The following is a 72,089-nucleotide window of genomic DNA, read 5'->3' on the forward strand; positions in this document are numbered from 1 at the left end:
TGTCCAAAAATGATTAAAAACACATCAATGAGCCACACCATTGCTCTAGTCGACATGTTCCTTCATCACCATGAATACACACACTGTAGTTTCCCACACACACCATCCTGCTGCCAGAAACACTCACTAGAGCACCAAATGTGGATTCATCCGCTGCTGAAAATAGTCCCCAACAAATGCACTATTTCCTCCTGTTTGTTTGTTAAAAACTACAATGTCCAGCTGTTTGAGGAAATTACTGGTTGCCATCTTCAGTAGGAACTAATGAGCTTTGACCTGAGAGCCACAGACAGGGTGGAGAAGTCAGACAGTGTTGAGAAAGTAGAGAAATAGACTAAGACATTGTTGGTTTTGTGTCTGTTGATGGGATTTGTTGATGATAAAAACATAAAATATCACCAAACTAACCTTTTTATGTCACAAATGATGACCATAAACAATGCATTTTGCGGCGATTGGATGGCGAGCACCTCTGTTCCGGTAATTTCTCAGAGACCCCTTTATTGACAATATAACCTAGGAAAGCTATACATCCTCTGAACACCTGAGGTCTCTAGTTTGTGGTTGTAAAGTTTCATGAGGCTGTGATTATCCTAGAGGTAACAATAGGTCATTTTATACAGTGAGGTCAAGTTTCAAAAAAATGGTCTCACTACAAAGAAATGGCTACTGTGGGGACTGACATCATCACACAAGAATACAATTGGGCTCATTGAATCAACAAGAGTCTCAGCTTTTCAGTCATATCCCATTTTTGCAATTCCAAGACTGTTTAGGGACCCCAGTATGCAGAAATATTCAAATACACAATTCTTAGAAAAGGTGAAAATAACACATTTATACTGCATGCAAAGAACTGCATGTTTTTCATCTAAAATTGCATGGGATTAGCATCAAGTGGGCATGTCTGTAAAGGGGACTTGTGGGTACCTATAGAACCCATTTTCATTCAGATATCTTGAGGTGAGAGGTCAAGAGACCCCTTTGAAAATGGCCAGGCCAGGTTTTCCCTCACCAAAATTTAGCCTAACTTTGGAGCGTTTCTTAGCCCCCTTCCCGACAAGCTAGCATGACACGGTTGATATCAATGGATGTCTTAGGTCAGCTAGTTTTATAGTATCATACCAGAATCTTCACTGTAGCTTTAAAACTGAGACCGCCACAGCTCCTGAAACACAGTAACGTCAGCCGAGGAAGCCGGCATCCTTGTGGAGTTAAGAGGTTGAAACATGGATGAAAGGCAAAACCATTTCTTGTATGTGTGGTGCATTTTAACAATGGATAAGATTGACTCCCACTATATTAAAACAAAATAGGAAAATTACTGGAACCAGTTCCCACAGAGACCTGGAATGAGATATGCTCTGGAGAACACACCAGATCAAATACATGGAGAGAGTTTGGATGGAAACTTATTGTACGCTTCTTCAGAAAACCTTATATAACATGTAAATTTAATGAATCCACGTCTGGTGTTTGCTGGAGGACATGTGAGGAGGTGTCAGCTAACTATGTGCATACACTCTGGGCATGTCCAAAGCTTAAGACCTACTGGGACGACATATCTATAACACTCAGGGATGTTTTAACATCCTGTAGTAGCACTACGTGGAGTGATACCAGATGGTATTGAAATATGAGAACATACTTATCTTCTTCAGATTCTATTTGCTGCAGTTATCAAATGTATCACTATTCGTTGGCTAGATCCAGATCCTCCTACTCATACAACCTGGTTACAAAAACTATGGGAACTACACTGTATAGAACTGATCACTCATTACTCAAACACACAGAAACTCACATTTGATAAACTATGGAGACCTGTTAAAAGTATAATTATGCCTGATCATAGATAATTATTGAACTGTTGTCTTTTTGTATACTACCATTGTCTAATCCTGCTTTATTTATAACATTTTTTTCTTTCCCTCATATTTTTCTGTTATTTCCTATTTTTTTGCCACGATTATTGAACTTACTTTTACTTGCAGCAACCATGCAAGAATGTAGAATGCAAGTAGGTTATGTAAGCTGTATGTGGTGGTGGGTAGAGGGAAGATGTGGGAGGGTTGGGGAGGATGTGTGTGTGTGTGTGGTGGTTTCTATGCTTTAAGTTTTGATCCTGCATTTGAAAATAAAAAATGAGTTCAACACCAAAAATGTTCACTCACCTTATGGTTGAATTAAGCAGGATGGAGCCTTTAGAGGTGTGAATGCTTTTCTCATTTACAGATATTTTCTCTCCGGTTTGTAACAGTTCTTTTTTTGCTCAGTTAAACCAGACTGCAGTACGGAAAAGAGTCTTAACTGCCTCTAAAGAGACCGAAGGAGGTCCGGGTAGCTGGTGTTTGGTCGGGGACTGTAGCTTTAAAGTTAAAGATCCCCTTTCAGACTTGTTTTAAGATCTATGTAAAATACTCAACTTTCAATAAGAATTTGTGTCTGATACAGATTTTCCACACAAAAAAAGTTAAATATCTTGTTAAAATCCTTAAAATGACATCTAGTTCTTCTCCCTCATTAAAAATTCCAGAATCTATGAATATGTAAATATTTTTCATTTCAAAGTTTTAACTGCTGGACACAAGATGTCTCCTACTTCACTGTAAAGTCCATCCTCAGTGTTTGTGCACCGGAGGCGTCAAGTTTCCACATCACACTTGTGTAAGTTGCATACTGGACTGTGATTGGCTCCAAACTATTTGTGATGTCACACATCATGCTTGCAGGCCCGCCCCTTAAAAATCAGATTTTCAGCGAGCTCAGAGAAACTTTCCACTTTCAGCAGATGGATGTGAAAATAAACTCTGCACATATTTTATCATTCTGCACAGTGAAGCTCAAACATCCAACTGAAGGAACAAGAAGAAAAACACTTTTTTCAGTATTAAGGGTGAAACTCGGCATCGAAGAGTTCAGTGAGGAGTTTAAATGCAACATACAGACTCCAAACCACCAGGAACAAAATTCTGGTGGAAAAAATACAGAAATGTCGACTCCTTTATTCACTTTTTATTTTATTGAGTCTAAAACTACTTCAGCGAGCTTGTAAAACTTACCATTGTGTGTACATTTTTAATTATAAATACAACATAAAACCCCTAAATGTAATTTAAAAAGTAACAATGCAGTACATGATCACATCGTCCTCTATAGCTGCAGCTCTGAGGATGAACGAGTCAGAAATATTAAAATAATAAAACGACAGCTGACATTCTCCTGCATACTTTTAATTCTGATGCTTAAAGTGCATCTTTCTGATAACACTTCTTATTTTTAATGCATTTACTTGAAATTGAGCATTTTTACAAGGTGATACTGCTACTTTTACTTAAGTAAAGTTTGTTTTTGTAATATTATCGTAAAATAATATTAGAAAGCCAACAAATGGAGGCAACATGTAGTCCCACTTTTAAGTAAGATGGTAAACACACAATAAGATACAATAAACTCAATTTAGACTAATTATTAGTTTTTATAGAAATATTATTATACAATAACTAAAAAACATCCTTTAGTGTGTTGTAAGCTGTTAGAGGAGAGCTAAAAGTCATTTGTGCAACAAAATCACCATAAACTCATTATAGGAAAATTATGAAAACAACATAATAGAAATAACACTTGAACAAGTTCCAAAGACACATTATAAGTCTCTACAGGAGATAAATAAACACCATTAAGATCTACAAGTTCAATAACTTCCTAAAGAATACAGCAGCTATCAATAAAACTGATATGAATGCATTTGTGGAAGCACCATCAAGTGTTAAATATTCAATAATTTACTGTAGAATAACTGAAGTCTTTATTCTTTATTTTCCCAATCAGCTTCAAAAAAGTAGTCTTTCATCCTCCCGGAGTCCAGACAACAGCAACAAACCGCAATTTAAAACAATATTGATCAATAAAACAAGAAAGAGCCAAACAAGACAAATATATAAATCAGAAAATAAGAAAATTAGAATAAAAACAAAGATAAGATATTTATATTGTGGCTGATTACAGTGTTATGAAGCATTTCTGCAGAGTTAAACAGTTTATAGGCATGTTTAAAACTCCTGATTACCAATATGTTACATCGTTATCGATCATTTATTAACTGTTTATGCACCAGTCATCAACAGTGGAGTTATAGTTAACAAAGACATTAATAAACACTTAAATATATATTTATATCTGTTTCCAACTACACTATAGTGTGTTATAATCCATTTACGAATTGTTTATATTAGTTCTTAAAAATGCTAAATAAGGAAGATTATTCAAAATTGTCAAGATAGAAACAAAGGTAAAAATCATCAAAAACGTTCCAAAACCACAAAAACAAAAGTAACATCTGTGGTTTGTGACTTTTTGAAAGGCAGAAGAAGCTCAGAAGACAGAAAACAGTAGATAGTCTTTGTTTTCTTTGTGTGTGTAAATGACTAGATTTTAATTTCACCTCCACAGTTTAAACATTTTCACAGTACAGTGAAGAACGAACCTGCTGCTCTGTTCTGTGCAGACTGAAGTTTTTTTTTCTCAGCAGCAACACTGTGCAGGAACAGTTAATATCAGAGGAGGTAAAACAGCAGCTTGATGAGACAATACACACAGCAGACAGCTACAGAAATATAATAAATAGATGTTTAAACACATTTTTATGTACTGATGTCACCATAAACTCACTAAAAACATTAATAAGGATAAAAAAAAGTGCAGCCATGCAGGTTAACTTACTATAAACTACTGTATCATCAATAAACTATTACATTTAAAGGCTAAGGCTGCTGATTTACTTTATTTTTCTTACTGTCAACAATGAATTGATCCACTAACAAGTATTGTATGCGTGTATAAAGTTTGATATATCTTATTCCTCTGTACTGTAGACCTCTGCTGTTGTCCAAAAACTATTAAAACCACATCAGTGAGCCTCATCGCTGCACTGGGTGACATGTTCCTTCATTATAAAGAGTTTGGTCATGTTAGTTCTTTTAGAAGCAGCTCGACTTTGTGCTGTATTGTAAATTTCTCCAAGAACTTCAGTACAAAGTCAAGAGGTTGTGATATGTAGCATAACAAGCTAGCTGAGTTGTAAACAGAACCACATTCCCGCCCATGCTCGGTGGTGTCTTACACAGAACTACTCTCTGGAGACTGAAAACATGATCTCTGTTATTAGTATTTGGAGCCGTTTCTAAACAAACCAAACTCTTCATAATGAAGGAACATGTCACCAAGTGCAGCGATGAGACTCAATGACATGTTTTTAATAGTTTTTGGACAACAGTGGAGGTCTACGGCACAGAGGAATAAGATATATCAGGCTTTATACTCCCACTAAGGGCTGCAACTAACTAACTAATTTTATCGATTAATCAATTAGTTTTTTGGTCCATAAAATGTCAGAAAATGTTGAAATGTATCCAAAAGCCCAACCAATAGTTCATAACCCAAAAATATTCATATTTACGAAGGTGAAACAAGAGAATTTTGGTATTTTTTCTTTTTTTTAAAGAAAAAGACAAACCAATAAATCAATTATCAAAATAATATAAATAAACTACTTGACTCATCACTGCAGCTCTGCACACAATACTTATAAAATCAGTTCAACGTTGGTTTGGCTCGTCACTTGAGATTGAACAATAAGAAAAATATAAATCACCAGACTTTTACTTTATATTTACGCTTTTCAAGGTACTGACACTTTACACAGAAGAAAATAAAATCTATAGATAAAACACACTAAATGTATACAGTGGGGGGACATTAAAGCAAATATTAAAGCAGCTTATTCAGCTTAATATCATAGAGACATTATAAGTGATAACAGTAGAAATAAAAGGTAACTTTAGAGTACCAGAAGCACCAAGAAGTCCCCATAAAATTATAGTGATATACTGTAAAAGTTAAAAACACTGTATAGTAAGATGTTAAACATTCATTAAGACACCATAGACTCTGCAGGAATATTCTAATAAGAACTAAAAAAAAAAACATAATTCAGTCAGTGGTATAAAGACATAATAATTAATAACAGTAAAAAGGAGATTAAACTTTAGAGTACCAGAGGCACAAAGAATCCTCTGTAACATTATAGTGATAAAGAATATATTATAAAAGTTCAAAACACTTTGAGGTTAAACACTCATTAACATGACAAACTCATTGTGGACTAATTATTAGTCTCTATATGGATATTATAAGAATTAAAGAACATTATTTAGTAGCTTATAGTTAAGTCAGTATCAGAGACACTGTAAGTGAAACCATCAGAAACAAGAGTTATCTTTAGAGTACCAGAGGCGCCAAATAGAGATATGAAAGAATATAAGAGTTAAAAACGCTCCTCAGTTTAATTAATTCACATTAAACATCAGCTCCACATGAGTCCTTACAGTAAACCTGGAGGACTTCTCCCTGGTGTTTCCGTCCACGGTGAGTCCTCCTGCTCCCCGGTGAGTCCGCGTGCTCTCCGGTCCCGGTCGGTCCCGCAGCTGATCCGCTCACCGGAGAGCAGCAGCGGCTCGTTTTTAATCCGCCGCCGGAAAACTACAAAGCGCAGTGACGTGACGGTGATGCAGCAGGTCAGCAGGTGATTGGCTGCTCGGACTGAGAGCAGTCAGTGCGAGGACTGAACTCAACCTGCACGTGAGCGTAGAAGGTGGATTGTTGTCCACGAGGAACCTGAAACACGGAGCGAGGTGAAAAAGTTTAAACATAAAGTTTCTTCTCAATAAAAAACCATTAAAGTACAATTTAATTTCAGAACTGTGAACCAAAATTCATAATTAGGGAAAAAAAGCAGTTTATCAATTAATAATTAATAGTTTTAAGTCAATAGTTGTACGAAAATGAGTTATTTTTATATAATTATAATTATATTTTTTCTTGGAGTTATGTGTAATGTTCCTTTAAACTCTCGTTAGAATAACAGTCGTATATTGATAATAAATACAATAATTATAAATAAGTATAACTAGTAAAATGTAGCTGTAATCAGTGAAAAGAGAAAACAAATGAATGTTAGTGAGATGTTAAAGGAATATTATACAATTCAGAAACTATAATAAACATTTTACAAACATGCACTGGGCCTTAGATTAAATTAAATAAATAATAATACATAAATCATATTTAGGAGGTCATTAGGCTATAGAGCATAAACAGGCCTTCTAAATGAAATACTAATTTGCGTAGAAATAAAAACAGAAATTCACTCTGATAACTCAACGTAGAAGAAGAAAATATGTGTTTAAAGGCAAATAAATGAAAACTGTTCAATATCTTCATACATGAAACGTCACAAGTAAAACATTTGATATTTTTCATGAGCTTTTCTGTTTTAAAGCGGAAACTTTTTATTGTGTGAACTTTGCTTGTTGCAGATTGTGAAGAGTTGCTGTTTGTCAGTCAGGTTCTGAGTTAATATCGAGTTAAACAATTAAAATATCACAGAAAAACGTAAACAAAGCGCTTTTTAGCGCCATGTTTGTTGACAAGAGAGTTTAAATCAAACATTAGAATTAATTAACTCCACATAACAAACATTTAAATTTTTCTCAGTTTGCTCTGCAGGAAGAAACTCGAATAAGCTTTATAAAGAGTGAAGTTAGTATCCGGTGACTCCTGCAGAATAGAAACCTGTAACTGAAGCTTCCGGTCAAGCAGCCGTTCAGATCCATTAGAGCATAATTGGAAATGAAACTGAGACAACAGACAAGTTAGAGGGAAAAAACTTCTGAATGTATCTGACAAAGAAAACAAGGTGTCAGACTGAAGTTGAGACAGGAAAACATCTTTTATACCTGCAAATATTCTTCTAATATCGATAATAATATAACAGTTGGTGGCCTGACAGCTGATTTCAGCTCATTAAGACCGGATTGCAGTAATGTTTAATACACTTAGATGATGTATGTGAGGTTGTTTCAAAAAGAAAATGCACGTTAATAATAATTCTCCATCAGACAGATCTGTGAGTTTGAAGGAATTTGAGGTTTCTGTCTGCACGCGCGCCTTGCTTTGGTCAAACCTTGCCAACCAAACAGCAGCAGGAGCAGCAGAAGAAGAAGAAAGTAGGTCCAAACCATTTTCTCCACTTACCTCTGTCATGTCACTTGTCATTGTTGGCTGCTGAGCTGGCGTCGCTCCGCCCCTCCATGTGTTGGTGTCTGAGTCCAGCGGGATAAGGGCAACTCGTCTCCTCCTGCAGCCGATCAGCTGGACTTCTTCCCAGGGAGACAGAGGCAGCAAGAAGCCCGGAGGGAGGGAGGGGGACGCCGGACAGACCCGACCGCATCCAGCCAGAGGCAGCAGCGCACCGGAGGGCACGGGGGGTGGCCGCACCATGTCCTTGAGCCCAAAGCACTCCACTCCCTTCTCAGTGACAGACATTTTGAGCCCGATGGAGGACAGCTACCGGAGGTTTGGAGGTATGGATCCCGCTGCGGGGAGCCTCGGGACCCCGCTGGGCGCCTACCGGCAGCAGCAAGTCTCCCAGCCGGGTATGCAGCATCAACAGCAGCCGCAACAACATCAGCCACCTCATCTCCACCATCATCACCACCACCATCACCATCACCACCTGTCCTCCTCCTCTTCATCCTCATCCTCCTCCTCTTCCTCAGCCTCGGCCACCGCAGCGGCCGCCGCTCTGGGCCCCGGAGGGCCCTATCATGTGTCCCACGGGGTGCCACAGTTCTCCGGGGCCGTCGGAGGGTTCTGCAACGGCGGCATCGGGAACGTCGGAGACCTGCCGTCGTACCAGGAGACGGTGAGGAGCGGAGGAGCGGCGGCGGCGGCGGCGTGGTACAGCAACCCGGAGCCCAGATACCCGACAAGTAAGAAGAGTCTGAATTAAAAGTTTGTTTTTAAATTCTGTAAAAAAAAAAAAGAAAATGTGGCCTGATAGTTCGGCCTCTCACTTTTATGAACGATAGATTTTAATTTTTTTAATGTTTCTAAAGTGTGTTTGAACAATCACATCCGGCCTTTTCAGAATTAAGCTTTTAAAGCAATTTAATTTTCAAAGTTTATCGTTATTTAAAGTGCGTAATTACAGTAATTAATGCCATTTATATCACAATATACTGACTATAAAGTGTCTATATTGTAAAGTCTTAATATCAACATTCATTTTAAGCCGTTAATAATTAATAGCTCATAATTTTACTGATAGGCCTGATTGGATATAACCCGGAAACTTTTATAGTAAAAAGCAAGAGGTGAACTTGTTTTCCGTTAATTTTTACTTATTTCTAAATGTACTTTAATCAAAAATTTAAATGTATTATTTTTTTCAAAGAGGCTCTAAATTCATCAGCATTTTACTGGAAGAACCGGATGTTTGCTGATAAATGATGTTTAATGTTTTCTTGACTTTAAATTCTTCACTGAGTTCGTCTTGATTATTGCTCCTCTAAGTTTCCAGATTCATGGGCCCCTCCGCCGGGATGAACATGTCCGGGATGGTGGGCAGCCTGGCCGGGATGGACTCCACCGCCAAGTCCATGGTGACGCTTCACGCCGCGCCGCGCCGGAAGCGGAGGGTTCTCTTCTCTCAGGCGCAGGTGTACGAGCTGGAGCGGCGCTTCAAGCAGCAGAAGTACCTGTCAGCCCCGGAGAGGGAGCATCTGGCCGGGCTGATCCACCTCACCCCGAACCAGGTCAAGATTTGGTTCCAGAACCACCGCTACAAGCTGAAGCGGCAGGTTAAAGACAAAGCTACCCAGCAGCTGCAGCAGGACGGAAGCGGCGGAGGCGGAGGCGGCGGCGGCGGCGGAGGCCTGTGCGCCACAAGCCGCCGCTCCTCCTCCGCTTCCCCGGTCCTCTCCAAGAACGGTAAGGCCTGCAGGGCCGACTCCAGCGGCTCCAACCAGACCGAGAACCGACAGAGCAGCTCGGGTGAGGTCTTGACCGCGACCCCGCAGCAGCAGCAGCAGCAGCAGCAGCAACAGGTGAACCAGCTGTCGTCCACGGAGGAGCTGGAGGATTTGTCCCCCAGTCCGCCGATGGGACTGCACGGTCAGATCAACATGACCCAGACGGACGCGGCGCTCATTGAGTACACCAACAGCATGATCGGCTCCAATTTACTATACGGGAGAACTTGGTAGGGATACCGGCATGTTGACAGGCGGGATCGGGCCTGTGGGATGTCATTCCCGGGTTGGATTTTTTGGGAGAACCGGCTGGAGGACTGTTTTTTTTTATATATATATATGTTTCCGTGCGTAAAGCTCTGGTTCCTTTACGCACACCGGGACTGAAAAAAACACTTGGCTCAGTGGTTTTTGGGCATTAAAGTGCAAAAATAAATTGTATATTAAAAGGCTTGAACCTGGGCTGAATGTTGCTGATAATGTTATTACTTTCTCCCTCTTCAAGGCGAAATATTTGTTGTTGATAGATGTGATCGCTGCTGCGTTAAAGGTCAGGAAACAAAAACACAAAATCTGAACCGTGAGAGTGGAGACTGAGGAAGCTCACTGTGCTTCCCGCTAACTTCTACCACTAATTAAATTATTGCAGGTTTCTATGTGATACAAGGTGAAGCAATAGAGACCGGTGTGGAAAAAAAAAGACATTTACAGCCGTTTAAAATTTCACAAATCGAGAAATAATTAGAAGGAAGTCAAACAATTTTTCTTTGTTAAAGTTGATTTTAATTTGTTTCCACGACTGAATAAATGATATTTTCATTTTGGACATTTTACCGTTTTTTTTTCTTTTTTCTGTGGAGCCTGAAGCAAACATTTTCTATTTTTCTGTGTTTTCAAAAAAATAATTGACAGCAGGTGTGAATCTCCGGTATAAAGACGGGATGTGTGACGCTTAATGTTCCCAAATATTCACCAAAAAACAAAACAAAAAAAAGCTCCATATATCAGATATTCTGCAGTAAAACCTGCTGCAGTTCAATCTAAAAACAACTCAAGATGTTCACTTTTCTTTTTGTGAAGAAATCTTGATTTTTTTTATTTTTTTTTTGCAAATTTATTAAAACATAATTTTAAAATGTTTTTTTGCTTCTGAATTTAGAGTCGAATTTATTTTAAAAATAATTTCCTTTTACCTGAAGATAAAAGACATATTTCTGTAAAACAAATATAATCTCAACATCAGTGTTTGGTTTTGTTTTTTTCTTTCATTTCACATTTTCTTTAAAACACATGAATCATTTCTCTCAGAAGTAAACAAACTGGGACATTAGAGCTCAACACTCACTTGTATTTTACAAGTTTTACAGGCGATCATCTTAAAAATCACAGGTTACCTAATAAGCCTTTTTTTTTTAAAGTAGAATAAAAAGAAAAAAAATTGTTTTCATTGTACAAGACGACAATAAAATGAAAAAAAGATGACGTTTCCTCTAGAAATAGTAAAGTCCAACAGACAGTGAGTTTTAGTTCCAGTTATATCTTCTGGAGGGAGGAGGAGGAGGGTAACCTCTGCCCGAGTTGTAGCCCTGAAAACACACAAAAATAACACGTTTGAAATAATATTACAGCTTTATAATCATTACAGACATGAACAGAAACATTTAAATAAAACAAATCAATTACATACGTTTTGCCAAAATGATTGAAATATAATTTTATCATCACATTATTTAAATATACAGTATAAACAGAGGTGGTTTTTGATGTTTTTTACTCTAAATTTTGGACATTTCGTTGCTTGTGGAGGATTTAAAAATAAACACACAGGAACTGAAACCTTTATCAAACTCGTAAACATATTTTGAAAATGTGTTTTTTTTGTCCACCGAGCAGCCTCGTTAAAGGTTCAGTTCACCCAAAGTACAAGATTTTAAAAATGATGAAAACTACTTTCTATGGAAGAAAAAGTCCTGATGAATTATCAGAGGAGTATTCACAGTAACACTTCTAGAAAGTCAGATTTAATGTCATCTTTCAAGGCTGTGAACTGCGATTGCAACTAACAATTATGTTTTATTATTTATTAATCTGACTTTTATGGTAAATTGATTCATTATTTGGGCGATTAAACATCAGAAAACTGTGATAAAACAAACATAAAATCCTGAGTCAACAGAAACGTCATCAAATGTCTTAATTTGTCCAAAAACTCCAAAATATTACATTTACAGTCATTAATTTTTGAATCAGTGATTGTTTTGCATTTTGCTTGAAAAATGATGATTATTCAATTATCAATATTTCTGTTAAGCGACTAATCAATTAATCGTTGCAGCATCAAACTACATTTCTTTCATCTTTGTTGTATTTGGCTGAAATCAAAACCTGGACAAATAAAACCAAAACCATCAGCAGACTCTTCACTGGTTTAACTGGTCAATATCAGACTGTTCAGTTTAAACTAAATAAAACAAACAAAACTCAACAGGAGCAGCTGAACTTTTTATCAGCTGCTGGAGTTTGAAATCAAAGTTTTCAGTCTCTTCATTTCATTTCAGAATAAAATCCTGCTGATGCATCAGTTTCCTGACACTGACTTTTGTAAGTCAGATTCCACTTAAAAACTTTTTAAAACCGCAAGTTAAATTATGAAATAATCTGAATCTCTTTATTCAAAATGTGAAAGCAGCTGACGACCAATCAGAAGACGTCTACATGAACACAGTTGGATGAGTTTTAATGAAGAGTTTTAACGTCTGATTTAATAACTGAATAAAACTGTGACATCAGTTCAAAATGATCAAAGCAGTGAAAAGTGTTTGACTGTCAAAACAGTTTAAAACCTTTTTTACATCAGTTTTTAATGAGTTTATGATCTTTGACATTGACTTTTGTCTTTTATTGCAGTAAATGTTTGGGTTTTTTACTGTTGTTTAGATATTTGAAGATGTTTATTTGGGGCTTTGAAATTGTGATGAGCATTTTTTTTTTACCATACCATTAATTACTGAAGAAAATCATATCAGCAGATTAATGGATAATGAGAAACATCGTTAACTTCAGTCCTGAATGAAAACAAATCCTGATGTTCAACAGGAAACATTTACAGATTGTTTACAATAAAGTAATAAAGTTAATTTATAATGTTTTCACACTACAAATGAAACGATCTTAAAAGGATTTTCCCACAAAGTTGAGTGAACTTTTCAGCATCAGATTCTTTTTTTTTTTGTGGTTTTTGATTAAGAAGAAAGAAGAAGAAATCTCTGTGTACCCTCTCAGGAACTGTAGACGGATATGAGCTAATAGCTAAATCTGACATAAATCATCTCTTGTTCATGGTCTTTGTTTAATAAAGACTAAAGGCAGAAAAATCCAAACTGCACGAGACGTTTAAGCTACAAGAAGCTTCAAACTTTTGTCAGACAAAGTGATTCAAAGTGTAAAAATGATTCAACCTGCTAGAGGACAAGACTAGTTGATCAACTTTAGCTCCGCCCACAGCTCGTCAGAACAAAGCCCTGTTTGTTTTTTTGTTTGTTTTTTACAGTGAGATCTCGGAGTAACCGTCAGGGTTTGTTTGTTTACGTGTTTACCTGGTGTTGTTGTCCCCGGTCGTCCCTGCGCTCGTGCCAGTCGTCTCTACGCTGGTCGTAGCGCTGCTGGTAGCTGCCTGGCCCCGCCCCTCCCCGTCCGCGGCTCATGTTGTGCTGATACGACGACTGCTGCGACTGCATGGCCCGATCCCAGCCGTGACCCCCGCCTCTGCTGTACTGTTGCTGCCTGGAGACACCAACACATCCACAATCTGTTAACTCCTGAGTCCAAAAATCAATACAGATATTTTATATGTTGAGCTTTTTTTATCTGAACTGAAACATCTGTTGCTGAACTTATCAACCGATAATAAAATAAGAATTTATTATCTAGTTAGAAATACTTTTCCACAGGTTAAAACTGCTTAATTCATGAGAGTGAGGTCGTTATAAAGTGTTACAGTGAGTTGAAACCTTTTAATTAATTTCTGATGAATATGAGATTTTACACTAAAGTTAACACGTGCTGACTGTCCAAACTGACTTAATGGACCAAGAGTGCACGGATCAAACACAGGTTTTAGTTTAATGGTCACCCAGAACGTTTTTTACTCTTTAAATGTAGAAATAAAACTATACTTCAAATTTTTTGATACGAGTGCCAATAAAATAGCAGAGTTTTCTCTGTTTTACATCATTATAAACTGAATATCTTTGTGTTTTGGACTGTTTGTCAGACAAAGTCATACATCTGAAGACGCTTTTCTTCATTTTCTGATGTTTCATAAATTAAAGGATTAATCAAAAATCAAAAGATGAGTCAGTAGAAGCCTCTTAAAAGATCTTTGTGTAAATAAAATACACTTTAAATTGGACAAAGTTACATTTTGGATCAGAAAAAGTTTAATCAAATAATTAAAGATTAAAAATCTGACCAACTTTTAATCCTTGTTAAGAGTTTTTCTGCATTTATTCCTCAAATAAAACATAAAAAACAAATGCAGGTTTGATTTTTCCGCCTCAGAAGTTCAGATTTATTGTTCTTTTCTCTCTTTTTTTTTTTGGAGGAACTCCCTGCCAACGGTCACTTCAATTCTGGACTTCCTGATCCAAAAAAAAAAAAAAAAAAAGAGAGAGAGAGAGAGAGAGAGAGAGACGGCCTTTGATTCTGCTTTGAAGTGACCTCAACTAAAACCCCCCATCAACTGGCGTTTACGGAGGGGATGGAGCTCTCAAAGGGATGAAACGGCCTCTCCTCACAGATGACTTAGCGTTGATGCGCGCGAGTATGAAATGAAGCATATTCACATACGGCTCGGATCGACACTCGTCCCTGAAACGAGGCGGCCGCGGTGCGACGAGCCGGCGGACAATGTGTCGGTCCAGCGGTGATATTAAAAAGTCTCTGCTTAGCAACAATAAAGAGAAGAAGAAGAAGAAGAAGAAGCCCCATCCCTCATTACTGAACCATGTCACACTCTGACCAACGCCTGGACTTAACCGAGCGCTGGAATCCATAATCCCCCCCCCCCTCTCTCTCTCTCTCTCTCTCTCCAAGTTCCTCCTGCATTTTCATTCGGTCCGGTCCTGAGTAGTTAAAGAAACTGTTTTCAGTCGCCGCTAATAACTACTGACCCGACGTGACACCGAGCCACAATGGGCCTGAAAAGTTGAACCATAGAAGTTGATTAGGACTTTGGAGAGGTCTGGAGCCAGAATCAATAGCCGGTCTGTGTGGACTCGGCTGGCCGCGGCGCGGGGAACGACGCAGCCTCCTGCAGCATTAGTGATGCCTCATTAAGTTGCACAAACCTCCTCGAGAGAAATTTGTTTTAGAGCGACGGGGAAAAAATCTTAATTCAGAAACGGACCCCCCCCCCCCCCCCCCACCCCGACAGAGGAACGAGGAGCTCTCGAGGTTTAGATTCAGATGGAGTCGAGCTACAATAACCGCGGAGCAGGGCCTTGACATGTTTAATTCACACACAGTTCTGTCATTGTTGGAAGGTAAAGAGGAAGCTTTGTTGGGAGAAAAAAAAATAATTTTCTAACATTAAAAAAGGTACAGAATGAAATCAACTGTGTGCTTTCTATAGAGTGCTGGATCAAGTCCTTGGCTGACATATTTAACAAAACACTATTTTGGAGTTAAACCATGAAAAGTAATGATCCTTTCCATATAGGCGCTGACGCAGCTGAACCGAAGGGGTTAAACGGCGACACGTTAACTGAACTTTACTTGCCGTGACGACCGGTAAACCGGCCTGACTCACCTTGGATATTGGGGCTGGTGGAAGGAAGGAGGCGCTCCCAGCAAACTGTTCTGCCTGGAATCTGCGGAGAACAAAAGACCAACATGTTCAGAAGAGGTTTGAAGTTTTACAGAAGCAGAGAGCTCTCAGCAAACACAACACTTTGTTTTAAAACGATGTAACTACGAAATATGAAACCTGCAGAAAGAAGCAGGTTGTTGTTTTTGATGTTTTACTTCAACACGTGCTTCAAGTTTAAATACTCATCAGGATCATAAAAACCTGAGGAAGTAACTCACATCAACAGAGTCGACTTTCTCCTGAGTTAAACTGTGATGAAACCTGAGAAAATCCTTCATGTTGATTGTTTGGAAGCCAAAACTAGAAGGATCTGACATTAAACATGTACACTAATTAACCCAATTCATGTCGGCTTTAACCTGGGAGATAAAAAAAAAAAAAAAAAGCGGTGGGGGGGGGGGAGAAGTAGAATAACACCAACTATTTAATTTCTGTCATGGATACAGAACGAATCAGTTGTCATGATAAAATTAAGCTCTTTCAAAATGTGGAATCATGGCCGGGCTGTGGAGGGGGAACATAGACGAGGGGGGAGAGCAGGAGCGCTGCATTTGCATTTTTTTGTTCAGAAAATGAAATAAGCATTCAGCCGGCAGCATTGTGGACGCCTCAAGTACCCCGGTTCCATCGCTGCAAGCCCTTCACAAAGACACACTTAAAAAAAAAAAAAAAAAAAAAAAAGAGGAGTGAACGGCTTCTTCCAGATTCACTGTTGCCAAGGCGATGACCAGCTGCGAGCCGCGGACTTGTTTGTTTATAGGGGCAGGCCTGCTGAGTGGCTCGGCTCAGGGTGGGTGAAGGGTGCCGGGAAAAGGACCAGAGGCTCACATTTACAAACCTGGGAAGGAGTCGCTGGAAGAAATTTTTTAGATTTGACTGATAAGCAGCGTTAGCTTCTGTAAACTGGTATTTGTGTTTTTAAGCTGCTGGTAGACAACACTGTGTGGATATCAGGGCTGCTTAATGTATTGGTAGTTTGTTTATCGTCGGTAGAGCTGAAACTGATCGATTAATCAGTCGTCAGAAAATTTATCATCGACTATTTTGATAATTGATTGATCCTTTCAGTCATTTTTTCAGCCAAACTTTGTTACATGTGACTATTTGATGCTTTTGTCTGTCATATATGTGAATAAACTGAATATTTTTGGATTTTGGTCGAAGAAAACAACATTTTTGAATATGTTGAAGTAGGTTTGGAGAAATTGTGATGGAATTTTTCACTTTTTTCTGACAGACTAAAAAGATTTATTGAGAAAATAATCAGCAGATTAATCGATGATGAAAACAATCATTAGTTACAGCGCTACTCATCAGATGTGCCAACACATAGTAAACATGATACCTGCTAAACATCTGCATATTAGCATTGTCACTGTGAGCATATTAGCATGCCGACGTTACCATTTAGCTCACAGAGCTGCTAGCATGGCTGCTGAATCTTAAAGCTTTTCTCAATACAAAGTAAAGCAAGTTCAACTCAACTCCAGAGGACGAGAGGACGCAGTACGATCATTTTCAACTAGAACAGCAGCGTTTTTACCGACAACATCAGCTCAACTCTGGTGATCACACTTCAACACAACAACCTGACTGTACTGTGACAAAATAATGTCCACTGAAAGCTCCACTAACAGAGTTTTTCCTCAAAAAACAAACAAACAAAACAAAATAGACAGTGAGATGCAGTGAATTGAGATTTTCAGTCTGTAATGTAGCTATAATAAAAAACAAATCTGTATCCTAATAAAATAAAACAATTTAATATATTTACATTCAGACAAACTTAATGTGGTAGTTACAAATATCATATTTCATCTTTAAGATCAAAATTTATCTTCCAAAAAGTCATTATATCATATATCAAAATGCTACGGAGACATCAGAGCTAGCGGTAAATTACCAAAGGGACTGCAGAGATCAGACTGTTCTACCCGGTATGACGACACGTTGACCGGCCAATCATCTCAGGAGTCGGGCTGCTAGCAGCCAGCGGCTCCTCACGTCTCCGAAAACGTTGGAATACATTTCGAAATGGACTGTACTTGGCTAAATGTGGACTTTGAATTGGAACAGTATTTTTGGGCTGCGACTGATGACGTTTCACAAGAACGCAGATTGAGAAGCACCTTTGGTCTTGTTTTTCTCTTATTGTCCAGCTCCGGGTGACATTCAGTGTTTGAATTTGAACTTTTAAGTCCCCAAAAGCTAACACAATGGATACATTTGTACTGATATTCTGTAAATTTGTATTTAAATTTATAAACTCTCAAAACACCCAGTTTCTACAATTTGCTTCCTCGGACATAAAAGCCTTTACACTGAGACCATCATTGGACACAAAGAGAAAAACCTGTAAATTTACATTAAATGTTATTATTGAGCAATTAAATGGGAAAAAACCCAATAAGGAAATAAGATCTTTGGCCTGAAAGGAGCCTTGATCATGTTGGACCAGCCGATAACTGATATTCATCAAATATCCAAGTCCGAGTCCAAGAAACTATAATGGGACTCGGACTTAACATCTTGGAACTCATCATTAAAACAGAAGTAAAAACTAAAATAATCAGTTTAAGAAACAGAAAAGTCAAGTAGGAAATATTCCACCAGTTCTCTGCTGACGGCTGCAGAAAGTAGTAAAGCTCACAATTACCAGCCAGCAGGCGGACTGCTGTCGGCGCATTATCATTTTGTTTTTGTCATTCAGTTTTCATGTTTGATTATCTCCTCCACCAACAAACTTTAAGTGGACCACCCAGTTGGGCTCCAATTATAAACTCCACAACACTGGTCTTCTTTTCCTCATCGCCAGCGATGACTCAAAGGAGAGAATTACAAGTGGACACCTGTCAATCTCCTTAATTAACAATGATCTGAAAGTGTATAGACCTCCAGTCTGCAGCAGACAAAAGCCAACAAAGGATTACGCTTTAAATCCTTAAAACACGCTGCGTCCACTGTATTAATGCAGGGATTACAACCACGCTAAACAACTAAACGTCTCTCTCCACCTCTTTTCAATTAGTTCAGCGACTATTTGACTCAGCTCCCAGTCCAGCCGGCTCAGGTCTGATAACAGAAGCAGGACTGTAACTTTTCTCTCTGCTGGACAAAGCAGACCAACAGACTCCCAAAGACTTCACCAGCTTCTTCTTCTCCACTGGTTTACAGGCCAAGAAACAACTTTATAAAAGATTAAAACCTTTGGATGAATGGTGGCTGAGGGAGATATAGTTAAAAATCAGTGTCAATACTAATGTGTTTCAGTCCAAAACCCAGATATTCAGTTTACCATGATGTTTGACAAAGAAAATCATTAAATCGTTACATTTGAGAAGCTGAAACCAGCAAAGTTTGGACATTTTTGCTTAAAAAAATGACCAACAATTAATCAATTATCAAAATAGTTGCTGATTCTCTTCATTCTGCAGATCGACTTATTGATAGCTCTACTTTTTTCCGACACATTGAGGAATCTTTTTCTACCAAACCCTTTTTAAAAATTAACAAAATAAGCAAAACATCTCAAATGTATCAGTGTGTATAAATTAATCTACTCTGATGAGAAACTCCAACAAGACGCAGAGTTCAGAACAAAACTTAAGTCTTCAGAAGCATCAAATCATAGTAAAGATAATGTTTCAAAGGACTTTCAAAGGCCACATGTATTTGGTGACTCCTTGTTATTGAAGTTGGTCCACCAGCCAGTGTGAGCAGCTATTGTGTGCATTTGTTATTCTGAAGTGGCTGGGGAGTTTTGGAGGCTTATCAGCCACTGTGGCCGCTGGATGAAACCGTTACTTTGCTGCCCTGGTTAAAATTTGGTGTCAGTGTGTGTCAAGACAATAATGGCCACCAGCAGAGACTCCCCCGGCTGGTTATTAAACACCAGCTGGTCCGGCTGCAGTGCACAAAGCCCCGCAGTATGTTTCAGAGGCAGCGTGTTGACACATCACTGCAGGAGGTAGCGGCGCTGTTAAAAGGGGGAAGTTAACTTTGGTTTCAACCCTCTTCAGAGCGCATCATACACCCAATCAAACGGGATCCTCCCGGATGCTTTTATCACAGGGGGCCACTGTGTCCAGCGGAGCCACTCGACAGTCTCATTACCGGCCCTGGTCTCCCACAACGCTAATCAGCAACCCCCCCCCAACCTCACCCCCCTCCCAAAAAACCCCCCACAAAAGCCTAGTGGAGCAAAGCCTGTGGTGATTACTGGCCAAGCAGAGGATTGTCCCTGAGAAAGTGTTATCTGGACAAAAGCAAGCTTCTGGCCTCCTGCTGCAGAATAAGGCCTACTTGTCTGGATAATCACATTCCTAGGGACGCCAATATTATGGTTCGTCCATGTTTCCAACATCAATGTTAAACGGACTCCTGCTGGAATCAGAGAATCTCCTGAGTCATTTATTGTATTAAAACAGCTGAATCATTTCGTCAGTTCATAGATAAATCTTATTTTAGATCAAATTTTAGCATCCAACTGTCATCACGCGATGAAAAAGTCAAAGGTTCACAACTTTAAAAAGAGAAAAATCAGCAAAAATCAAATTGAATATAAACGCTACCTTCAATAATGACACATTTCTGTTCCAGGTACTTCAGTTGATCCTCCGTCACCAGAAACAAGCTCAACATTTACAATAATTCCCATTTATTAAAATAACTATTTCCCCCACAAATGATGGAAAAAATACAGAGAGAGAGATAAAAAGGCTGTCCTGGACCACTAATTGGAAAGTTTAACATTAAGAAGGAGCAGCAGAGGCCAGGGGAGGTGCTACCGCAATCCGGAGGAGCCAAAAACCCCTATTTGCATCAAGTGCCACCGGAATAGCCGCGACTCCCCCGCACGCTATCAGTGGGCAGATGAGATTATTCATCTACTTGCAAATTGGCACATCAAAGTCAAACTGGAGAAGAGCTGGCAGAGGACCGCGGGGCCGAGGCCGGGGCCGAGCACAGACCGTGATTAGGAGCTGGGAAAGAGATTCTGCCTCCATATGTGACCATTTGTGCCGCTCAACCATCCCTCGTGTGACGAACAAAAGGAGCTTTTTAATCATATAACACAATTATTTGTGTCTTAAAAAGGGGACGGTTTGGCAGCTGGTTATAAAAAGTGTCCAATTTCCTCTGAGTGAATTAATAACAACACATATCCATTTGTCTTTTTTTCATCATCTTTTGTCTTCACGTTTCTGCTGTTTATAAGGAAAAAGATCGTCTAAACCAGCTGCTGATGAAGCTGTGATGGTCATAAACTAGTAGAGTAGTTTATGGGTTCATTCATTTATTTTACAGCTATTATAGGTTATAAAACTAGTTCAGAGGAAGGTTCAGAGCTGCACTTAAACTGCAAATGATCTTTGTTTCAGACAAGAGAAATGAACATGAAGATGTCCCAAAACAATACACTTCATGGATCGTCAAGAGATGATGGTGAGAAGTAGCACTCTATATGTATATATATATTACTTAAATTATACTACCTCAGGGCTGCAACTGATTATTTTAATTATCAATAAATCTGTAGAGTTAATAGGACTGGATTGATGAGCAGCACAGATCATCATCTTGCCTTGGTCAATACCAAACTATAGTTGTGAATCCAACAGTTCATCCAATGAGTCTGAAAGTTTATTCTTCCCCTTTGTAACTCAAAGGTTGCTTTTTCGGAAGCTTTCACCTGAAACTAACATTTTTTTAGCCAAAATCATCCAATTTCACCTTCAAAGTCTGTCGAGCTGAGATGATGTTTTTTGTTTTGCTGCTATACACAGTACCAGTCAAAAGTTTGGACACAACTTCCCATTCACTTCAATGTGTGAAGTGTGTCCAAATTGTTTTACTGGTACTGTACATACACACAAAACCCAACAAGATGTGCATCATCATCATCTCTACATAATATATATATATATATAAAAGAAAAAAAAATCACTGAAATGTTTATGTCTAATAAAATGAGTCCCATGTTAATCTGCGGTACTATCTACTGTAGTTCACTGGACACCTGTCCAGATGTGTGTGTATATATGTGTGTGTTTCTTACGTTGGAAGGGCTGGTGGCCGCCGCTGTGTGAAGGACGGTAGTTTCCTTGGCTGTAGTTGCCTGGCGGCGGGGTGTTGCTGTACTGACCTCCACCACGTTGGTTCCTGTTCAGATTGTGACTGAAGAAAGACAAAAAAAAAGCTGTGCTGTAAAATCTAACACACAACAACACATCCTTTCAACAAGCTTCCCACATTTTGAGAAGATGTTCATCATCTTTATACACAAACATGTTTATCTCCACAGAAATTCCAGGTGGTCTGTTTTTGCCCTCAAATCCTCTTCTTGTCATAGTAGAAAGGCCTTGAAGGGTCAATTCAAACAGCAGGTGTTCAGAGCGAATCGCAAGAGGCTGCGTTCATGGTTGTGTTGCTTCAGGTACCGACCATGAAACACCACCCAAGAAGTCCAGTTTGAGTAACAGATCAGTGAATTTAAAGACTTATCAGAAGCCAAACCACAGCGCAGAAGTTAATAATGTTACGAGACAAGACTGTAACTCCGGAAAGTTACCGCAGCAGTAATCTTTTTATCTTTTGTCTCAACTATGACGAGGTAAACAGTCGAAATATGGCGCTCACGTTACAATGAAGTCTACCAATAATGTGTGCATGTTTGCTTGACGTTACAAATGTCTGGTTGGGTTAACAGAAGAAGATACAGTCAAGATACAGAAGATAAAGCTTATAGTTAGGGCTGGCCAGGCTTGCCTTGGATCAGCCCGTAGTTATGCTGCTATAGGCCTAGACTTGCTTCCCATAATGCAACCATTAATGCATGTTACTAACTTGACTACTTCCCCGGAGTTTTTGTGAACCTGAGTGATGACAGCGTGGTCCAGCCTTGCACCTTCTCTATTATTACTAGTCATCTCTATTATTATTTTTATTGTTATTGTTAGTATTGTTGTTATTATGCTTCCCTGTCCCACCCTCCCCCTTTTCTGTCTCAACCCAACCGGTCAAGGCAGATGTCCGCCCACCTAGAGCCCAGTTCTGCTTGAGGTTTCTTCCCATTAAAGGGGAGTTTGTCCTTGCCGCTGTCGCCAAGTGCTGCTCATGGGAGAATTGTTGGGTCCCTGTAAATTAAATAGTACAGTCTAGACCTGCTCTATATGAAAAGTGCCCTGAGAGAACTTTTGTTATGATTTGGTGCTATATGAATAAAATTGAATTGAATTGAAATACAGAGAGGAACTGCAGGGAGAGAGAGGTGGATGACGTGCAACAAAGGTCCCTGGCTGGCATCAAACCAAGGATGTGTCTGTTGTATTATGCGTCTTGACCTGGTTCAACTTTTTTGTTGGACAACTCTGCACTTTATTTGTCAGGGTCCTTTTCAATGGACTGCATAACCTGACTTGTACATGTAAATATGTTCAGTCTTCTGGTACCAGATACACTTATGAACTACCTGATGTTCTAACATTTATGTGTAATACGTCCCCATGTAACAAAACACCACTCAAGATAAGATCAGGCAGGACGTTCCTGCTGATCACCCCACTCCAGCTTTCCTCCAGACCCCTCCTTAGGACCCTTCCCAGAGACTCAGAGAAGGCCTCAACTTTTGTTCTGCACACAGGCAAAAACAATAGTCAGGAAACTCAGACACAGCAGCACTCAGGCATTTGGCTCCAGAGATGTTGCTGTGTGTGGAGCTGCTACCGTTCCACCTCCTGCACCAACTCCAGCTCCTTCCCAAGAGATAGCTTTTTATAGACAAGGGTCAGTAAGCCAAGACCCTTACCTGTGCACTGGACCCCTATAATTAAACCTGTCTGTGGTGAGCTCATATGACGAGAAATATTTTTATTTCTTTATCAGGTCAGTTTATTATAGAAACTAAACTCAGTTATGGTTTATTGACCTTCAAGGATCGATTTAAGTAAAATAGTGCTGAGTGTAGGTCACCCGTATTCTCAAGACAACTACTGTAGTTACACATGTAAAAAATACACTTTGGGTCATTGTTACATGCTGATAGTGCAAGCCACATATCCACATCTCTCTCTTCCTGTTTCCTGTCAGCCTCTTCGCCAATAACTGTCCAATAAAACGCAAAAAGTACCCAAAAAATTCATCTTAAAAAAAAACCCCAAAAACAAATCTGTTCAGTCAGATGTTTGTGAGACGGACGACTGAAGAAAACAGCTTAAACGCTTCTGTTGTTTTTGTACCCTTCTTGTTGTTTATACTCTCATTACTATTGTTTTTATCATTTACTTTAATGTAGTTTTTTTCTCATTACTGCATTGTCGGGAAGCTGAAACCTAAGATTTTTACTCTCTTATACTTACTTGTCTAATGAGATGTAAAGAATAAAGAAACTTGAACTTCTGTGTAGACAAACTAAGTGTCCAAGTAAACAATGACAATGAGCTGGCATAATCAATACCAGAACCCTGAAACTAACGCAGCTAAATGGAATTCAGCCATTATTACATTAATCAGTTACACCTGTACTTTTATTACTGTGACTTATCAAAAAGGTCTTGACATTAAAGACATTAAAGACTTCTTTAGGACCTGGAGACACCCTGGATTGATCAGTTCTTACAAGTAATGTAAACTAATGCTGTTTGGTGATTAAACTACACAAAAATGTCTCAAAATCTAAAGTTATTGATGTTTGCATGAATTATATACATAAGAGGGTTAGATGATAAAATATGAACCAGTTAGGTTTTTTTTTGTTTCTGTAGCTGTGATCACATAGAAGTCTCCATAGGTGGTGGATATCATCGGGTATTAAGTTCATTATTGCTTCGTCCCCAAACTACACTTAATACAGAGCAGTCATTTGGTTAAAAATGAAAAGCAACAACAAAGAAAAAAAGATCCTTTTTCTTCTCCAGGTTTTCCTGCTCACCATCCTCTGAGCACCTGCCTGTTTGGCCCCATCAAGGCACATAACTGCCTGAATTACTGAATTAACGACTTAGTTTAGCTGGAAAAGAAGAAAAAAAAAAAAGGAATACATTGTGTTTCTTCAAATCCGTGCATAATTAATTCCCAAACACGCTACGGACCGAGCCAGATGTTCAATTATTCACATTTCCTTAATGATAATATCAATGTGTGGAGGAGAGCGCTTAGATCATAATCAAGGACGGCTGGTTAATGGGGACCGTTAGCGGGGGGGGACACACAAACATTTAAACACATTTTCCATTTTAAAATACTGTACTCCTCTACGAAATCTGAACACTGAGTCACTGCAGAATCAACGGCCATTGTTTCACACGGCTCACCATAAAATTATATCATCACACCCCGCGAGATGCGTCAGAGGCAGGTGTGTGTTTGTAGAGTTTTATATGTTTATGGCTGTTTATTAAGCTGTGAAAAATGGATAAATACAAACATTTATTGATCTGTTTTTTCAGAGTGCGACATAATTTCATAAGGGTGACATTTATATTGCGAATGACAAATAAAAGTCTTAAAATTTTGCTTTTTGTGGATATTTTTTCGTTGTTCAAAACACTTTTTCCAGAAATATAATTATAGTCATGACAGACTTGCATGAAAATTTAAAAATTTGAGCCAATACGGTAAATTCTTTGCCTTCTGTCCAAACAGGAATAACAGGAATAATACCAGAGCCTGTGGTTGGACAGATACATAGATATGTTTTTACAGTCAACAGTATTACATAGAGAAACTTACCCCAGAGCCCTGAAGCCGGACTGGTCCAGGTGAGCCTGCTGTCTGTTTGGGTTGAAGCCTAGCTGAGGTCTCCATGGTTCCCTGTTCCCCCTCTCCCAGTCCCCAGGTTTCAGGACTTTATTGGGCATCCTGGAAGAAGAAACAGACGGACAAAAGTTGAAACATTTAACATTTGCTGCTTCACCCATGCAAAGAGCTGACGTGTCTTTCTGTTTTATATCATTAAAAATATTGAATAAAAAAAGTAATCTGAAGTCATTAGCCTGATCCTATTCACTTAATAATTCCTTTCTAAATGATTAAAACATAAAGTGACAGTGTCGGGTACAAAAACTGGTGAGAAATCTGTCCAAAGGAAGCAGTGAAGGAAAACTTTAATATGTGTAAAACAGAATCAAGTGAGCATTTTAAAGAGAATTTTTTTCTTTTGTGTAAAACGTTAAAAAAAATGTTAGCAGTAATATCGTACTGCAAGAAGTTTTAAAATCTACAAATGTCAATTTGAAGTTATCTCTCCTGAACATTGGGAGCTGCCACTGTGTTTTATCTTATTTTAAAAGATCCATGAAAGTTGTGAAAAGTTAACAAATGAATATCAAAATGTGAAAAAATACCCAAATGAAAGGTATGGTATGGTATGGTATGGTATGGTATGGTATGGTATGGTATGGTATGGTATGGTATGGTATGGTGTGGTATGGTATGGTATGGTATGGTATGGTATGGTGTGGTGTGGTGTGGTATGGTATGGTATGGTATGGTGTGGTATGGTATGGTATGGTATGGTGTGGTATGGTGGTTGATGTGACTGTATAAAAAAACATTTCTGATGATATTCTTGTCAGCAAATCCTATGAAAACACAACAATGAATTGATCTACTAACAAGTATTGTGTGTGTATAAAGTCTGATATATCTTATTCCTCTGTGCCGTAGACCTCCATTGTTCTCCAAAAACTATTAAAAAAAACACCTAAACAAGTCACACCGACGCACTGGGTGACATGTTCCTTCATCGCCACACACACAGTAGTTTATTTTGACTCAGTCCCTCACACATCGTCCTGCTGCTGGAACACCAAATGTGGATTCATTCACCACTGAAAATAGTTCCAGACAAACGCACTATTTCTCTATTTTCTATTCTCTTGTTTGCGTAACATTTGCTAAAAGCGTCCAGCTGTTTTAGGAAGTTACTGTGACTTGTTTTTAAAAACTTGTATCTTCAGTAGGGATCAATGACCTTGGGGCTGAGAGCCACCGACAGAGTAGCAAAAATCGGTTTTGGTCTGGTTTTGGTCTTTTCATGGGATTAACTGACAATGAGAACATTGTGAAAAGCACCAGCTTTGTCCCGTAATAATAAGGAGCGAAAAAATGAAAAGCTTCCCACACCTGAAAAGAAAATGTCTTAAATGTTTAGCAAAGAATTTTTGTGATAAATAAAGCTTAGAAAAGAAAAAAAAAAATCCTCACTTGGCTCCAGCGAGGAGGACCGCCTTGAACACAAAATCTTGTGCATACTGAGGATCCTTGAACTGCACTCTGAAAAGTACAAGAAAATCATTTTCAATTGGGGACAAAGAGAAATCCATTAGCTCACATTTTTAAAATAGTAAAATCTCCCCTTCAACACTCCGCCACTGTGTGAGAGTTTGCGACGGTTGATACGAGGATTATTCTGTGATCAAGCATTATCATTTTCTTCTCAGACTGCTTCGTCTATGTCACTTTCATTTTCTAAAAAGGTTCACCCTCAAAGAAAGGTTGATAACTGATGACGGGTGGGTTTACAGATACACACAGTGAACACCGGGACCAGTCTAAAAATAACCTACTATCAAACCGCTTATTTGTGCATGGAATATTTTGTTGTTTACCATCGTTTTTAAGTCCTGCACTCTTATTTTGAGCTGCATGTGGAGGCAGCTGAGATTTACTGGGATTCCAATTAGCAACTTTCCTTATGCAGAGGGAAGTAATTAAACTATGAACACCTGTCTCTACAATGAACCAGCACATTACAGTAGAAATTTATCGACAACAGTTTAGATTTTTCAAGCAAAACTACTAGATATTCTCTGGTTTCAGCATCTTAAATGTAAGAATTTGTGTCTATATTGTTGCAAATCTTTGGATTTTGGACTGTTGGCCAATAAAACAAGACATTTGAAGGTGTACTTTGGTCTCTGGGAACTTGTGATGAGCATTTCTATAGATTAAACAATCAAAACTTATGAACAGATATATTGGTATTTGGTTATCCTAAGTTGCAGCATTAAGTAAAAGTTTGAAATAAAAAGGGATTTGTTGCCTGGGTTTCCAACCTCTTCTATCTAACATCAATTATGTCTTGTTTTATGTTGATCATCTGAACATTTCACTCTAGTCATCCTTTATTCCAGTCAGAGGAAGTTTATGCAATCAAATCAAAGCTCAAGAACAAACCACTTTCAATTTTATGTCTAACTAAAGAGGATTCAGCCTGTTCAGCTGCTACAGCATGACCTATCTGTTGTGATTTTGTTAATGGTGTTTACGAGATAAGATCTCAAAATGTTCAACTCTCATGCTTTTCCTTCTGGTTTTTTGACAGTTACGATGATAGATGGTCCTTACCCGATCGCACTGTTCTGTGAAATGTCACGCAGCATCGGAATAGGCGACTTCACCGCCCTGAAGGATAAACATCAAAAACAAAAAGAATGAATAAATGAGCCGGTCGGAGTCGTCACACCGGACCAGCTCGCATTCAGGGGGTTAGTGTTAAAAAACATGGGACAAAATATACAAAAGTGAGAATAAAGCAGGCGTTCCTTACTTATCTGGTAGAATAGGGTCGTCATCAAGATTTAATGTACCTTGGATTCCGTGGCAGAGCTCTGCAGGGATCTCAGTGCCCTGAAGGAGACAAAGGGGCAGTTTATATCAAGAAATAAATCATGAATTGATTCAAACGTGTCAATTCAGCAGCAAAGGTGTCATTTAAGGGAACCTATTATGCTTTTCCTATTTGCTTTGATATAATTAATGTTACAATGTCGGATGTTCATATTAAACGTGGCCCAAGTGTCAAATAATGAGGTCAACGTATGTAGAAGTAATCCCTGTGACCAAAAAGCACCGGCTTCAGACTGCTCTGCAGGTTTCCAATGATTTTTTCTACTTTCAGCCCGAGCCGATGTCAGTTTGTGACAGATTTATTGATCTGCCCCACGTACAACGCAAGTTCACTACTCTGCTCCGCTAGCATTACGGCGTTTTCCATTGATTGGACATAGTCACGCCAAGTCATGACTCGAGTCGAGCTGGAACGCTGTGAGTGTTTTTCCATTACACAGCACGGCAAAGTAAAACCAGTAGTTTACCTGTTGAGTGTACTGGTCGTCTGCAGCTCTTCATCAAACATCATCATCACTGTGGCCGTTGCTGCTTGTACTATTCCTTCCTGCATCGTTCTAACCGATCCGCTGAACAAAGAGCTCCGAATAGCTCCATATGTTGTTGTGTCGACAGTTTTTAGCGCCGCTAACAAAGCTCTGCTAATTCCATGAGGAACACCTTTTGTTCCCTGTAAATTCTTCATAATAAAAGTCTCCCATTATTTAGTCATTTAAAGCTTTTAATATGAAGCAGTGAAGCAGGAAAAGTTGGGTTTGCATCAGCGGTAGCTTAACACAACTCTGATGCAGCTGCCCCTCGGCAGGCTTCCTGAAGCTGGCCAATCAGCACAGAGTGAGCTCATTCGGAGAGTGGCCTTGAAGAGACAGGAGCTAAGACTGAGGGGCTGCATAAAGGGCCAGTAGTCAACATCACTGTGTATAACAGAGTTTAAATGGAAAGTGGCAGAGAACTTTGCAGCAAAAAGGTGGTTCAGGAATGCGAGAGCTAATGACACAGCGGCAAGGTAAGGAGTCTAGATTAAACAACAAATCAAATAAAATACAGTTGTGATCAGTTATAAAAAGATCTTTGGAAAATAAAGAATTAATATTCAAACCAAGAGTAAAAACAAGGTCAAGAAGTATGCCCTCTGTTGTGTGTAGGGCCTGATACATGTTGAATGAGATTAAAAGACACTGTGATATTAATAAAACTAGAGGCAAAACTGTCAGAAACATCATCAGCATGAATGTTAAAAATGATAAAACTGGATAGCTTAAGGACAGAGGACAAAAAGTCAGCGAATTCAATTAAAAATGATGAGTTCGGGCCAGGCGGAGGGTAGATTAAAATACAGTAAAAAGGATTAGAACATCCGACTTTAATCATTTGAAGTTCGAAAGAAGAGAATGACCCAATGCTCACAAAATGACATACAAAGCAGCTCATGGACACCGCAGTAAGTCCTCTACCGCGGCCAGAAATCCTGGGCGAGCTGATAAAAGTGTAATACTTCGGGCAGAGCTCGATGAGAGGGCCAAGTTTCATATCCCTCTGTCAGGTTTCAGTCAGGAACAGAAAGTCTAATTTCTTAGACAAGACAAGATCATTTAGCATTTGTTTGCTATGGAGCGAACATTCAGTAGCGCCATTCTCAGAGATATAGAGACCCGGCTGTCAACAGAAGAATCCCGGGGTGCACCCTGAGGCGAGGTGTGCAGATGACGGGGACTCTCTCCACCGTGTAGGTAGATTCCACTAACCGGGGGTGGGAGAGGGCAATCAAGTCCCCGGGAGGGTTGGGGAAGACAGGTCAGAAAAAGGGGAGTCTGACATTCCCAACCGCGGATAAAGGGAAGTCATTCCACAGAGTAACAGGATACACCGAGCCGAAGCTCAGCAGAGGTGATCAGAGCTGTTTTCCAACAACACCTCGCCTCCAGAGCTGTCTTCGCTTCATCTGGACTCCGGCCCTTCTTCTTCTCCTCTTCCTGTATTTGTGAGTACTAAAGTGCTGCGAACCACTACGCGAATCGCCGGCCATTGACACAAAGGCGGGGCGACAAGGATTGGGGGAAACTAATCCATGGGAGTGGAAGCACCACGATCCACCATAGATGCTCTGATAAATAAGAAAGTCTGGCAATCACAAACCCGAGCAGCAAGTCCATCAAACAAGCAGGAGAACAAACAGAGCAACACACAGGACAGGTGGGATACAACGGGATCGTTGGGCAACGCCATCATACCCCGGATGCAGAAGGTCTCCAAGACCATGTGATAGATAGCCCCAAAACAGCTGATAGACCTTGAGGTGAGATTATTTTGCCAACAATAATGTGTTTGTTCTGTCCATCACTTTGGTATATAATGAACAATTCTGACCTTTAATCTTGTTACCAGTAGTACGAATATTTTTGAGAGTAATGAACACTGAGTGATATTAATGCTTAAATTAATTAAATGAATAATCCAAGTGATCCAAGTCTGTATGAAGACGACACAAGAGGTGCAACTAATGATGATTTTTAATGATTGATCTTTCAATTATTATTTTTAAGTAATCTATTAATTGTTTTGGTCTATGAAAGATCAAGAAACTGAAAAATGCCCATCACAACTTCCTACAGCTCAAAGCTTACTTACTTAGTCTGACCAACAATCCAAAACTCAACGATATTCAATAATACTATACTGTAATATGAGGAAAAGCAGCAAATTCTCAAATTTGAGAACCTGAAACCATCAAATGTTTGGCATTTTTTAGAATTATGTAAAGCGATGAATCGATTACCAAAATAGCAGATTAATTTTCTGTCAATAGACTAATAGTTGCAGCTCTAAATTATACAGTTTCATCACTCTGTGGCATCTAGTTTGAGCTGATCCTGATCAGACCTTATTCAGGCTCACAGTTGCTGCTCTATTTCTGAGACATGTCCATGACGAAGTACAGCCTAAACAACATGAGACAAAACTACTTTTGCTCTGGTTTACAAAAGCTTAAATCAACAGGACTGAATTCAACTCAGGCAACACCTGCACAGCTGCACAAACACATCTGCAGCAGAATGACGCAGCAAAGAAAGAGAGATCTTTACTGGATATTAAAAGTTTTATCAGCAGAAGCACAGAAGAAGACTATCATTACAGACACGTGTTAAGTTGACAAAGCAGCTGACTGCGTGTGTGTGTGTGTCAGTTACATTAAACCACAGTAAAAGATATTTAAAAAAAATATAACTAATAACTAACTGCTATATCATAATACCTTTAAGTTATGCATTATATCCCATTATGGCTTTTGATTTAAGTTAAACAGACATATCTGTGTAATTTATCAGCTTATTGGGAATTTGGACTTCAGTTAATGTAAAGTTTGGGTTTTTTTTTTTACCTCGCGAGATTCTGCACGGTATAGTTCATGGATGAAGTCGGACAGCGGGTGAGACTTCCCGAGAAACATGACGTCACTTCCAAGGCTGTTTCTTTTCACTGCAATAGAGAACAGAGAGTAGCTGTGGTCAGAGAGGAAACCAGTGGTTACTGGGAGAAACTGGTGCACTCCTTTTACTGGACTGTATGGTAGAGGAGAATAAAGAAGGAAAGATGATGATGATGATGAATGAGAGGAAGAAGGGAAAGAAGAGTCATAAGAAAGAAGGGAAGAAAGAAGAGGGGAAGATGAGGAGCCTACAGTAAAGTATGTTATTAAGATGATGATTATACTGAATGATTAAAAACAGTTTGAGGCAGTTTTCAGTGAATTGAATTGTTTTCTGAACTGTGGTCACAGCAGCTGGTACAATCAAAGTATATCTGAAGGTTGCGTCTTAAATTTGTATCAAACTTTTGTTAATCTAAAGCGCGTCACCACACAGAAACTAATAGAAGTTGTGGCTCAAAATTACAAATAAAACAAAAGAAAAGATTTGCTATTATTATACTGAGAATGGGCTGCACCTAATGATTATTTTCATTATTGATTAATCTGATTATTTCCTCCATTAGTCTATAAAATGTCAGAAGATGGTGAAAAATGTGACTATTTCCCAAAGACCAAAGCGACGTCCCCGGATGTTTTCTTTTGTCTTATAAGATATTCAGTTCACTATCATAGAAGAATAATGAAAACCACCAGAAAATCTACACATTTGAGAAGCTGGAACCAGAATGATACCAAAACTATTTAACATTTCCTGTCTGGCCAGTTTGCCATCTAATGTCTTCCACTACAGTCTGTGTTTTATATCAAACCTCACAGACTTAAGCTGATGAATAAATTCAAGTGTCAGTCAGAAATATAAAAGCTATGTCACACGCTAACCACTTTTTATTACAAGAGGTACGTTTCATTATAAAAGAAATCTGGAGTTTCACACAGCAACAGTCAGTGTTGGAAAGCTGCTCACCTTCCTCAGGTGTGAGGTCCGCATAAACGTCAGCCAGAGCCGCCCTCAGCCGACGTTCGTCCACAAACGGCAACAAGGCCACACCTTCAGATAGCAGCACACATACAGAACATCATCAACAAACCACACGTTGACATTCACATACGAATTACAAAACTGTTGATTGAGTTTGGTTGGGAATTGGACTTCTAACCCTTGTAGTATTTTTGCAACCAACCAACACCCACTGAGTGATAAGGATGTACCTACAAATTGATATTTTCTTGCCATACTGACTTAAATTTGGCACGATCAAACATTACAGCTATAAGTAAAGTATTTCACTTTGAGGAATGTGCTCAGTTGATAAAAAATCCTGATACACACATATAATATTATAATTTATTTAACTGTTACACTGAATTTAAGAGCTCCACAACCTGCACTGAGCACTTTGGGAATTTGTTGCCCTGGGTTTTACCTCTCAGGCAACATGTCCATGAAGAACTCTAATAAACAATATAACCCCAACCATGATCTATCATCTAAAGCATATTTTGTGTTGGAGGTTGTTATGATACTGTTGATGTGATTGTGTTAAGTCAAGGCAATGACATGAACTAGCTGGAACAAATCTCACCTTTACATTCTGTGTTATTTAACGGGACAGTGACTCACCTTGCCAGGCGTATTTCTTGCCGTTCAGATCAATGGCAAAGTCGTCCGGGTAGAAGTCAATGATGGAAGAATCCTGTGTCAAAGGAAGACTTTAATATTACAACTTGTAAAAAAGACGAGGCAGCAGCTAATTGTAGGCCTTTAGAAACTGATCTTAGAAGGTTTTATGCGTTTCTATTCCACTGAAATACTTCACAGCCAATCACAGCCACCTTAACTTGAGTTCAGAGACTTCTGAATTGTTCTCCTGAATCTCATTTTGGATTCAAAACTTACCGGACTGCTCATGAGGTTCCGCCACGTCTGGGGCAGGAAGTTGCCGCTAGCAGCAGGAAACACTCCCATCAGCTGTTCCAGGGGCTTGAACTGCATGAAACAACCACACAAGTCATTTACATACTTGATACACATCACACAAGAAATACATTGGTAAGTACATTGTTATAAATTCTAAAAGTGTTGTGATTGTTGTGGTGGATTTTGACAACGTTTCGATAAGAAGATGGTAAAAACACAAAAGACATCGAGGTCAAATGGAAGGAAACTAGAGGAGACAGAAGATCAGAGAAGAGAAAGTGGAGAGAAGAGGCAGAGGAAGACGAGAGAAGGAAGTTTCGGTCCGTTCTTACCGGTTGGGTTCCCTTCTCAAACTCTGTGAACATGCCTTTGATGTCTTTGAAGTCAGAGGCGAACGGGGCGTAGTGAAACGGGAAGTACCACTTCCAGGAGGCACAGCCCTGAAAAATCAATCAGGAAATATTCTGACTTTAATATGACTTTACAGAACACCAACATACAGTAAAGGCTTATTATTAACACACATTCATACTAGACAGACTGACGGCAGCTGCAGATTATTTGAATCCTTTATTAATCTGTCAGTGGATTCCTTTCCCTTTTTTGCACACTTTGTTATGGATTTAATTTTAAATTGATAAAATTGCCATTTTTGCTCATCAATCTGCACTCAATAACCCATAAAAGATATATATACTATGTCCAGTCCATTCAATTTTCCCGCAGGTGGACTCCAAAAATGTTCTAGACACATCTCAAGGATAATTGAAGCTAATAGATGCGTCTGACAACAATCTCGAGTGCCATCGCGAAGGCTCTGAATACTTCTGTAAATGAAAGATTTTAGCTTTTGATTTTCAATAACTAAAAATTTCAAAAAACATGTTTTCACTTTCATTATGGGTTATTGAGTGCAGATTGATGGGCAAAAATGTCAGTTTTATTAAATCCACAACACAATAAAGTAAGTAAAAAGTGAAGGGACTCAAGTACTTTCTGAATCCACTTTATGGTTACTGTTAATATCAAATCAAGTCAAAAAATATATATACAAATGCAACAAAGGGTTGAGTTTGCATCTTAACCACCAGCAATAACCATACAAAACAGCAAATCATCACATTTGAAATCTACTACTATTGGTTGAATTAAAGGGGACATAAGCTTTTTGTCATTTATATACTACAATATAATTTTGGATATTAAACATGGTCAAAGTTCAGAATCTTCAGGTGAACGTTCAGTCTGCTCTGAGCACTCTGTAGTTGTTTTAAACGTCACGTTTTTTATATTTCTGGTGTTTCTCAGGTTTTGTTTGGTTGTGTTAGATGTGATTGTTGTATATGAATGATTTGTGTGTTGGCGATACATCTTCTGTCAATCAAACTACCGCCACCTGATCGTTTCACTTCAAATGTATATTCCTGCTGAGATTGTGTCATCGCTGGTTCAACTATGTGGTCATTTTTGCAGCTATAGCATGAATGGAGATGTTGCATTGAATTGTATTATATGATCAGAAGTTCATGTTATTTTCTTCTCCCCTTCTACGTGAGTAAAACCTGCAATTTGAACAACAGCCGCAACCCAACGAGATTTGATTTACAACGATATGAAACAGCAACAACATTTTAGAAGCTACAAACAGAATATTTGGCGCTTTTTTTTTGTTTAGGTTTATATTTCTTCCCACTTTCATGACAGCAAGATAAGTGAAAACATCTAGTGAACAAATGTATTTTAATTCTGATCAGGTCTAAATTTAACATTTTGTTGCTAGTGTTTTGAGTTTGAAATGTGACTAACAAGCCAACATGAGGACAAAAGGGGGGAGAGAAAAAAAAAAAATTACTAGAGCCGGCTGGGAAACGGAAAGAAAAAAGCTTTCCTTTGCCCTTTTTCTACAAAACTTCCACCGCAGCACAAAGCTTAAAATCCAATCTGATCAGACTAACGTGGCTGCACTGACATTTAAAAACCTTCACGAGCCCGGCTGAATCCTGATCAGACAGAGCCTGTTTTAAAACTCCCCAGTCTACTATATATATGTGTGAAACGCTCCGCACCGCCGGCTCTCCACTCCACAATCAAATTTCTATCTGTCGTCGCTTTCAAGCTACGACGAAGCAAAAACCAATCCGGTCCTTGGAAAGATAAACCGTGCTGTGAACTAAACACCTGCTGAGAGTCTCTTACACCTCAACATCAATTCCTTTCCTTCTCTGTGTTCTTCAAAATGTTTATGTAGGAGCCATGAAGAAGAAGAAGAGGAGGAGGAGGAATAGAAGAAAAAAAAAACATGTAACCCTGCAGATCAAGCATTTGGACCACTTATCCTTCCTGAGTAAACACGTCTCACACCAAAGAACGACCTTCACTTCCCACAATCCACCTCTGAGAAAACAAGGTCCTCCGATAAATCCACCAGTCCTCACATCTTAGCCAATCTCGTTTTAAAGCCCACCACTCTATTATTAAAGATGTTCATTTAAATGATAATATGGGACTTTACCATAATAAAAGGTAGAGGAGGCCCCGATCTCCACATTCACATAATTGTACAGATCATTTATGGTAATATGCTGAAATGTTTTGTCTGATGGAGAAATTTATTTGTGACTGTAGTCCGGCGGGGTCAAAGACCACAAACCACGACAACAAAAAAATACATTTAGTGTTGTTTTACACAACAACGCAAAGAAAAAAAGGCTTGTTACCTCAATGTATTATTACAGTAAATAAACGCATATAACGTAAGGAAATTTAATGTTATCATTTGTCTTTCAGTTTAAGAATATTTGTCAAAATTAGGGCAGCAACTAAGAAATATTTCTAATTCATCTCTCAATTATATTGTTTTTGGCAAATTTTTTTAAAAATGCACCATTTTCTACAGCACAAGGTGACGTCCAAGAAAGAGTCTTAAAGAAACTCAGTTTGTGTATGTGTATGTCATTAATGGGCAATGAAATCAGATCAAACAACTGATTGATGTTTTTTTTGATAAACAACTTCAGCAATCAATTATTAAATTGATGTTATTTTTCTATTCATTAACTGTTCAGCAAAATTCCAAAGTAATGATTCAAATCAAACTGTAGTTAGACACCAACTACGAGATGCTTGGAAACATTATTTTATTATTAAAAATTAACAAAATGAAAAGTTTGTGATGTAATCTAGAACAGTGGAACACAGTTCATTACACTGAGTATGACTATTTTATCTGTGATTTGTTGATATTTGCCAAACTGTAAAAAAAATATTCTTATTGGCTTCAATCATTTGATCCTCCATTAATAAAGAAAAATTGGTCAAACTTTCCAGTGTTTCCCACAGATGGAGAATTAAAAAAATGTGAAGTTCTGCCAAAAAAAAACCAAAAAAAAAACTTTTAAGACATGTCTGCTCTGTTTAAAATGAACTCTAGTGGCCTTCAAAAACCAAATATCTCAAAATAAATTGAACAAAACGCATTAATGAATTACTAATTATCATACAACATCTAGATTGTAGACTGAAGACAATTTGAATTTGGTTTCTGCACTGATGCCCTTACTAGTTTAGATTCAGAAAGGCCTGATTTGATTTGTGTACATTAAATTAGTTTCAATTCTTTAATCTTTAATTCTTTAAAGATTCTTTAAAGATAAATACCAATATTCCATAAATATGAGCACTTCTCTGTGCTGCTAACTTTTTATTCAACAAGCAACACTGCTGTTCTCTTCTGAATATCAAATAGCTTAAAGGTGTAAATTATACTCAACTGCCAGTTTATTAGATACACCCAGCTGGAACTAATGCAGTCTGACAAAAGTCTGAATATTTTGTCCACATCATTGGCATGAATGAAGGTAGACTAAATATTAGAAACACATCTCAGTATAAGTAACAGCACCACAAACATCAGCCAGTTAAATGAACACTTCTCTAAAACGGTTTCATTATAACCTTTATGACGGCAGGATTTATTACAGTGCTGTTGTATTAGACTGCATTAGTTTTAGCCTGTTGTACCTAATAAACTGACCACAGGGACACAAGCAAACAAGGAAAATAAGAGCCGTATCCTTCACATACTCAGGGAAAAGGCTGGATCTGGGTGAAACTGATGGGAGATATTTTGTCATTACATTTCTGGTCCAAATTCATGACAAAGTGGGTCTGTCTACCTGCTGCACGCCTGTTTGATTTTTGAAAGAGAGAAAAATAAACACAAAAAAGCCCCAAATACACTGTCGGCACAGTGAATGCTGCCTTCATCGAGGTTACACGCCTAAAAAACACCAGGGATCTGCAAAACTGAGACACAGGACAAAGTGTGAATCTGGTCTTTTGTGTTCTGGATAAAGCCAGCTCTCCCTTCTCCTGATCATTTGGCGAGGTGTGCGTGATCATAACTCTGTGGCGGCGGCGGCGGCGGCGGTGGCGGAACCGTGAATGTGTGGCAGCGGAGAGCAGACACGTCCCACCGTCCGCCGAGGGCCTGTTAATGAATTCATCCAGAACGGCCCCCCCGAGACGGGCTTTGGATTGGCGAGCGGCGTGTGGAGTCAACGTAGAGCGTGCATACACGGAGCGCACAATCAGCCCGGACAAATCCCCCCGGGCTCTTCTGGAGAGGGCCCCCGCAGCTGATCATTTTATTTCAAGATAAAAGATCAATATTTTACAACAAGGAAATGATTTAGTGTATAATCACACCGCAAACAATAACTGGAGATATTAAAGACAGCTGTATGGAGATGGTTTAAGAGTACTTGACTTTTAATATAAAAGACAAAAAAAAACCTGTCGCTCTGATAAGAAAACTGTTTATTCTCTCCAGGTCTTGTGTTTGGCAGAATGAATGGCTGTGATCTGACGTGATAAATTGTGAAAAAGTGAATTTTCTGGAAAATATAAATGAGACTAAAACCTTTCCAACAAACTTGCTCCTTAAATTAAACTGAGCATCCAAACAATTATTCATTTCCATTACAGGAAGTGTGAGTGTAGAAACCGTTGCCTCAGCTGGATTAATTCAATTTGTTTTACATTATCAACTGGTGTACTGCCGTAATGATGGCTTTAAGTTGTTTATTTCTTATTATGACTTGTTTGTACTGTGGTGATTTAAGGATTGAAGATTATTCTGCTGTTAGAAAACTATTGTTTGATTTAGAGGACAAATCCATTTTGCTCATCTTCTCTTTTCTATCATTCCATTAATTTTATGTTATGTTTTAAAATCTCAATGCTTTTCCTCTCAGATTCATTTACTCTTAATCCAAACAGCACTGAAAATGAATACAAACCTTTTTTTTATTTAGTGGGTAACAGGGCAGGAACAGAGCTTTACCAGCTTGTTGTGTTACATCTCACAACCTCTTGACTTTGTACTACAAAGACAAAAAATTCTGTGCAAAGTCAAGAGCTGTGTAACCATGGCATGTTCCCACACATGCCGCACTAGGAAGCCCTCTCCTGAGAGTTACCATCTTATCGCTGTTATTACTCTTTAGAGCTGTTAGTGTGTGGCTCACTGATGTGTTTTAATAGTTTTTGGACACAATACTTGTTAGCGGATCAGTTCATTGTTGGTTTTGGTCCATGGGGTTTGTTGACATCAGAATATCACCAGACGTATCCATTAAAAATGTATTAATTGAATTCTAAAGCATTTATCAGTAAGAGTTGATTATTTAATAAAAAAAAGAATGTATTAATTAAAACAAGATTAAGCTCTGCTGTTTAACCAGCAGCTCAAATATTCATTATATCCCAGTTTTGAACAGAGATGATTATTTAGCTTATTCTCAGAGCCTAATCAGTCGTAGAGTTTGTGAAGTTTATTCTAAGCTAATGTCCAAAATGGAAAGAGTTCATCCTCTGAGGAGCATGAATCTGATTGGTAGATCTGACCTGCTCATAGTGGGAACTTCATGAAAGTCTGTAATACTGGTTTTTGTCAACATTTCTCCACTGTCACAAGTCAAACCTTCATCTTTTCTTTCAGGCCGTATTTGGTAGAACATTCCAGATGAAGGGCGATCACACCATGAGTTGTTGTCATTGAAGGTAAAGTGGTGAAATGCAGCTCAGGGTAGGACAGCGTTGTATGTGTGTTTTTTTGTGTGAAGTGAAGCCAGACAGAGTGTGTGATTGAGGCGTTACCTGGTAATAGTAGCGCAGCACCCAGCAGAGACCCTCCACGTACGACTGAACCACCTTCCGCCTGAAATCCTCATCTGTCACGTCCACGTCAAACTTGGTCTTGTAGTATCTCTGCTTCCAGCCGTCCTCCCACAACCTGCAGCACACATGGACCTGGTTTTAATTTACTGATCGAAGCGATTTAGACGATGGAACTAGTTTTCCTCATAAAACCAACTGTAACAAGTAGTGGTAAACAGTCTACTATGATAAAGAAAGACCGTCAGTTGCAGATATTAATGACCACAGTATGAGTCTCGTTGATCCAGAGGTGATTTTCTCACTTTGGATAGAACAAAGAAAACCCAAAAATTCACCAATGAGAGGATTATGGCCTAAGGCAGTGGTTCCCAACTACTCTTTCCTCAGGCTCTCACAGATTGACCAACTTAACACACATTTAACACACATCCTTCCATCCATTTCACTCGTCAGTGGATTCAAACTCACAACCTTGCTGTAAGGAGACATTGCTAACCACTACTTTAATGAAAACTGAAATAATACTCAACAAAATAAGTATTGCAGCAAGAGAGAGCAATGAAGTCTCAAGACACATTAAAGCACTGCAACAGCAGTCTCTAACGCTCACTGATTTAGTCTTATTTAAAATTAAAAATTTTCCAACTACAACTATTTTTACAGTATACTTCAACATGTCAACAGGCCTGATACAAAGAACAGGGAAATACAACAGCTGCAGAGCTGAAAATGATAAAAAAGAAAAGTTGTTTTCAACAGGTCAAGCCAGGTCAGTACTTCTCTTCATAAAATGATTTATATTCTTTTGTGTTTGTGTTCAGTGTCAGTAAAACCAAGCTGAATATATTCTGTAACAGTTTTGTTCAGCCTGTTGTGGAGGAGCTTCAGCGTCCCTGGAAAGACCTCTACAGTCAAGGGAAGTGCAAGGCTAGGGTCACATGATCCACAAAGCTGGCATCAATAACTGTAACCGGCTCTGAAAAGTTGTATGTTGTAGCACTTCGACTAACTAGGAGGCGAGAAATGGTATTTTAGAATAAAAGTGGTGTTCCAAGAGTAATTTCATTTTTCTGATGAAGAACACCCAAATGCTCACAACCCATTCAGAATGAGACCCACCAGTTGGGAACCACTGGTTTGAAGCTTTGGCTCCATTTCGGTTGTAATTTCCATCTAGAAAATGACATTTTCATTGAGCGCCGACTTCATAAGGTGTTGGACCACAACCGGGGTCATGTGATACCTACCACGGGGTTGAGCTCATCACCATCATCACCACATTTAAAAAAAAATATGTCAACCACAACTCTCATGTACGGTAGTCTAAGGTGCTTGCGCATACACTGCGAGTACTGAGAATCTGCATTGCCTTGGGATGACAACAGGTACATAAACAGAAATATTCAAATATAGTCAAATATTCAGTGGAACATTACAGCATGTAAAGTGATTAGAATAATAAGTAAATAAAAAGGTAAGTCCCACTTTAATAGCACTCCAGATATATTCAAGTGTTCTAGTAGCCCTGAAGTGCAAAGAGCAGAGTGTTAAAGATAAAATAATAAAGGCAAGTTTAGTCCACAAGCAGTTCAATGTCAGCAGGCCTGGCAAAGACAGAATTGTAGATTCTGATAGCAACCGGCAGGAATGACTTCCTGTATCGCTGCTTTACACACCAGGGTAGAATGAGTCTGTTGCTAAAGGTACTCTTTAGCTTGGCTGTGTAGGGGATTCTCCAGGATCGCCAGCAGTTTTGCCAACGTTCTGTCTTCTGCCACCTCCTCCAGTGTGACCTGCTGGGATCCAATGACGGACCCAGCCTTCTTTATGAGTGTATTCAGTCTGTTGGCGTCCTCTGCTTTGATGCCTTCGCCCCAGCACACCACAGCATAGGAGATGGTGCTCGCAACTAGAGGCATTCTTGTAGATGGCCTCAGTGTTGGTGGACCATTCCAGTTTGTCGTCCAGATGGACGCCCAGTTCCTTGTAGGACTTGACGATCTCCACGTCGCTTCCACTGATGCGGACCGGAGGGAGCGGGGCTTATAATGTATCATAATATTGATCTACTCTCTCTTGAGGATTTACTGTCTGGATGCTGTGGCTTTGACATTACAACTGTTGGTTGCTTACATTGTCGGTGACCTTGAATTTAAATCTAGTCTACAGCTGAACATGAGTGTAAGAGTCGATCAAATGTTGGTAGTGTAAATGTACCTCAACAACGCGTTTACTCATTAAAAATCGCTCGTGTTCAGGATGCTGCTCTGTTCATCTATAGGCTGAAAAAAAAAAAAAAAAACACTGCACTCACTTGCTCACTGCTGCTGGAATAGTTTAATGGCTTTGACTTCTTGGTAGATTTGGGGCAGCGATGCTGTTCTGCACACATAATCAAGGCCGTCCAGCATCTGTGTCGTCGATCCTCGGAGCGGCCCGCAGGGAGCGTCGACTCCTGAGAGGAAAGCCTCCATGAATACCAATTTAGTCCAATGGATTTAGCAGCTTTGGTGAGTGCGTCACAGAGGAATTTACTCGAATATTCCTGCTTTCCATATTAATCACGTGCAGAGGGAGGCGGGAGCTGCTCGGCAGAGGGGTGAGTGTGTGCTGGGGAGGTGGCGGAGAGTTAAACAGCTTGTAACGCAGCTCTGTGGCATTAATGAGCAGCTCTCTGACTGAAGCTGGTTTGTTAGGACTCATTTTTTAAAAAAGGTATTTTGAGTAGTGAGTTGGTATATTTAAAAATAAAGTACATACAGAATAAGTTTCACCAGCCCCAAAAAAGTTGCACAGAATTATAAGAAATCTCTTCTATCATTGTGTAGATTTCCAATATTAATTCCTCAGTAGATTAATGTACTGAGTGAAACATTATATTAAAGATAACAGCAGATCTGGAGTATTAATCAGGGCTGCAACTAACTAATTTATTTTCCTTATTGAGTAATCTGCCAATTATTTTCTTGATTCATCATTTTTCTATGAAATGTTAGAAAAAAAAGGGAAAAACGTCTTTAATATTCAGTTTATGATGATGTATGACAGAAAGCTTCTAATCTTCACAGTTTAGAAGCTGCAACCAGAAAATGTGCTGTTTCTGCTTAAAGAAATGACCTTAATAGTTGCTGATTCATTGTCTGTTGATCAGCTAAATCGATCAATCAACAGTCATCTCACAGCTGATGTTTTGACATGTCAAAGCAGGAAAAGCACAGGTGTAATTAATAACATTAATGACGGCTGAATCTCATTTAGTTTTTCCCAATTCATGACCGCGTTATAGTGCATGATGGTTCGACAGTACCGCTTTTTTTGGACATTTGAATGGAACTGACGCATTGTTAATGTTATCAGTTAAACTTGTGCTTTTCCTGCTATGACGAGTCAAAATGGAGCTTAAGGCAAGTTTCAGGCGACCTCGCTGTGCGCTCACACCCAAAGATTCATAAGCAACGAAAGCAGCCGGCGGTCATTCGTTTTCAGTGAAAGCTGGAGATGAAGGGCTTCAGACGCCCGGGCAGCAGCGAGCAGCAGCGAGCAGCGGTGAGCAGCGTGATGCAAACGCCAAGAGCAACAAGTTGAAGTTGAGCAGAGTTTGACTTCATGCAAATTAGCAGCGATGCTGCTGAAGCACCAACCAATAGCAGTCAGGATTTCATTTTCTTCCCACAGCAACTGCTGTACTGAAGTTCCTGGCAAACATCTCTTACTGCTGCATTTTTAGGCTATTTTTACACTTATTGTTTTAGATGTATTTTATAACTAGCCGATAAAGGCTACTCGGCCAACAACATGATTTTGAAAGTAAAACAGCATTTTGATATTTTAGATGACAGAAATATACACTAGGCACATTGTCTTACTGAATAACACAGAGTGGAAACATGAAAAATTGCATATTTTATCATCCTTTTTAAGTGTACAGTTTGCCTGCTGAATAGCTCTACTACAAACTTGATATTGGCCACAACTGAAGTGATGTCTGCAGCTCTGCTTGAACGACCCGCCCCCTGCTGACGACTGTAGGAGGGCCGGCAGCGAGCAGCCAGCGAGCAGAGCGCCCGCTGCTGCTCATGAATCTCTTGGTGTGAGAGTCCAGTAAGAGTGTGGTTGATTTGACTGGTTTGAAGTCAGAGACCGTGTATCCCTGTTGTTATCAAACTTCCCTTTCCCAAACACATATTTCCAGAAGTGTTTGTCGTGACTGCATGTAAAGAAAACAGGACAGACTGGTTGTGAATATGCCCAAATTTCTCACTAAATGTGGAGTTTATTTTTATACAATATCTACATGAACATGTCAGTTTCAGTTCCTCTTTGTCTCGTCGACACAAGCGTGCTTTCAGTTTCTCTTCATTTTGTGCTCTCTCTCTCTCTAACGTTCTTATGACGGTGTCGTCCTTCATCTTTAAAACACTGAACTAACTGAAGAATGAGCTTCCTGTTAAACTAGAATTAAATGAAATTCTTTACCTTAATTTATGGATTTTTTTATCTTGGTACCTTCTTTTGACTTTGGTGAAGCTTGTTATAAGAGTGTTATACAAACTTTTATTATTAACAGTTTATTATAACCGTTATTATATATTGATGCATTAAACTAGACTGAATTTAACAGAGCTGCCTCCACCAAAGATTTTCCTAGTCGACTAGTAGTCGTAAGTTCATGTTTATGATATTAATTTAATTATTTGAATATATATATATTGGGGGCATCAGAAAATGGTTTTAGTTGTTATAAGTAACATTGTTTACACTGTACTACATTACAGAAAAATACAAAATCGTAATATTGAGCCTTTAAAATATGTTAACAACAATGCTAACGGCAAAAGTGGTAATGATTCTGAAAGTGTCAACCAGTGAGGAGTCTGAACATTTTGTTAATTTATTTCAGTGTAGTATGACATCACACGACTTCTGAACTTGCAACAGACTTTGCAGAAAAAAAGGGATCAGTGTTGTGCAGAGCTGCTGAAGCTCCACCTGGTGGTCATACCGAGATGATACCAAACTCACAGACAATCAAACTGCATGTTTTCTACAATGCTAGTGAAAAGGCGTACAGCGCTGTTGCCTATCTGCAAGGACAGGATAAGGGAGGAGAAGTTGTGTGTGTTTGTGTGTTTTTTTCCTGCGACTAACCAACCAATGAAAATATTGTCGACTAAGACTCTTCTCGTTGACTATTACCCTAGAATTAGATAGTCCCTGCGTGGTCTGAGTGACCACTGTGAACTTGCTTGCTGGTCCCCACATCCAAAAAGATCGGACCAGCAAGGACAAAATATAAGAGAAGGTAAAGACTGAATAGAACCGAAGCCTTCAAACATTATTGATCGATTGGCAGGTTGCGGTGAGAAGATTTCAGAGCTGCCACACCAATCCCGCCAACACAGCATGTGAAGGTTTACCTGACGTTGTCTTCAGGCTCCGGCTCGTCATCACTGTCCTCGGCTTTCCTCTTCACCCCCCTGCTGTCTGTGCCTTCACTGGGACCTGCAGACGACTGAATGGGGGGAAAAAATAAAAAACAGGAGAAAATAATACATAAAACAGTAAGATCAGAACATTGTACATTTGTTTTTATCAATGCAATAACCGTATATAGAACGCAAGATAAAAGATGACTCCCATGTAGACATTATATTTGATTTTGAGTTGACAAAACTACAAGTTGTTGCATTTTCAGACACAATAAATACTGTATACAGTGACTGGTTTCTCTCCTGTACCAGCAGCAGTATTTTACTGACAAGTCGCTCAGATACGGAACCTTCTAATTTTACTCCTCTCACTTTTCAAAGCATTGTGAGGTTGGACGTCACCATGGATTTTACAACACAACACTGAAAACTGAATACAGAAGGACTTTTCAACTTCCTTGAAGTCCACAACAAAATACAATGACATGAATGAGTTGAGCTGTGCCTTGTGCAGGTGAACGACCCCAAATACAAATGTATGAGGAAGACGGCGCAATGTATGAAAATGATAAAGAACACTAAAAATAAGACGGTATACTGAGCAGAAACAAAGATTTATGCGTAGTTGTATAGTTGTCAAAGAGAAGTCGAGAATACAACTTGTGTAATTCAGCTATTTTAGTCTAATTCTTGAGCTTATTTCATGAATTACATGTTGTTTTTGTAATGTTTTGCATTCACTCAAAGAACAGACAACTGATACTGTTTGTAATTTTGTTTAAATTCATTATTTGTCACATTCTTGTACTTTCAGTTTTCAGCTGTCAATCTTTATTATTTGTTTTAAAATCTCGCCTGTACAAAGTTATATTTGACATCTCTTCTTTCTTGTTGTGATTTTTTTATCTGCTGTTGTTATATAATCTATAGAGAGCAAAATGCAAATCACAACTTCTTGCAAGTTAATGTCATCAAATGTCTTGTTTTGTTCGACCAACAGCTGGAAACCCAAATATATTCAATCAATCATCACATAAGACAAAGAAAGGAAGCAAATCTTCACAATTAGGAAGCTGAAAGCAGAGAATGTTTTGGTGTTTTTGCTTGTAAAGTTAATCAAATAAATAACTGATTATCAAATAGTTGCAGATTATTTTTCTATGATTTGACCAACCAATTGATTAGCTTATTGTTTGAGCTCTAAACAGTGTGTGATTGTTAGGTGAAGCGTTTAGAAATTAACATATAAATGCTGCATTATACAACATGTTGTATATTCTTAAAATCAGTGAAAATGCCACAGATTCAAATCCATACTGAGCCTGATTTATTCCATACAGATAAAATAGAAAAGCTTGTGTATGTATGTGTGTTTTATGTTTGAAGGAAGCTGAGAGAAAAAGAAAAGAAAAAAAAACCTACCTACCTTAGCTACTTAGCCTTCCTATTTTCTAAAGCCTTTGTGCTCTCGTCATTCATGTGCTAATGTATGGGCGGCTATTGTCGGTCGATATAGTTAAAGCTGTACACAGGCAGGAAATTTAACAGCTCAAGAGACACGTTAAATAGAGTGACGACCATGAACTGAACGAAACGGCAGCATCCATGTTCAACCTGGAGTTCGACACAAAATATCCACGAGAAAAGAGTTCAGTGTTTCAAAATGGCCGAGTGCATGTAATTTAACCGATTGAGAGATGTTTTTTCCAAGGATGGTGATCAACTTTTCATGGTTTTCTGAAGGTGAGATTTACTGCTAGAGAATGAATGCTTTTGAATTCATATATAGTGTAATGATCGAACACTTTCAGGTAACTGATAGACGGTGAACGACGTTTTCCTTGGTGAAGAAATGAAATTCGCTCAATGATTCGCCAGTAATGTATACAACAGGAACATTCAGTATGGCATTTAAATGCCAAAAATAACACCAAATATCCATTCATTCGGAAATCAATAGTGTTTGGGAGCCTCTGAGCAGCGCTGTTTCGAAACAGTGTGTCGTTGCCTGGGAAACTGCAGGTAGCATAACTCCTTTTTAAGGAATAGGGCAGTACGTAAGCCAGTGAGTGGTTAAGCGAGAGAGTGAGCGTCAGGAAAGTGATGGTTAATGTGAGCAGAGCAGAGGAAAAGGTTAGCAGTAAGGTCGTATTCAGACTAAATCAGGTGGTGCAGCGTTCAGCCGCAGGGTTGAGCGGAGGTGTGTGGGGGGGTGTGGGTGTGTTTATTTGTCCTCTGGAACGTAACCGCTGTGAAACAATCAGAAAATAATGTTTTTTCTCGCTGCCAGCGCTCCCTCTCTTCATTCACTCTCTAGCTCGATCGACCACTGCTGCTCTCTCTCTATTTCTCTCATCTTTTTTTACAGTACAGACTACAGTGTGCCAATTAATAAATGCTGCAGCTTGTGGGTTAGCTCCGAAGTTAGCAACAATGGGTTAGCATAACCTGACAACGCTAAACAGAGAAATGGAGAATGAAGAAATGTGTGGCCGCTCATATTTATCGTACAGACATATGAGAGAGAGAGAGAGGTATCGATCCTCTCATCGAACTCGTGGCAAGAAAGTGAATGTGTCTGTTTCCCAAAATGTGGAACGTCCCCTTTAACATAACAGTATTACCTAAATTGTTCTTGTCTAAATGGTTAATGAGCAAATAAGATTAAAAACATCTATATGTCACCTAAAATGTTCAGTCTACATGGATTATTTCATCAAATGTTAAATGTCTTACAGGTTACCAAGGTCTTACCGGTTGACATTACATAAATGGACCACAGATCTAGTTACTGAAATTTACTATGAAACACTGCATTTTATATATTTAGTTAAGTATAATTGGTTTTAAACAATTATACCACACAAACTATCTAAAAAGTCTTTTTTGGCAAATACTGATAATTAGAACCAAGAAACGTTTGAATTTTGCACTTTACCCTCAGAATTTTTTAAAAACTATTTAAACCCTTCAGTTCAACCACCGCCGTGTTTGCATGTAGAAGAAAACAAAGATTTGACACGTCTATAAAGAACTTACATTGCCTCCATTTCTCATCGTGGCCTTCAGGGACTGAGCAGCATCCTGGAGGGGGAAAAAAAAAAAAAACACTTCATCATGACTGCTCTTCTTCTGCAAGGATTCATCACCACACACTCACACGTCTTCCTCTTTCTGACTGGTGAGTGATGTAACGACCTCATCGCTGAAAATATCACAATATGTGACTGGACAGCGACCTCAGAGTTACATCATCTCTGTTATGTTATTTTTTTTGCCAAAATTCACACACATATCATTAACTTACTCAGCTCACTCATAACATTCACTCTACATATGATAAATATCAGGACATGAGAGATAAATGTGTAAAACCACAATCTAGTTTTGTTTAATTTTAAATTGTGTAGGAACCCTTATAGAAATGTTACTCTACCAACAGCGAATTACCAAACTTTCATCATTAACCATCAAAATTTTATGAGTAACCCAAAAGCTTTTTCATATTTGCAACCTGTGAGAATGTTTTTTTCCCCAGATTCAGTGACAGAAACTCGACGTCACATGTTTAACAACCTAACGCACCTTGTTGTGTTGCATTCTCATGTCGAAGGCCTGGTGCCGAGCGTTCTGGACGGGCTCGGGGCCGCCTCGTCTCCCCAGGGCATGAGGGGCGAACTGGCCCGTGGTGAGGTAGGCTGGGCCTTGCTGCTCCGCCTGGAGCGACAGAGAGAAACACAAAACTCTCATTCATTGTGAAACATTCAGTAACTGGATGACTGGTTTGTATCAATGCAGTCACTATATCATGAATCTGTATGTATGTATGTATGTATATATATATATATATATATATATATATATATATAACCTTCTCAAATCAAATATTCACATCAAATTTAATAAAGTTTAAAGTAGAATCAGTGTGTGCTGTTAAATGTAGATGACCACTCATCATAATGATTGACAGGGAACTTGACCTGAGTAAACAAAAACTAACGGGGCATATGGCTGCACAATTAATCAAAGATAATTACTGATGTTGATCATATGTGGTGACAATGACACAAAAAAAGAATGCACATGAAATATCTTTAAAATACAAAAATTCTGAAGAAAATTTAACAAAAAATATATCTTGAAAATTAGAAATATAATCATAATATTAGTGACAAAATCAGCAGGATTAATGAGACATTGAACATTTTAGGGACATATTCCAAAGGTTTAGTCTCTATGAAGTGTCGAGGCGTTCTCTTAACTTTTTCTACTGTTCAGTGATTGTGATGAACTCGTTTACTCTTATAACTTGTCAATAATGTCATTGATTATGGATTAGCACCAGGTGTGAGATGTGTATATACAGTATAAAGCTTTATCTAACATACAGCTGGTTAAGGATGTGGCAACTTCAACACACTTGCTATTAACAGGCTAATTAACTCTTTCATCTTAATTACTATTAGACCACCAATACCACAAATTTCTCTTATTACTTAATTTTCTATCACTGAAGAATTATTCCCATTTTGTCCAGTTTCATCAGTCAAGTTTTGACATCTAGTGTAAAAACCAAAACACAATCATCATAATCATCTATCTGCTTTACTCACCTTCATCCTCTTCCGTTTCTCTTTCATTCTTCTCTTGAAGCTTTCCTACAAGAAAGAAAACAAAGACTCAGCGACCACTGAAAGCATTTCATTAACGTTCTAATGTAAACTGTAAGTTATCTACCTGCAGCGAGCCGTGTAACTGGACAGCAGTTTGTGTCTTTTAGGGCTGGTTATCATTTGAAATTTTTCAATACCTGTGGTGACATGATACGATGCCTTTCTACAAAACATTTATTCATTTAATTGTATTTGTTTTGTGGGCATCTTGTGCCTTTAGTAGATGGCAATAATAAAAGAGATGAGAAAGATGCAGCGATCAGATTCAAAAAGGGGATGTTGTCCAAACACACGTAGCCTTACAAGAACTTTGCCTCAACAAAATAGTCTAGCGTTGGCAAAATGATGATTTAAATCAGGAACTATATATTATACACCAGACAGAGGATACAAACCTTTGGTAATTTAAAAAGTGCAGAGGTTCGATACCCAGCCTTAATGTTTTTATAAGCTAAAATTAGAGTGAAGCTGCAGAAAACTTACATCATCTTCTTTGCGTTTTTTGAAGATGTTGTCCTCGGCGACGCCCACCGCCTGCATGATCATCTCTACTCGCTCCAGCTCGACGAATCCGTTCTCTGTCAGGTAACCCTGAGAGACGGACAGGACAGGTCAGGTCACAGTAACTGACAGTCAAGAAAAAAACCGACGGAAACAAACGCCTCATCTTCAGCAGACTGCAGGAGCGGTCTGGAGATAATTTACTTTTTTTGTTGAACCCACTCCTACTTCATTTCCCAGCATGCTTCCCAGTGAGGGTGTGTGTGTGACCTTGTTGTGCTCAGATTAGTGATGATACTCACTCCGGTTTTGTGCACAACGTCTTTGTAGATGTTGACCAGTCGATCTATCGCTCCCTCTCTAAAAAAAAGACACAGAAACACCAGTGAACCATTAAAAACAAGTAATTCAGTGTTCATTTAAATGAGACATTGAACTGACGCCAAAAAAAACACTCGCCAAGTGCTACTTTAGCTTTGACAGAGAGACATTTGGCTGCTCTGCTCGCCACTCTGGCAGGTTACCAACTATCATTCATTACCGACTATCACTTAATCCTTCTACAAATAGAATAAAGTAGTGAAACAGAACAACATAAGTTTTCAGTCCCATCAGTGTTAACATGAAGATCAGGCTGAGACACTATAAACACAATCAACACAACACTGACAGAAACTGGTGAATGTTTAAAGCGTGAACAAAACTTCTGGCGTAACGTGCAGCTCACCTGATTTCTAAGGACGGCAGGTGTGGCAGGAAGTCATTTCCGACAAAGAAGCACATGAAGACCCAGTCGTCGACGCTCCTCTCAAAGTCAAAGGGAAACGGGAGGCTGGCCATCGTCAGCTCTCTGGCCAGGTACTGAAAACATGAGGAGAGCAGAATGAAAGGAGATGATTTGATAGGTGCTTTGCTCCTGTAGCCATTTCTGTTCAAACGTGGCCCTAATTAGACCAGGAAAAAACACTTTTTCAGACAATAAAGACAAGTTCCAAAATGTCCAAGAAACCTGATGTCTCAAACCAAACTTTATCAAGTTTTAGGCCGAATAACAAAATGACAATCAGTAAAGAGCAAACACACTGAACTGTACAAATGATTGACAGCTAAATCATTTTTCTCCCCTTTAGACCAACTAGTAGAATTTTAAATGTTGCTCCAAACACCTTCAAATCCATTAACACTCTGCACGATGCACAGACAGTCATCAAAACGCTGCAGCACCTCTTTGAATTAAAAATGTCCTCATAGAATAATGACAGGTGAACGGTGATGCTGGTTCATTCAACAGACTGGATGGTGTCACCAGCGGTCACTTGTTTAAAAAGCCATTATTTATTGATTGAATGTAGATGTCGTACCTCCCGCAGCACACAGAGCCTGATGAATATGAACTCCTGTTCAGAAACCGGCATCGTGTCGGCGAATTCATCGTGCTGGAAGAGAAGAAGAGAACAGTCTCGTTTGTTGCACATTTCAGGGCTTAATGAAAGAACGTTTTTTAAAATTATTTCAAACTAAAAAGTATCATCATCGCGTAGGTTACGGTAAGTTTACACTCACCTCTCCCTGCTTCTCTCTGGCCGTCCCCTGACAGTCTTTGATTTCGTGACCCATCTGTCCGCAGAGCGCGCACGGTCGGGGTTTGTTGGGTTTAAATTCCTCTCTGATGATGGTGAAGTTCGGCTCGTGGGTGGCCAGTCCCAGCATGATCAGGTCAGCTGATCAGTCATCACACGGAAAGAAAAAAAAAAACACATTAATGTCATTTCTAGCTAGCAATAATTTCATTTGCATTGTGTTGTGCACATATTTCTTTCACATCTCATGGAGGGGCATTGAAAGCTTACCGTCGGCTCCACACAGGCAGTGGTGTGTGTTGGGGTCGTGGTTGGGCTGAGCTGTCGAAGTGAATCACAAGAGAGAGTCAACAAACGTCTGCTACAAATGATCTGATATTGTTTTAATACGTATTGGATGCATCTTGTATGTGCTTGTAATGCTATTTGTCATTTGTCCTTTGAATGTTGTAAAAGTATAACTGTTGTGCAGTATCATCTGTTTGTTTGCTTGTTTTTTTTCTTTATGCTCTATCCTGCTACGCGTGCTGCATTTCAAATGCATCCAACATGCATTAATTACTGAAGTTAATCAGTGTGAGGCAGCTGTACCTCTCTGTCTCCTGATGAAGTCCATAATCTTGTGTTCTCCTTCACCTGGAACACTGGCATCAGACAAGAACACCTGGATAAAAGAAACAGACAGTTAAAGACAGAGCTCATGCCACATTAACATACAACCAGAGTGAAAAAAACATCCTTTCATCCTTGTTTCATTTTTTAAAATTTTGAATCACCTGTTTTGTCTAAAACGTGATTTGAAAGCCTGAGCAGCAGACATAAACTCACCGTGACGTTCCTCCATCCCGGATCATTGCTGAGTCTGTCTGCAACGTAATATCGAAGACAATGTGCCAGGTTGTCCATGAACTCTGTTCCCTGGAGATGCAGGAAGTCAAATTATTCATTCAAAGAGTTCATAAAAAGGCGAGAAACTCCCAACTTAACGTGAAGGCAGCACACTTACTGGAGTGATACAGTTGCTGTCAAACCTCTCTTTAATCTCCTCGGGTGGAAGATAACCTCCTGTGAGGAAGAAAGGAAGGTCATTAAAAGACGGATAATCAGTAAAATACACAGTGATTCATGTAAAAACACAGTTTCCCTGTTTGACTGTACGTGAGATTCAGGACTTCAGATTTCATCTACTTTAGCCGGTGGATGTTTTAAAGTTGTTAACCTGGGTTGAGAGTGTTGAGAGGAGAGAGCGTGTTCCCTCTCTCAGACGAGTGTAAACTACACTTCAGTTACATGAAACACAACCGGACACCATCACTATCACTGCACAGAGAGATCCAAAGGACACAATGATGCTCGTTTTTTTTAAAAATGTCACTTTCAAAGTGAAAAAGCAGAAGTCCAGTTGTGTTTTTAAAGCCTGGATCTGTCTGAACAAGTTTGCATAAAAGCTCTCAACAGACCAAACACTCATTTTTGGTCAGTGTGATGTATGCTGTGTGAGTTTTGTTTGCACTGCATATAAAGAACAAGTCAGGACATGAGAGTCGACATACTTTCTCTGTGTTTGTTATCCATCAAAGAGGAAGGACTGAAAACACCACAAACCTCTCTGGATGATCTCCTCTCTCATGCGATGCTTCTCCTCCGCCAACTCCACTCCTTCTTTGGAGGCTCGAAACCGCCGAGAGCGCTGCTGGTTCATTTTGGCACGAGGAGCCTGGTCAAGAGTTTAACGGAGAATTATTTCTACTGAAAAACAGCTGATTTCCGGTTACCTATCACATTATTTCAATCAAGACAGCTGGGCTCAGCTGATGATCAGGAGACATCAAAATGTTTCTACAGACCATCTCTAACACTAGAACCTCCAGCTTGACTCTGGTGAACAGGATACAACTGTGCACAAACACAGCTTCTCCTAAATATTAATATTGACTAAAATATAAATAGAGCAGGAAACAAAAACAGATCACACCAGCCAAATTAATTATTATCCTTTAAATAAAACAATTCCTGGCTGATTTAATGTGTTGTACATCCAGCTCTGTGGCAGGTGCATCAACTAGTTTTACTGTTCAAAAACTGCACAAACATTATAAAACTTGTACAAATGTCCTGCTCAACTGTTAGTGAAAATAACTCACCACTCCATCAATGGCCATGTAGAGAACCCTCCTGGGCCGCACGATGTTAAACAGACGGTCGATGTATTCAAAAATGGCGACCATCATCTCGTCTTCGTTTTTGGGAGCTGGTCTGTGGACGCAGAGTTCATAATGTGAAGTTGTATAGTTTTGATAATGTTTTCATTATTTCATCATTTAAGCTGTTCTGTCTTCATGCCATTGGAAAAAGTCTGGCAGTTTAAAGTTACATTATTCATTATGTGCACACGTCTGGTTTTTATGTGCACGGGTTTATAGAAAGAACACTTCAGACCAGTTATATGTTAAAAATAGCGTCAGCTTGACCTTGTGTTGCTACAATAACCTTCACTTATCATAGAGCCTTTATCTCACTCCATGCGTCGAGTGCCACCTGATGCTACAACTACTGACTTTCTTTCACATATTTATTAATTTGTTGATATTTTTTCCCAATTAAATCAAGTCATTGAATGTCAGAAAATAGTGAAAAACTTTCATCACAGTTCCCAGAGACCAAGGTGACATCTTCACACTGCTTATTTTTTTCTGACAGACGCTTGCTTGGATGTTTAGTCACCTGCCTTTTTCTCAAAAAACTCCTAAAATATTAGAAATGGTCTTAATCTTAACAGGATAATTTGCAAATAAAAAGTGAAGCATTTGGTTTTTTTGTCATACCAGAGAGAACAGAACAGGTTCTTTGACTAAAATAAAAAACTGTGCAGAGGAAATCTACAGATAGTTGATTGAAATAAAAAGGAAAAAAAACAACATTTTAATTAAATATCCAAACTAAACAGAAGAGGTTCCTACTTGTCTTCTGGATGTGTACAAGGGTGAATGATCCCGTTCATGTCCAGGTACAGGTTGTCGAACTCCACCTCGTTGGGGTTCGGTTTGGTTGTGTCGACGGGTATACGGACTCCGTTACATTCTTTCCCCTGTGAAGATAAAACACAACACAAACAAATCACTTTATCTGAAGATACTACAAGCTTTTTACCAGGAAGCTGTTTCGCACTTTGCCTTGTGATCAATATAGTTAGTAGTAAGTAGCGCCATTTTTCTCTTAATTCTAATGTTTTTACGGCTGCAAGTTAACTAACAATTATTTTTATTATCAACTAATTTTTCGATTAATCAATGACTTATTTGGTCCATATAATGTCAGAAAACAGTGACTGACAGTGATTTAAATACTGGTTATGATTTGATGTGTGTATATATTATATATGTTACAAATGTTGTTCTCAAACTAAGTGGTCAGTATCAGTCTGTCATTCAACACCTGTTCTGATACCTTCATGCTGGGTGTATTTTTAACTTGGCTCTTCGCCTTGTAAAGTGAGACATTTGACTCTAAGTTATAGTCTTTGTTTAACAGTTAGTTTATGTTATTATACTTATTGTCTGAGCCAGTGGTCGGACAGATTATAGTTGTGTAGAGTTCTGTGTGTCTTTAATGTGTAATCTGACGAGTCTTCAGAGGACAGTGTTGTTTGTTGTGAGTGTGATAACAATGTCACGTTGTCATTAATGCTGCTTTGGTGCACAAAGCAGCTTTGTGCTGTTATTCTGGAACATCTGGTCCAGAAGAAGTAACACTCCTAGACTAGTTGAACTCTGGAACTTGCTTCTATCTGAAGGTTGGTCACTGACCTTTAGAGTAAGCTATGGATATTTTAAGTTGTGCCCGGGTACTTGAGAACTGACTGAGTGCCAACTCGCCAGAGAGAGTAAAGGTGGTATACTCTCTCCCTCTCTCTCACTCACTCTCTCTCTCTGTCTCTCTCAGAGATATGATGTATGGTACTTCTGATTGTATTATTTTATTACACTTTTTTAAACCATGACAATGCTCTCTTTGTGTTTATTGAGTGATCGAGCAGTTCTCAACTACATGACAAACATTGATTGTTTTCCAAAGCCGGACCAACAGTTCACAACCCAAAGATTTTCAGTTTACTATCATGTAGGACTAAAGAAACCAGAAAATATTCACATTTTAAAAGCTGGAATCAGAGAATTTGGACATTTTTTCTTCAAAAAAAATGAATCAAAATAGTAGGAAATGAATAGTTGTTAACTAATCGATTAATTGTTGCAGCTCTATTTTGTGCTTCTGTGTCATTTTTATTAAGCTACATTATTTCATCCACATCCTCAGTGAACAAGAATCTCAGGTCAAAACCGGAAGCTTGGTCAATAATTTCTAGGGCTGCAACTAATGATTATTTTCATATTGATTGATCTGTTGATTATTTTCTCAATTAATTGATTGGTCCATAAAATGTCAGAAAATAGTGAAAAATGTTGATCACTATTTGATTAGGCTGTTCATCTGCTGAAAGTGGAGAAGTGGAAAGTTGCTTTGTGCTCACTGAAAATCCGATTTTAAGGGTTACGAGCATGATTTGTAACATCACAACTAGTCCTGAGCCAATCATGGTCTAATATTCAACTTACACAAGCGTGATGTGGAAACCTGAAGCATCCAGCGCACAAACACTGAGACATCATGTGTCCAACAGGAAAACTTCTGAGATGAAATGTATTTGTCTGTTAATATATTCTGATAAAGTTTAATGAAGGAGGAGGACTTTAACGAGATAATTTTACTTTACTGAAAAACTGTATCTTACAAGTTTTTATTCAAAGTAGAGTATTTTATATACATCTTAAAACATGTCTTTAATGTGTATGTATCAGAGCTGCTTGATGTATCTGCTCTAATGTTCCTAATTTTACTTATTTTTATTATGCAAATCATCTATTATGTAAATCATTTGGTCTGGAAAGCACTTTGTTCTTATGTTTGAAAAGTGTTGTATAGATAATTTTTTTAATATTGTTGTTAATTACATTACAACGAGTCTTAAATTTAGACGTTTTTGCTCATTTTTCTAATAGTCTGACGTTGGAGATAAACAAACACGCTGTTTTGTTTACAATCTCGCCACGAGTCCACAAACTTGTGTTGTTTCCCTCCGTGAAACTGTACAGAATCGAAACCTTCAAACCACAAAAAAATACCGGCAACGCGGCATTAAAGGCACAGTAAACATTTACCAACTGTTAAATAAACCAGGTATGTTTAACTATAAGAAAACAATCCGGTAAAACAGTCGCGCTAACGCTTCGCTAGCTTACCTTCTCCTCGACACAGTGCACAATGATAGACGGATATTTTCGGCTGAGCCAACGGAAAAACGCCGGGACTCCCATCTCCGGTGAAGAAGCGCTTATCAGTCAGCTTATAAAAAATAATGTGAACTCGTACGAAACCTTTAAAATAGCTCAATTAAAACACGAGTCTTGTTGTTGATGGGTCCAACGCTTCGGCTACATGCTGTCCATCGCGGCCATTAAGAACATTTTCCGGTTCATGTCGACGGGTTCCGGAGCGTTTCGTAGAGCTGCGCGGGAAACACAGCGCCCCCGGCGGCCAGAGGCGGTACTGCAGGCGGGTCATGAGTACACACTGAATCTGCATCATATTCCATATGCATATAAATGAGACCAAATGCTACTTTTTACACATAAAAAAGATAGCTGCATTTTTAACATCAAATTAAAACAAATATGCTAATTATAAACAACGTGAGAAACACCATATTTGTTTTTGCATATACATTTTTTGATTTCTTCCCTTCAAAATTCCACCTTTAACGATACAGTTCATACAAAAATTACTAATAATGGATAAATGTACAGCATCATGTATTTTATTAACTAATGTGTTGCTTAATGCTATGTGTGTGTGAGAGAGAAATGGCAGTCAATATATAGACCATTTATCTGACGCCTGCATAACACTTATTTCATCGTTGTACTACTCCTAAACAATCATCGCAATAATGTGATATGACTAACTCAGACTGCTGAAGCCTCACATAAGCGTCACGTCAACTTTTAAATACATTTTTACACTAAATGACTGTGTGGACACACTGTGGATTTTGGCCTCCATCACTTACATTGAAAGCACATTTGAAGGGGATCTTTAAATAGCCAGTATGAACAGGGAGGAATGATTACAGCGGGGAAAACCTCTTTCACTGTTCATATGGACACCTGTTTTAAGATAGACTCAGAAGATTTTGATCCTTTAATTCTCCTACACTGTAAAAAAAAAAAAAAAAAAAAAAAGCTTCAAGTCTATTTTTTCCCAAACCTGCACATCAGTGAAGCATGGATATACATACTTTGACTGCTATGTAAATAAATTATATATTCACACTAAAGAAAGAAGATTTCAGTTTCTACTGATTAGCTAGATGATCGGTAATTTTGAGAATTTTCACTGTATTGATGATAGGGATTTAATCATGTTATTTTATATATAATGTGTATATTTGCTGTTTGTTTTTTATTTTAAAGTGTATATTCTGCATAATTCAATCACTGTATTGCAAGTCAAAAACTGAGTTTTAACTGGTTCCAAATGTAGAGACTACTACATCACTCTAAATTAATACCAGTCAGCTTTACAAACAGTTTTAAGATTTTGTTGATCACATTTAAAGAACAGCTTGATCTGGCCCCAACCTTAATTTCAGACCTTTTTGAGACTCTTAATGTCCCTGCACTAAAAGAGGCAAAGTTTGATCACGCTCAATTTCTGTTCAAGCAGCAAACAGCACTCCTTAAGAGCGGCAGCCTCATGGTTCCCCTCTGCTGTTGCTGTGAGGGTAGGAGGCAAAGTTGCCATCGTGTGTACATTGAAAAAAATACAGGCAACAACGTTGCCACCTGTTGGTGTGCAGGCACTTTTAAGAGCATGATACATATTTTCTATTTTTGTATTCTCAGGACAAGGCTTGCTGAGGCTCATTGCAGAGGATCATAGCCATCGTTGGAATTCTGAAAGGAAGTGGGTGGCTTTCAATCTGCCATATGAACTTGAGGCTTTTTTTTAGGATGCAGATTCACATCTGTATGATAATATTGATTTGTTTCTGGAAGGAATTTAGTTCCTGTTTTTGAATTTAGCCCCTATTTGCATGGCCAAGGAAAGTTCAATCAATATTTGTCAGAGGTGGGGGACTCAAGTCGCATGACTTGATGCAAGTCGCAAATTTGAGGACTTGCAACTTACTTGACAAACACTGATAAGACTCAACTTGACTTTGACTTGAGGCAGATGACTCGAAAAGACCTGACAGTTTTTATTTTGCTGAATCGCCTATTTGCATTATTGTAGATATTGAGCATGAACAGTTAAAGTTTTGAGACATGAAAGGGTAACTTCTAGTGTAGTGTGTGCAACCCAGGCTTTAAAGACAGTGTCCAGCAGGACCTAGAAAACAATGCAAGACAGGAGCTCAAAGCTTACTGAAAGCATTTCCCATACCTGCGCTGATTATCTCTCAAGCTTAATATTACCAGACTGTTTCTGATTCAGACAAGACAGCTTATGAATTGACAGCTTTTCATGACAGAGCTTCATTATTCTGTTCGCGGTCCCTCATTAGTAAAATGTCAATGTAAGTCAACCACAGCAGAATGGTCTCTCCTCTTTAATCAACTGTAACTAATACACACACACACACACAGATATATATACACATACAAACAGCGACATATATACAAACAGCATAAATACAGGAATAAAAAAAAGCAGATGTAACAGGCCCAGGAGATCATCCCCCAAATTGAGAATGAAAAGATTATATAATAAATGTGGATTAGTATAAATAAAAGCAAAATGGGGGAAAACAAGGGACACCAAATGAACAGAGCAATGCATCAATTAACTGGCAAAATGTTACTGAAAAAAAACCAATATGATATTGAACTCTTGACAATAATAATAATAATAATTGTTGTAGTTGTTTTTTTGTTTTTTTTAAAGCACAACAAATTCCAGCATATGTATGAGCCCTGCAGACTCATATTCCCTGTAATCATATTGTGGTTGAATTTCCATCATCCACATTCTGATCTTACATAATGTTCCTTTAATGGGGCTCTCTGAACAGATGCCCTCTCGCTTTCCATCCTCGCAGCACCACATTTAAGGTGTATTAGATTTTTTTCCCTCCATTTCTCTCTCTGGCTCATGCTGGAGGGGAGGAGGAGGAGAAGGGGGATTGGAGGGAGGGTGGGGGGGGGGTGCGGGCATTAGCCTCCCCCCTTCAGGCAAGGCAGGTCTGACATCAGCACTACTGTATTATTAGTGCAAAGAGCTGCTGATGGAAAACACTTGGCCTGCTCCAAAGGGCCATTTCCATAAACATTTCCTCTAGAGTTGCAGGTAATAGGATGAAACCATCATTTCAGTGTTTGCGGAGGAAATCTGATGCAAATAGTGGACATGAAAGCTCAAACACACACCTCCCACAAGCTGAAATCTCACCCGGCAGCTCAGGAATGTGACATGAAAATACATTTTGACAGATGAAGGTGATGCATTTACTGAGTTCATGTAAAAATGCACGCTGATTCTAGGCTGGTTTCCATAAAGACCATTATGAAAAAGTGGAAAATTAATTTGACCAAAAGCAAATTAAGGCAGAATTTCATCTCAGGTTTTCATTTTGAGCATCGCAGGAAGTGAAAATTCAAATTTCATGCAAACACTTGAAGGCAGTGAACTGTTTTCTTTCTACAAACAGGATGGAAAATCAATAAAAACATGCAGGTTCTGTCATTTCTCAGTCTGTGTGTGAACTGATTTTTCAGTAGATTGCCTCCATTGTGCAGACGACTGAAAGAGGGAGAGCGCCCTCACCTGGGGGATCCTCACCATTATAACCAGTATGTTTTCGGCCTTGTGTCTGTGTGTGTCTGTGTGTGTGTTCTTTGGCCTTTGTCATCTTTAATCTGTCTCATTCCAGCTGTTTCATAACAGCAGCAACTGACACAAAAAGACTGGAAAAGTAGTTGAATCTGAGTCTTTTATGTCAGCTTAGGACATGAAATCACAACAGTTGCATGAATTTGGCTTTTCAGGCTGCTTCTTTTGCACTCTGTGGCATTTAAATTATACTGCAAACTCATTTTGATGCAGGCATATATATCATGTTATATTATTTATTACTCGGACCATCTCTATGAAAGATAACATACACTTAAAACAAAAAAAATCCCAAAACTCTCCACTTCATAAACACATTTCAGCAATTACACATTGAATCAAACAGTATACCAAACATACAGACAATCACAACCCCATATACATTTTATAAAACATTTATTTCTGTTAGTTTCCTGTTTTAATCATTAACTTCCATAAAATCACTGCCTGACACACAAATCTTTGTTCTTCCTTTAGCATGTCTGAAAAATTATTTCCAGTCATTCTTACCTGAATTTAAAGATAACAGTGTGACTTTGTTTTTCTTTTATATTTATGCACACTATATTATTTAAGTAGAGGTAATCAATAAGCCCATTTAGGCTTTTTCCCTCTCCCTGCTCCTCCCACTTTTTGTATGTATTTGTTTGATTTTAACCTCTGCAAAAAAAACCTCAAAATGTTATAATTCTCAAATTAACATTGAAGTAGGTTTTCCCTGTTGTAATCATTCCTCCTGTTCATGCTGATCATTAGAAGATCCCCCATCACTTACATTGTAAACACATTTGGAGAGGATCTTTTCATAGTCAGTATCAACAGGAGGAATGATTACAGCGAGGAAAACCTCTTTCACTGTTCATATGGACACCTGACTGTTGTTTTAAGACAGACCTAAAAAATTATGAACCTGTCCTTTAAGACTGATTTAACTTTATTACAATCTCAGATAACCTTCCAAATCATATGTGGGTTATGGTTCTTAACAGTATAACAGAAACTACTTTTTGACATTTTATAGACTAAACAATTAATTGATGAATCAAGAAAATAACAAGCATTAAGACATCTAGGAGGATCACGAAGGCGCGGTGGGTTCATCTCACAAACAGACCTAAAAAAGAATACCACAAATAAGTTAGAAATAAACTAAAACATGAGACAAAATAGCACTAAATAATAAAAGAAAGAAGAAATAAAGAAACAGAGGGTGAAACAGGAGCAAACTATCCTGAAAATAAAGTAAAGAAAATCATTTAAAAAAACCAAATGTCCAGATGTGACCTTCAATATGCTCCCTCCACTATAGTCACACCTGCCAAATATGAAGCAGCTCAAATGCCCCCCTCACTGTACACTTATATCATAAAGAAACTTGTCATTTTTGATAAAGCTCAGTGCAAAACTAACGGGCAATAAAACAACTAACAGTGCCTATGTCTACAAGTGGGATCCACCCCGTCTTCCACAACTCTGGGTGCTCAGTGCTGGGGTTATCTGCACCTGCCATTTACAATTGCTATTATCAATACAAAGATAAAACTGGAGGATTAACATAAAGACACATTCCTCGAACAGGAATTCAAACTCCCTCTCTGCCAGCTGAACACCGTTGTGGAGACTGCAGCAACTTCAGCAATCTACTATACACACTATAGTCGGTGTTTTTACTTATATGAAAAGTGACAGCTAAGCAGAAGGGAGGAAGTGACATCATGTGGTCATGACCAGCCAGGTAAAAGTGACTAGGCATGAGTTAGACAGGTTTAAATGGGATTAATATGAGATTATCCCTGCTACGATCACATCTGCATTTATGGTTTAATCGAGACAGAAAAGTGTTTAAGGTCATTATTTATTGTTTATTGATTTAAGTACTGAGTGTCTTGAGTTATAGATTAGCTTGGGTTCTAACTTACCACATAACCACCATGCTTTCCAGGAGACAAAAGGAGGAACCACTTCCTGATTTTAAGATCTTGCTGACATTAGACCACCCCTGATAGAAATATGGTTCTGCCTAGATAGACTGGAGGGCCTATTTAAGGGGAGAGTTGCTGGTTTGAGGGAAGAGCAGAAACAAAGGAGGATGCCAGTGTAGCTGTGTTAAGGTAAGTTTGATTATGCTTGATTTCATACGGTAGTCTGTCTCTTATCACCTTCTTTGACACTCTGGCAAAGCTTCCTCACAGGTAAAATTTTTATTTTACAGTAAAACAGCAACTCATTGTAAAAAGCCAGAGAGGGTTGAAGAAATGTGTGTTCATATTAGCTTCAGATAAGCTTTGAAATACATTTTTTTGCACAGAAGGAGGACTGTGGATTCTGTCCTCCATCACTTACATTGTAAATGCATTATGAAGGGATCTTCTAATGGTCAGTATGAACAAGAGGAATGATTACAGCAAGAAAAACATGTTTCAATGTTCATTTTGGCAACTGACTATTGATTAAAGACAGAGTTGAAAAATTTTGAACTCGTCCTTTAAAGGTGCGGTGTGTAATATTTAGTGATATCAAGCAAAATTAACTTAGCAGAAATGGAATATTATATTCATACGTATGTTTTAATTAGTATATTATCACCTAAAAATAAGAATTGTGTTTTAGCATGAGCCCTTTACATCTACATAGGGAGCAGGTCCTCTTCCATGTAGCCCGCCATGTTTCTGCAGTAGCCTAGAACAGAGAATCCAAACACTGGCTTCAGAGAGCGCCTTTCACGTTTTTCGTGAGTTTCATGGCCACCGTAGATTCTCCTACATGCTTGGAGGGGGAGGGGTTTCAGTCGGTTGCAATCTGCAAAATGCCACTTAATCCTACACACTAGTCCTTTGATGTAAACTAGAATATAAAACATAAAATTCTCCCTTTTTAGTATATGATTTTTTTCTCAAAGGAGATAATAGGACAAGTGATTTACAGAGTCGATATTTATGCTTTAGCAGGCAAAAAAAGCAGTTAAATTTCAGTTGGACTATAAATCAATGACACATACATTTAATTACACTAGTCAGGACTGAAGAAAAAAGAGCACATCTGTGTAAATCATATAATACAGCAGATCATTAATTTGCAGCACACACACACTGCTCATTTAAATTCAATGGAAATACTCAAACACACACACACACACACAGCAGTAGTGCCTCGTTCCACAGCTTCCTTGACTGCAGGCATTAAATCAAAGCCAAAAAAAATTGAAAAAAAAAAAGTTTCTGAGGATGAATTTTGCACAAAGGCACTGCAGCTCTCACTTAAGTATTCAAACAACATTTGATCTGATTTATTCTCTGCTTTCAGAGATCCAGGGGTTGATTTCATGGTTTAAATTGATTCAGTTCACTCACGGGGAGTATTTTACACATGAGATATGAAGCATCTGACTGATAGAGGTTTAATAGAAGAACAAGTCGAGGAAAAATAATCTCTTTTTCCGCCTAATTCAAGCTGTACTGTAGTTTCATGCTAACAAAGACACTGGCTAAACGTGTTAGCGCTCCTTCTTCGTGCCTTTGATTAGCTGATCCCTTTAGCCTGCACATGAAAAGCCCAGCAGGAATTCACATGGTATAATGCAGCAATTTGTGTCTCCAAGGTTATGATGTGTCCTTGGTGGCTCGCAGAATGTCTTCACATCTGAGCCTCTTTGAGTCGCTTTCTGCCCATTGTGCTGCAGGAATAAAGACTCGCCGGGTTTCAATTTTTTATCCCTCCAGTGAACAGTCACAGACTCGCATTTTACTTCTCATTTGTTCCCCTTTTTGCTGAATTTTACAAAACACTATGATGTTTCTTTGTGGAAATGCTTTCCGGTGCCATGTCGGGGGAACAATGTGATTGGTGCCATTTAGTTTTTGTTTGTTTGAGTCATCATTGGAGGAAAAACTTTGAATCCTTAATTATCTAATTAACTAAGCAGGAAAATACTCGATTACAAGTAAAAGCACTACATTTGAACTTCAGTAAAAATAGTGAAAGTAGTAATTGATTGAACCTTGAAGTCCTGCTCCATTCAAAAACATGTTTTTCTTCTCGTTCCTTCAGTTGGATGTTGCTCTCTTCACTGTGCAGAATGATGTATGTACAGAGTTTATTTTCACATTCATCTGCTGAAGGAGGAAAGTTCCTCTGAGCTCACCTTAAATCTCAGTTTAACACATGTACCATGAGCATGATTTTTGACATCACAGCTAGTTTGGAACGAATCAGGGTCCAGTATGCAAGTTACACAAGTGTAATGCGGAAACTTGCAGCCTCCAGTGCACAAACACTGAGAATGGACTTTACAGTGAAGTAGGAGACATCTTGCGTCCAGCAGTTAACTTTTAAAAATGTTAAAGGGGACATATATGCTCTCTGTTATTTATATACTGTTATGTTGTTGGATGTTAAATATGGTCAAAGTTCCAAAATTTGAGGTGAACATATGTAGAAATGCTCCCTGCAAGTTAAAAGTCAGGGCTTCAACCTTCTCTAAATGCTTTGTTTGTGAAGTTTTTTCTACCTTGCTGATGTGAGATCATCGTGCAAGCCCATAAACAGCCGTCCATTCTGTAGCCTTGGTTGCTAAGGTTGTTGCTAAGGTTTTCCCATGGGTTGTTTGCATTGTCCACTCTCATATTTTGGATCGCATTTTGGCCTCGAACATGTACGGATGTATTTGAGAAGTTGACATTTCAAGCGAAGAATGAGAAATCCTGCTACTGTAGTTTGTTGACGTAGTCTCTCAAGCTGCCAGAAGTTGGCTGAAATGCAACTTTCGTGAGCTAACCAATCAGCTAACCAATCAGAACCAATCAGGGGAGGCGGGGCCTTAAAGAGACAGGAGCTAAAACGGCCTGTTTCAGACAGAGGCTGAACTGAGGGGCTGCATAACGAGCCAGTATAAGATAAATAAGGAGTTTTTAACTGTAAATCATGCAAAGATATTTTCCAGTAGAGCCCCAGAATATAGATATAGAATTGGGAATGTGCAGAAAACATCCCCTTTAAGAAATTTGAACTAGATATTTTTTGTGGAAAAACCATATCAGACACAAATTATTATTAAAGCGGAGTATTTTTATATGCATTAAAACAGGAGAGGATCTTTACCCATCCCATAGTTGCCATGTACAGATATTGTAGAAATTAATTATTTAAATAATGTTGGCAAAGAACGCAATCTGGGAGTTTGGAGAAATGTCCAGTTTCAACGTTCTTTATGGTATAGTTGGTTGGGACATGAGAACTCAGATTCCAAGATGGTGTGAAAATCCCTCATTTGGAAAGAAGATGTACTGCCTGGTGAAATTAAAGCCCGTAAAACTTTTGGCTAGAGCTGCAACAATTGGTTGAATTGTTCGATAATCGATTAACAGAAAGTTAATCAACTATTTTCATAATCGAATAATCATTTTAGTCATTTTTTTGAGGCAAAAATGCAAAAAAAATGTTGGTTGCAGTTTCTCAAATGTAATAATTTGCAACTTTTCTGTGTCATACATGATAGTAAATTGAATATCTTTGGATGTTGGACTGTTGATCAGACAAAACAAGACATTTTAGGATGTCGCCATGAGCTCTAATAAATTATAACAGGTATTTTTCACTGTTTTCTGACATTTTATAGACAAAATGATCAATCAATTGATGAAGAAAATAATCGTTAGCTGCAGTCCGACATGTGGTTTGTAGTAAAATTTACAACCTGTCTCATTTTGGACACTGTCACATCTGTGACTGTATCATTAAAATCAAGACACCTGTCAATAAAACACCAATTTACATTTTCTGGCTTATTTCCTGATTAATGAATTAAATCTGTCTGGTTGATTGTGTACTTGTGTTATTAAATCAGTAAAAACATCCTCTATCTCCATTATGGACATTGAAGGTTATGTTGACAGAGCAGCAGCAGCGGGTTTTCACTCAACGCTTTCACAAACCCAAACAGTAATAGGATCGGTGGTGAATCTGCTCACAGTGGCTAATTGAAAAGGCCGTTCCGCAGCACTGATGCTCTGAAACACTCTTGGCAGAGGTAAAGCGGTTTAATTGAGCTAAATTTGTCTCAATTAAGGCGCTCACTTAAAAGCGAGAGACGTCCCTGGCAGCAGGCCTGGTCGGCGAGGGGTCCTTACCTGCACATTAGAGGAGAAGGCATTTTAATAACAACACAGCCCCCCCCGTTAGCATCTCACTGGAGTGGGACTCAATTATTGTTAATGGAGGTTCACCACACATTTTCAAATGGAAACTCTTATCTGCAGCAGATGGGCTGAGCTACACTGAGATTCAGTTACACAAACATTTCTCAAAGGTAGAAATAATCTTACTGGCTAAGTTAAACATCAGTAGGAGGACCCAAACATTTTTGTTTGCAGAGTTTACTGTCTTTTCAGACACATCTGGCAACATAATTTCTCAAAATCAGTGCAGCAACATATTCAGCAACCAGCTAGGTGGCAAGGTAAAAACTGAAAGGTGGTGTAAGATGCGTGCGCTGGTTCTCAGCATCCAACTCTGCAACAATGCAGTCAATGAATGTCTCTCAAAATCTGAAACCTTGTTGGTGATTGTCTCTATGTGTTTGCATTTGAAACACATAGAGATGAGCTGCACTGCAAAGGTTTGCACATTATCTAGGTTGTAGCTACCTGAAAATATTTTTGATGGTGGATGGATGAGATATAATTAGCCTCCCCATAGCAGACCTAACATGACAAATATATACACACTTTCTCGTTCAAGGGAATGGGAAGATGTGTATATCAAGATAAACACTATAAAAGCAACAATAGTCCTCAAAAAAAAATCATTCAAAAATCTGTCAGGATCTTCGCTTACACCCTGCAGATCTGCGGGCCGGTGGAGAAGGATCTGGCACATCCAACAAATCTGCTTTAGGAAAAAAAGAATGAATAAAATATAATCTCAATTCAGTAAGTGTCATGAATCTAGAACTGTAACAAAAGCACGTCACAATAAAATCAAAAATATTAACCACTTTGTGATGGTCCAGACTCCTTTGTGGTTTGTGGAGATGAACCATGTCACTTTCTGTGGGCAGCAATTCTGTATTTGGCATTCAATTTTAAGTCAAATCACCTTTTTGACCACTTCAGATGCTTTTGTTTCAGGCGACATGGAACTGCCTACCTTTATTTTCTACACCCAAGCCATAACCTTTTAGAAAAAAGTTGAGTCAAGTCTGATAATTGGTATGTAGAGCTAGGCCTGACGCCTTGTCTTAAATGGATAAACCCTTTTGATTTGGGTAACTCCATGACCTTTATTTAGGACAAACTTTATATTTTTGCATCCTTTGTTACTATCACTAGCGGTAAAGATCTAAGAATAGCAAAGATGTCTCTCCATTTTTCTTTTTCTATAAGAAGAATAAACATTTACATTTTGGATATTTCACATCTGTCTCATGTATATACAAGTGTTTATAAAACAACCAGAGATCATAAAACAGAGGGGAATAAAATTAAGTTACACAAAAATATAAACTGTCAATAGTGGGATAATAAAACACAGCAACATATCAAACATTCATAAAAGCTTTCTGATCAAAGAATGTAGTTGTGTTACCGTTGCTGAATTTTAAAAGTCTTTGGGACAGCTAACATTTAGCATCACTGAGGCAGGCAAATAGATTATCAAGGCTTTGAAGAGGGACATATATACTATGGTTCTGAATGATCTGGCTGACAGGAAGCATGTATATTGAAAACAGCAGTGGGCCAAGGATAGAGCCTTGAGGAACACCACAATTAAAATGGGCAACAGAGGAACAGACATTTTCTGTGACAACAGAGAAGGTTCTATTGGAGAGGTATAAATGTAGTAGATGTAGAAAAGTTCCGTTAGGACCAACCCAGGTTTCTAGATGGTACAGGAGAGTGGAGTGATCAGTTATGTTGAAGGCAGCACTCAAACCTAAAAGCACCAGGACTATACAGTCACCTCTATTGGCTGTTGAAAGTAGATCATTAGAAACCTTCATCAGGGCTATATCTGTACTATGGTGACCTCTAAAACTTGACTACTAAAAATATCATTAATATTCATAAAATATATGAATTGAGTTGAAATGACTTTCTCGAGCACCTAAGATAAAAATGATAATTTAAAAATTGGTCGGAATTACTGAGTAATACGGGATCCAAATTAGGCTGTTTAAAACAAATGGACAAATTACCAGAAGTTAGAAAACTGTTAAAAATTAAAAGAATAAAATGACCAACAGTGGGGAATATCTCTTGAAAAAACTTAGTTAGTTAGGATAATATCTAAACCACAGGTAGAGGATTATATTTGAGAAATTATTTTATCTAGTGTGGGGAGGGTAATGGTATGAAACAAGGAAAATGAAGCAAGACTATTGTTGTAGGGTGAGTAGATTATGTGGATCAGGTGAAATTTGAGACTGAATGCTCTCTAGCTTCCCAATAAAATGAGCAGCACATTTCTCTGTCCAGTCATTTTCAGGTAAAGGGTCTGTTACTGGATCAACCATTGAGAACAGAATCGATTACATTGAATAAGACTTTGGGGTTATGATATGCTGATCTTGCATCTTTTACTGCTTTCTGATAGTTTGTCATACATTCCTTAAGAGTATTGTGCAGACTTAGCTTCTATTTGTGTTCCAATTTTCTGCACTGTTGTTTCAATGATTGAGTTTGATGAATTATCCCGGGGAGGGTGTTTAATCTTAGCTTTCTGATTTTCAGTGGAGCAATATGGTCAAGAATGGAAAGACAGCGACTGCTGAAAAAGGTTAATAGTTCATCTGGATTGTGTGGAGATGTTGTAATGGGAAAAGACCAATTGGAAATAGCATCACTGAATTGGCTACAGAGTCAGCAGTAAAAATAGGAGACTATGTGATGGGGTGAGGTTTTAAAACAGGAGAGGGTAGAGGTGCTTTAAAAATAACAGCTTTGTGGTCAGGTACGAAGATGTCCACTAACTGTAGGTTCTCTGGACAGAGACTAGAAGAAAGTACCAAGTCAAGGATATGACCTTTGGATTGTGTAGCTCCTTTAAGTGACTGTAAGAGGTTGAATGATTCAACTAGATCTAGAAACTCACCAGACATGGGATATGCAGGACAACAAACATGCGTGTTAAAATCACCCAAAATAAGTACTCTGTCATACTTGGATAATACAATAGACAAGAGTTCAGAAAATTCTGTGATAAATTATTGTACTTTGGGGGTCTATAAACTAAAATTCACAATAAGGGAACAGGACTTTAAATGAGAAAGTCCAAGCTATGGGAACAATTAGATCATTAATTATGAATAATTTGTTTCAAAGTGACCTTGCATTCAGAAGGCCAAGTCTGAGTTGGCGGGTGCAGGATCTACTGCTCAAGTAAGATTCACGCACTGGACAGCCGATATACAGATAATAGTCTGATAAAAATCAATTGAACCACACAGCATCGCAATTACATCAGGAGATTACAACACTCTGTTAGAAATGGAATTATATACATTACAACCAAACCAGCTTACATTTCTGCAATTTTATCATCAAGAAGAGGAAAGAAACATGAAACATTAGTGGAGTCATACATTTATTTCAAATTTGATAGAATTTGTCTGTTTGTCAAATATGTCTGTCCATTTTTCATCCAAAGATTTTGTTGCTTGATGTGTGATGAACTTGTGTTGTTTATAATTTCAATTGCAACCAGTTCTTCCTCAGACAAATGCTTTCTAGTTCATTCTCAGTTTTCCCACCTAAGGTTACACCTGTGTTTATTACCGTAGTGTGTGTTGTGCTTATATTCTCCAAGAACCTAAGTTGCCTGTTGTATTAAAGTTTGACTCTCACAACTGACATGACACAGCACACACACAGAAAAATGTAAAATCCTATACAGGCAGCTCCTCCTGGACTCACTTTTGGACTGCTGCTGCCCCCTGGTGGTGAACAGTTGCAGCTGCACCAGGACCCCAGTGCTCTAGAGCCCAATTGGATGGGTCCCAAAAGGTCACGAGTCCAAATCTTGAGCTGTGTGAGAGGGATTTGTCGTTTTTTCATCAATGTCACCATCAATTAATGGCCTGAAAGTGACTCTGTTTGAGAAACTGCTTAAAGCCTCCCTGAGAAAAGAGCTGCAGCCGACACACTTACATCATAAAAACATCCTCAGCCGAAGTCAAACTGTGATGACAAGACTTTTAACACTTTGTTAACAAACTCTTTGTTTTCATATCCTAGAATCAGGATAAGGTCATGAATGGGAAGATTAACATCTCAGTTTAGAGCCAAAGAAATGTCCAAATTTGATCATGGCTCTCTGTAGTTTTGCTTCATTTTAAGTGTGAAACACATGAAACACATTACTGCATTAATTGTTGTCTCCCAATCTTGCTGTACATTTTATTGCAGATATTATCTTTGACTGCTTTGACTTTGACTTATAATTGAGTCTTGACATTCTTACTTTGGTACAGGGTTTCTGTTCTTCCTCCACCTCTTTCAGTTGGATGCATTGTTATTGTTGGAAACAGAACTGAACTGTGTGAAGAGTCAGTGTCACACTGTGAACATGTGTTTACAGCAACTCTGATACATTCTGTGTGTGACTTGCCTCAGTGTCTTTGTGTGTCTTAATATGTAAAAACCAGCACGATATTCATACAAAAAAATAAAAAAAACTCACCAAACTTGTGGCAACTTCCCTCAACAGTGACAGCGGCGACACGGATGTTTTGATCTGCGTGTGTTATTCGTGTGGCCCTCCGCCTCATGCTGCGACATTCAAACAGAGCTGCGTGTCATTAGCCTGGGAGATCTTTGGCAGCCACATGAAAGCCGGTTGATCAGCGGCAGTGGTGGTGGCGGCTCCCCGGGGGGCCGTCTGCTCGCATCCCTGCACCGGAGGGCATGCATAGGCCTGCGGCCGCCGCCCCTGCGTCTCTTGTTTCTCAAACAGGAGGCTGTTTAGCAGCCGACTTACAAATGACCTGGGTTGGTCTAGTTGGAAGTGAGGCGGAGAGGGGGCGGCTTAACATCGGCAGGGCGCTCACACAGCTCATTACTCAGACGG

The 72,089-nt window shown here is 38.7% G+C and overlaps 2 protein-coding genes across 3 annotated transcripts; one reads left to right on the forward strand and one right to left on the reverse strand.

Moving 5' to 3' along the window:
* Positions 1-8,323: 8,323 nt before the first annotated feature.
* nkx2.4b (NK2 homeobox 4b) lies at positions 8,324-10,334 on the forward strand. Of its 2 annotated transcripts, XM_042390163.1 has the most exons (3): positions 8,324-8,495; positions 8,619-8,831; positions 9,415-10,334. In XM_042390163.1, the coding sequence occupies exons 1-3, from the start codon at positions 8,339-8,341 to the stop codon at positions 10,104-10,106; spliced, it is 1,062 nt and encodes a 353-aa protein (XP_042246097.1). In that variant the 5' UTR covers positions 8,324-8,338; the 3' UTR covers positions 10,107-10,334. The 2 variants fall into 2 exon arrangements, with proteins under 2 accessions (XP_042246097.1, XP_042246096.1); XM_042390162.1 differs by having other exon boundaries at positions 8,324-8,831.
* Positions 10,335-11,199: 865 nt separating this feature from the next.
* On the reverse strand, positions 11,200-57,616 carry xrn2 (5'-3' exoribonuclease 2). Its single transcript, XM_042390127.1, has 31 exons — positions 57,380-57,616; positions 55,043-55,170; positions 54,227-54,338; positions 53,688-53,799; positions 53,089-53,147; positions 52,911-53,000; positions 52,674-52,746; positions 52,353-52,403; positions 52,066-52,223; positions 51,864-51,938; positions 51,230-51,363; positions 50,805-50,862; positions 50,485-50,592; positions 49,942-49,986; positions 48,914-49,045; positions 48,368-48,412; positions 45,317-45,411; positions 39,879-40,014; positions 34,052-34,159; positions 33,699-33,788; positions 33,423-33,495; positions 32,766-32,849; positions 31,751-31,848; positions 28,292-28,371; positions 28,090-28,146; positions 26,947-27,015; positions 25,471-25,599; positions 21,800-21,918; positions 15,682-15,742; positions 13,469-13,655; positions 11,200-11,458 (listed from the first exon to the last, which is right to left on the reverse strand). Exons 1-31 carry the CDS (start codon positions 57,452-57,454, stop codon positions 11,396-11,398), a joined length of 2,904 nt encoding a protein of 967 aa, XP_042246061.1. The 5' UTR covers positions 57,455-57,616; the 3' UTR covers positions 11,200-11,395.
* Positions 57,617-72,089: the final 14,473 nt, after the last annotated feature.

The sequence above is a fragment of the Thunnus maccoyii genome, chromosome 17, assembly GCF_910596095.1.
Source record: "Thunnus maccoyii chromosome 17, fThuMac1.1, whole genome shotgun sequence".
NCBI classification, from domain to species: Eukaryota; Metazoa; Chordata; class Actinopteri; order Scombriformes; family Scombridae; genus Thunnus; species Thunnus maccoyii.

Coding starts and splice junctions, on each gene's coding strand:
- nkx2.4b (XM_042390162.1), top strand. CDS start 8,339: ATGTCCTTGAGCCCAAAGCACTCCACTCCCTTCTCAGTGACAGACATT. Junction 8,832..9,414: donor GGAGCCCAGATACCCGACAA/GTAAGAAGAGTC, acceptor TGCTCCTCTAAG/TTTCCAGATTCATGGGCCCC.
- xrn2 (XM_042390127.1), bottom strand. CDS start 57,454: ATGGGAGTCCCGGCGTTTTTCCGTTGGCTCAGCCGAAAATATCCGTCT. Junction 45,412..48,367: donor CGATGAGAAATGGAGGCAAT/GTAAGTTCTTTA, acceptor CCCCCCATTCAG/TCGTCTGCAGGTCCCAGTGA. Junction 28,147..28,291: donor GACCCTATTCTACCAGATAA/GTAAGGAACGCC, acceptor TTTATCCTTCAG/GGCGGTGAAGTCGCCTATTC.